The sequence below is a fragment of the Pan troglodytes genome, chromosome 23 (genome assembly GCF_028858775.2).
Source record: "Pan troglodytes isolate AG18354 chromosome 23, NHGRI_mPanTro3-v2.0_pri, whole genome shotgun sequence".
Taxonomy (NCBI): domain Eukaryota; kingdom Metazoa; phylum Chordata; class Mammalia; order Primates; family Hominidae; genus Pan; species Pan troglodytes.
Genome location: NC_086016.1, coordinates 17,310,867 through 17,382,955, shown reverse-complemented (window position 1 = coordinate 17,382,955; position 72,089 = coordinate 17,310,867).

The window sequence follows — 72,089 nt, the reverse complement described above, 5'->3', positions numbered from 1 at the left end:
AAACTAGACAGAATCATTCTCAGAAACTACTATGTGATGTGTGCATTCAGCTCACAGAGTTTAACCTTTCTGTTCATAGAGCAGTTTGGAAACACTCTGTTTGTAAAGTCTGCAAGGGGATATTTGGACCTCTTTGAGGATTTCGTTGGAAACGGGATTTCTTTATATAATGCTAGACAGAAGAATTTTGAGTAACTTCTTTGTGTTGTGTGTATTCAGCTCACAGAGTTGAACCTTTCTTTGGACAGAGCAGATTTGAAACTCTCTTTTTGTGGAAATTGCAATTGGAGATTTCAAGCAATTTGAGGCCAATGTGAGAAAAGGAAATATCTTGGTATAAAAACTAGACAGAATCATTCTCAGAAACTACTATGTGATGTGTGCATTCAGCTCACAGAGTTTAACCATTCTGTTCATACAGCAGTTTGGAAACACTCTGTTTGTAAAGTCTGCAAGTGGATATTTGGACCTCTTTGAGGACTTCGTTGGAAACGGGATTTCTTCATATAATGCTAGACAGAAGAATTTTCAGTAACTTCTTTGTGTTGTGTGTATTCAGCTCACAGAGTTGAACCTTTCTTTGGACAGAGCAGATTTGAAACTCTCTTTTTGTGGAAATTGCAATTGGAGATTTCAAGCGATTTTAGGCCAATGGTAGAAAACGAAATATCTTGGTATAAAAACTAGACAGAATCATTCTCAGAAACAACTTTGTGATGTGTGCGTTCAGCTCACAGAGTTTAACTTTTCTGTTCATAGAGCAGTTTGGAAACACTCTGTTTCTAAAGTCTGCAAGTGGATATTTGCTCCACTTTGACGCCTTCGTTGGAAACGGGATTTCTTCATATAATGCTAGACAGAAGAATTCTCAGTAACTTCTTTGTGTTGTGTGTATTCAACTCACAGATTTGAACCTTTCCTTACACACTGCAGGTTTGAAACTGTCTTTTTCTGGAATTTGGAATTTGAGATTTCAAGCGATTTGAGGCCAATGTTAGAAAAGGAAATATCTTCGTATAGAAACTAGACAGAATCATTCTCAGAAACTACTATGTGATGTGTGCATTCAGCTCACAGAGTTTAACCTTTCTGTTCATAGAGAAGTTTGGAAACACTCTGTTTGTAAAGTCTGCAAGGTTATATTTGGACCTCTTTGAGGATTTCGTTGGAAACGGGATTTCTTTATATAATGCTAGACAGAAGAGTTTTGAGTAACTTCTTTGTGTTGTGTGTATTCAGCTCACAGAGTTGAACCTTTCTTTGGACAGAGCAGATTTGGAACTCTCTTTTTGTGGAAATTGCAATTGGAGATTTCAAGCGATTTGAGGCCAATGTGAGAAAAGGAAATATCTTGGTATAAAAACTAGACAGAATCATTCTCAGAAACTACTATGTGATGTGTGCATTCAGCTCACAGAGTTTAACCTTTCTGTTCATACAGCAGTTTGGAAACACTCTGTTTGTAAAGTCTGCAAGTGGATATTTGGACCTCTTTGAGGACTTCGTTGGAAACGGGATTTCTTCATATAATGCTAGACAGAAGAATTTTCAGTAACTTCTTTGTGTTGTGTGTATTCAGCTCACAGAGTTGAACCTTTCTTTGGACAGAGCAGATTTGAAACTCTCTTTTTGTGGAAATTGCAATTGGAGATTTCAAGCGATTTGAGGCCAATGTTAGAAAAGGAAATATCTTCGTATAAAAACTAGACAGAATCATTCTCAGAAACAACTTTGTGATGTGTGCGTTCAGCTCACAGAGTTTAACTTTTCTGTTCATAGAGCAGTTTGGAAACACTCTGTTTCTAAAGTGTACAAGTGGATATTTGCACCACTTTGGGGCCTTCGTTGGAAACGGGATTTCTTCATATAATGCTAGACAGAAGAATTCTCAGTAACTTCTTTGTGTTGTGTGTATTCAACTCACAGATTTGAACCTTTCCTTACACACTGCAGGTTTGAAACTGTCTTTTTCTGGAATTTGGAATTTGAGATTTCAAGCGATTTGAGGCCAATGTGAGAAAAGGAAATATCTTGGTATAAAAACTAGACAGAATGATTCTCAGAAACTACTATGTGATGTGTGCATTCAGCTCACAGATTTTAACCTTTCTCTTCATACAGCAGTTTGGAAACACTCTGTTTGTAAAGTCTGCAAGTGGATATTTGGACCTCTTTGAGGACTTCGTTGGAAACGGGGTTTCTTCATATAATGCTAGACAGAAGAATTTTCAGTAACTTCTTTGTGTTGTGTGTATTCAGCTCACAGAGTTGAACCTTTCTTTGGACAGAGCAGATTTGAAACTCTCTTTTTGGGGAAATTGCAATTGGAGATTTCAAGCGATTTTAGGCCAATGTTAGAAAAGGAAATATCTTCGTATAAAAACTAGACAGAATCATTCTCAGAAACTACTATGTGATGTGTGCATTCAGCTCACAGAGTTTAACCTTTCTGTTCATACAGCAGTTTGGAAACACTCTGTTTGTAAAGTCTGCAAGTGGATATTTGGATCTCTTTGAGGCCTTCGTTGGAAACGGGAATTCTTCATATAATGCTAGACAGAAGAATTTTCAGTAACTTCTTTGTGTTGTGTGTATTCAGCTCACAGAGTTGAACATTTCTTTGGACTGAGCAGATTTGAAACTCTCTTTTTCTGGAATTTGAAATTGGAGATTTCAAGCGATTTGAGGCCAATGTTAGAAAAGGAAATATCTTGGTATAAAAACTAGACAGAATCATTCTCAGAAACTACTATGTGATGTGTGCATTCAGCTCACAGAGTTTAACCTTTCTGTTCATAGAGCAGTTTGGAAACACTCTGTTTGTAAAGTCTGCAAGTGGATATTTGGACCTCTTTGAGGACTTCGTTGGAAATGGGATTTCTTCATATAATGCTAGACAGAAGAATTTTCAGTAACTTCTTTGTGTTGTGTGTATTCAGCTCACAGAGTTGAACCTTTCTTTGGACAGAGCAGATTTGAAACTCTCTTTTTGGGGAAATTGCAATTGGAGATTTCAAGTGATTTGAGGCCAATGTTAGAAAAGGAAGTATCTTCGTATAAAAACTAGACAGAATCATTCTCAGAAACTACTATGTGATGTGTGCATTCAGCTCACAGAGTTTAACCTTTCTGTTCATACAGCAGTTTGGAAACACTCTGTTTGTAAAGTCTGCAAGTGGATATTTGGAACTCTTTGAGGACTTCGTTGGAAACGGGATTTCTTCATATAATGCTAGATAGAAGAATTTTCAGTAACTTCTTTGTGTTGTGTGTATTCAGCTCACAGAGTTGAACCTTTCTTTGGACAGAGCAGATTTGAATCTCTCTTTTTGTGGAAATTGCAATTGGAGATTTCAAGCGATTTTAGGCCAATGTTAGAAAACGAAATATCTTGGTATAAAAACTAGACAGAATCATTCTCAGAAACAACTTTGTGATGTGTGCGTTCAGCTCACAGAGTTTAACTTTTCTGTTCATAGAGCAGTTTGGAAACACTCTGTTTCTAAATTCTACAAGTGGATATTTGCTCCACTTTGACGCCTTCGTTGGAAACGGGATTTCTTCATATAATGCTAGACAGAAGAATTCTCAGTAACTTCTTTGTGTTGTGTGTATTCAACTCACAGATTTGAACCTTTCCTTACACACTGCAGGTTTGAAACTGTCTTTTTCTGGAATTTGGAATTTGAGATTTCAAGCGATTTGAGGCCAATGTGAGAAAAGGAAATATCTTGGTATAAAAACTAGACAGAATGATTCTCAGAAACTACTATGTGATGTGTGCATTCAGCTCACAGATTTTAACCTTTCTCTTCATACAGCAGTTTGGAAACACTCTGTTTGTAAAGTCTGCAAGTGGATATTTGGACCTCTTTGAGGACTTCGTTGGAAACGGGGTTTCTTCATATAATGCTAGACAGAAGAATTTTCAGTAACTTCTTTGTGTTGTGTGTATTCAGCTCACAGAGTTGAACCTTTCTTTGGACAGAGCAGATTTGAAACTCTCTTTTTGGGGAAATTGCAATTGGAGATTTCAAGCGATTTTAGGCCAATGTTAGAAAAGGAAATATCTTCGTATAAAAACTAGACAGAATCATTCTCAGAAACTACTATGTGATGTGTGCATTCAGCTCACAGAGTTTAACCTTTCTGTTCATACAGCAGTTTGGAAACACTCTGTTTGTAAAGTCTGCAAGTGGATATTTGGATCTCTTTGAGGCCTTCGTTGGAAACGGGAATTCTTCATATAATGCTAGACAGAAGAATTTTCAGTAACTTCTTTGTGTTGTGTGTATTCAGCTCACAGAGTTGAACATTTCTTTGGACTGAGCAGATTTGAAACTCTCTTTTTCTGGAATTTGAAATTGGAGATTTCAAGCGATTTGAGGCCAATGTTAGAAAAGGAAATATCTTGGTATAAAAACTAGACAGAATCATTCTCAGAAACTACTATGTGATGTGTGCATTCAGCTCACAGAGTTTAACCTTTCTGTTCATAGAGCAGTTTGGAAACACTCTGTTTGTAAAGTCTGCAAGTGGATATTTGGACCTCTTTGAGGACTTCGTTGGAAATGGGATTTCTTCATATAATGCTAGACAGAAGAATTTTCAGTAACTTCTTTGTGTTGTGTGTATTCAGCTCACAGAGTTGAACCTTTCTTTGGACAGAGCAGATTTGAAACTCTCTTTTTGGGGAAATTGCAATTGGAGATTTCAAGTGATTTGAGGCCAATGTTAGAAAAGGAAGTATCTTCGTATAAAAACTAGACAGAATCATTCTCAGAAACTACTATGTGATGTGTGCATTCAGCTCACAGAGTTTAACCTTTCTGTTCATACAGCAGTTTGGAAACACTCTGTTTGTAAAGTCTGCAAGTGGATATTTGGAACTCTTTGAGGACTTCGTTGGAAACGGGATTTCTTCATATAATGCTAGACAGAAGAATTTTCAGTAACTTCTTTGTGTTGTGTGTATTCAGCTCACAGAGTTGAACCTTTCTTTGGACAGAGCAGATTTGAATCTCTCTTTTTGTGGAAATTGCAATTGGAGATTTCAAGCGATTTTAGGCCAATGTTAGAAAACGAAATATCTTGGTATAAAAACTAGACAGAATCATTCTCAGAAACAACTTTGTGATGTGTGCGTTCAGCTCACAGAGTTTAACTTTTCTGTTCATAGAGCAGTTTGGAAACACTCTGTTTCTAAATTCTACAAGTGGATATTTGCTCCACTTTGACGCCTTCGTTGGAAACGGGATTTCTTCATATAATGCTAGACAGAAGAATTCTCAGTAACTTCTTTGTATTGTGTGTATTCAACTCACACATTTGAACCTTTCCTTACACACTGCAGGTTTGAAACTGTCTTTTTCTGGAATTTGGTATTTGAGATTTCAAGCGATTTGAGGACAATGTTAGAAAAGGAAATATCTTCGTATAGAAACTAGACAGAATCATTCTCAGAAACTACTATGTGATGTGTGCATTCAGCTCACAGAGTTTAACCTTTCTGTTCATAGAGCAGTTTGGAAACACTCTGTTTGTAAAGTCTGCAAGGGGATATTTGGACCTCTTTGAGGATTTCGTTGGAAACGGGATTTCTTTATATAATGCTAGACAGAAGAATTTTGAGTAACTTCTTTGTGTTGTGTGTATTCAGCTCACAGAGTTGAACCTTTCTTTGGACAGAGCAGATTTGAAACTCTCTTTTTGTGGAAATTGCAATTGGAGATTTCAAGCAATTTGAGGCCAATGTGAGAAAAGGAAATATCTTGGTATAAAAACTAGACAGAATCATTCTCAGAAACTACTATGTGATGTGTGCATTCAGCTCACAGAGTTTAACCATTCTGTTCATACAGCAGTTTGGAAACACTCTCTTTGTAAAGTCTGCAAGTGGATATTTGGACCTCTTTGAGGACTTCGTTGGAAACGGGATTTCTTCATATAATGCTAGACAGAAGAATTTTCAGTAACTTCTTTGTGTTGTGTGTATTCAGCTCACAGAGTTGAACCTTTCTTTGGACAGAGCAGATTTGAAACTCTCTTTTTGTGGAAATTGCAATTGGAGATTTCAAGCGATTTTAGGCCAATGGTAGAAAACGAAATATCTTGGTATAAAAACTAGACAGAATCATTCTCAGAAACAACTTTGTGATGTGTGCGTTCAGCTCACAGAGTTTAACTTTTCTGTTCATAGAGCAGTTTGGAAACACTCTGTTTCTAAAGTCTGCAAGTGGATATTTGCTCCACTTTGACGCCTTCGTTGGAAACGGGATTTCTTCATATAATGCTAGACAGAAGAATTCTCAGTAACTTCTTTGTGTTGTGTGTATTCAACTCACAGATTTGAACCTTTCCTTACACACTGCAGGTTTGAAACTGTCTTTTTCTGGAATTTGGAATTTGAGATTTCAAGCGATTTGAGGCCAATGTTAGAAAAGGAAATATCTTCGTATAGAAACTAGACAGAATCATTCTCAGAAACTACTATGTGATGTGTGCATTCAGCTCACAGAGTTTAACCTTTCTGTTCATAGAGAAGTTTGGAAACACTCTGTTTGTAAAGTCTGCAAGGTTATATTTGGACCTCTTTGAGGATTTCGTTGGAAACGGGATTTCTTTATATAATGCTAGACAGAAGAATTTTGAGTAACTTCTTTGTGTTGTGTGTATTCAGCTCACAGAGTTGAACCTTTCTTTGGACAGAGCAGATTTGGAACTCTCTTTTTGTGGAAATTGCAATTGGAGATTTCAAGCGATTTGAGGCCAATGTGAGAAAAGGAAATATCTTGGTATAAAAACTAGACAGAATCATTCTCAGAAACTACTATGTGATGTGTGCATTCAGCTCACAGAGTTTAACCTTTCTGTTCATACAGCAGTTTGGAAACACTCTGTTTGTAAAGTCTGCAAGTGGATATTTGGACCTCTTTGAGGACTTCGTTGGAAACGGGATTTCTTCATATAATGCTAGACAGAAGAATTTTCAGTAACTTCTTTGTGTTGTGTGTATTCAGCTCACAGAGTTGAACCTTTCTTTGGACAGAGCAGATTTGAAACTCTCTTTTTGTGGAAATTGCAATTGGAGATTTCAAGCGATTTGAGGCCAATGTTAGAAAAGGAAATATCTTCGTATAAAAACTAGACAGAATCATTCTCAGAAACAACTTTGTGATGTGTGCGTTCAGCTCACAGAGTTCAACTTTTCTGTTCATAGAGCAGTTTGGAAACACTCTGTTTCTAAAGTGTACAAGTGGATATTTGCACCACTTTGGGGCCTTCGTTGGAAACGGGATTTCTTCATATAATGCTAGACAGAAGAATTCTCAGTAACTTCTTTGTGTTGTGTGTATTCAACTCACAGATTTGAACCTTTCCTTACACACTGCAGGTTTGAAACTGTCTTTTTCTGGAATTTGGAATTTGAGATTTCAAGCGATTTGAGGCCAATGTGAGAAAAGGAAATATCTTGGTATAAAAACTAGACAGAATGATTCTCAGAAACTACTATGTGATGTGTGCATTCAGCTCACAGATTTTAACCTTTCTCTTCATACAGCAGTTTGGAAACACTCTGTTTGTAAAGTCTGCAAGTGGATATTTGGACCTCTTTGAGGACTTCGTTGGAAACGGGGTTTCTTCATATAATGCTAGACAGAAGAATTTTCAGTAACTTCTTTGTGTTGTGTGTATTCAGCTCACAGAGTTGAACCTTTCTTTGGACAGAGCAGATTTGAAACTCTCTTTTTGGGGAAATTGCAATTGGAGATTTCAAGCGATTTTAGGCCAATGTTAGAAAAGGAAATATCTTCGTATAAAAACTAGACAGAATCATTCTCAGAAACTACTATGTGATGTGTGCATTCAGCTCACAGAGTTTAACCTTTCTGTTCATACAGCAGTTTGGAAACACTCTGTTTGTAAAGTCTGCAAGTGGATATTTGGATCTCTTTGAGGCCTTCGTTGGAAACGGGAATTCTTCATATAATGCTAGACAGAAGAATTTTCAGTAACTTCTTTGTGTTGTGTGTATTCAGCTCACAGAGTTGAACATTTCTTTGGACTGAGCAGATTTGAAACTCTCTTTTTCTGGAATTTGAAATTGGAGATTTCAAGCGATTTGAGGCCAATGTTAGAAAAGGAAATATCTTGGTATAAAAACTAGACAGAATCATTCTCAGAAACTGCTATGTGATGTGTGCATTCAGCTCACAGAGTTTAACCTTTCTGTTCATAGAGCAGTTTGGAAACACTCTGTTTGTAAAGTCTGCAAGTGGATATTTGGACCTCTTTGAGGACTTCGTTGGAAATGGGATTTCTTCATATAATGCTAGACAGAAGAATTTTCAGTAACTTCTTTGTGTTGTGTGTATTCAGCTCACAGAGTTGAACCTTTCTTTGGACAGAGCAGATTTGAAACTCTCTTTTTGGGGAAATTGCAATTGGAGATTTCAAGTGATTTGAGGCCAATGTTAGAAAAGGAAGTATCTTCGTATAAAAACTAGACAGAATCATTCTCAGAAACTACTATGTGATGTGTGCATTCAGCTCACAGAGTTTAACCTTTCTGTTCATACAGCAGTTTGGAAATACTCTGTTTGTAAAGTCTGCAAGTGGATATTTGGAACTCTTTGAGGACTTCGTTGCAAACGGGATTTCTTCATATAATGCTAGATAGAAGAATTTTCAGTAACTTCTTTGTGTTGTGTGTATTCAGCTCACAGAGTTGAACCTTTCTTTGGACAGAGCAGATTTGAATCTCTCTTTTTGTGGAAATTGCAATTGGAGATTTCAAGCGATTTTAGGCCAATGTTAGAAAACGAAATATCTTGGTATAAAAACTAGACAGAATCATTCTCAGAAACAACTTTGTGATGTGTGCGTTCAGCTCACAGAGTTTAACTTTTCTGTTCATAGAGCAGTTTGGAAACACTCTGTTTCTAAATTCTACAAGTGGATATTTGCTCCACTTTGACGCCTTCGTTGGAAACGGGATTTCTTCATATAATGCTAGACAGAAGAATTCTCAGTAACTTCTTTGTATTGTGTGTATTCAACTCACACATTTGAACCTTTCCTTACACACTGCAGGTTTGAAACTGTCTTTTTCTGGAATTTGGTATTTGAGATTTCAAGCGATTTGAGGACAATGTTAGAAAAGGAAATATCTTCGTATAGAAACTAGACAGAATCATTCTCAGAAACTACTATGTGATGTGTGCATTCAGCTCACAGAGTTTAACCTTTCTGTTCATAGAGCAGTTTGGAAACACTCTGTTTGTAAAGTCTGCAAGGGGATATTTGGACCTCTTTGAGGATTTCGTTGGAAACGGGATTTCTTTATATAATGCTAGACAGAAGAATTTTGAGTAACTTCTTTGTGTTGTGTGTATTCAGCTCACAGAGTTGAACCTTTCTTTGGACAGAGCAGATTTGAAACTCTCTTTTTGTGGAAATTGCAATTGGAGATTTCAAGCAATTTGAGGCCAATGTGAGAAAAGGAAATATCTTGGTATAAAAACTAGACAGAATCATTCTCAGAAACTACTATGTGATGTGTGCATTCAGCTCACAGAGTTTAACCATTCTGTTCATACAGCAGTTTGGAAACACTCTGTTTGTAAAGTCTGCAAGTGGATATTTGGACCTCTTTGAGGACTTCGTTGGAAACGGGATTTCTTCATATAATGCTAGACAGAAGAATTTTCAGTAACTTCTTTGTGTTGTGTGTATTCAGCTCACAGAGTTGAACCTTTCTTTGGACAGAGCAGATTTGAAACTCTCTTTTTGTGGAAATTGCAATTGGAGATTTCAAGCGATTTTAGGCCAATGGTAGAAAACGAAATATCTTGGTATAAAAACTAGACAGAATCATTCTCAGAAACAACTTTGTGATGTGTGCGTTCAGCTCACAGAGTTTAACTTTTCTGTTCATAGAGCAGTTTGGAAACACTCTGTTTCTAAAGTCTGCAAGTGGATATTTGCTCCACTTTGACGCCTTCGTTGGAAACGGGATTTCTTCATATAATGCTAGACAGAAGAATTCTCAGTAACTTCTTTGTGTTGTGTGTATTCAACTCACAGATTTGAACCTTTCCTTACACACTGCAGGTTTGAAACTGTCTTTTTCTGGAATTTGGAATTTGAGATTTCAAGCGATTTGAGGCCAATGTTAGAAAAGGAAATATCTTCGTATAGAAACTAGACAGAATCATTCTCAGAAACTACTATGTGATGTGTGCATTCAGCTCACAGAGTTTAACCTTTCTGTTCATAGAGAACTTTGGAAACACTCTGTTTGTAAAGTCTGCAAGGTTATATTTGGACCTCTTTGAGGATTTCGTTGGAAACGGGATTTCTTTATATAATGCTAGACAGAAGAATTTTGAGTAACTTCTTTGTGTTGTGTGTATTCAGCTCACAGAGTTGAACCTTTCTTTGGACAGAGCAGATTTGAAACTCTCTTTTTGTGGAAATTGCAATTGGAGATTTCAAGCGATTTTAGGCCAATGTTAGAAAACGAAATATCTTGGTATAAAAACTAGACAGAATCATTCTCAGAAACTACTATGTGATGTGTGCATTCAGCTCACAGAGTTTAACCTTTCTGTTCATAGAGCAGTTTGGAAACACTCTGTTTGTAAAGTCTGCAAGGGGATATTTGGACCTCTTTGAGGATTTCCTTGGAAACGGGATTTCTTTATATAATGCTAGACAGAAGAATTTTGAGTAACTTCTTTGTGTTGTGTGTATTCAGCTCACAGAGTTGAACCTTTCTTTGGACAGAGCAGATTTGAAACTCTCTTTTTGTGGAAATTGCAATTGGAGATTTCAAGCGATTTGAGGCCAATGTGAGAAAAGGAAATATCTTGGTATAAAAACTAGACAGAATCATTCACAGAAACTACTATGTAATGTGTGCATTCAGCTCACAGAGTTTAACCATTCTGTTCATACAGCAGTTTGGAAACACTCTGTTTGTAAAGTCTGCAAGTGGATATTTGGACCTCTTTGAGGACTTCGTTGGAAACGGGGTTTCTTCATATAATGCTAGACAGAAGAATTTTCAATAACTTCTTTGTGTTGTGTGTATTCAGCTCACAGAGTTGAACCTTTCTTTGGACAGAGCAGATTTGAAACTCTCTTTTTGGGGAAATTGCAATTGGAGATTTCAAGCGATTTTAGGCCAATGTTAGAAAAGGAAATATCTTCGTATAAAAACTAGACAGAATCATTCTCAGAAACTACTATGTGATGTGTGCATTCAGCTCACAGAGTTTAACCTTTCTGTTCATACAGCAGTTTGGAAACACTCTGTTTGTAAAGTCTGCAAGTGGATATTTGGATCTCTTTGAGGCCTTCGTTAGAAACGGGTATTCTTCATATAATGCTAGACAGAAGAATTTTCAGTAACTTCTTTGTGTTGTGTGTATTCAGCTCACAGAGTTGAACATTTCTTTGGACTGAGCAGATTTGAAACTCTCTTATTCTGGAATTTGAAATTGGAGATTTCAAGCGATTTTAGGCCAATGTTAGAAAAGGAAATATCTTCGTATAAAAACTAGACAGAATCATTCTCAGAAACAACTTTGTGATGTGTGCGTTCAGCTCACAGAGTTTAACTTTTCTGTTCATAGAGCAGTTTGGAAACACTCTGTTTCTAAAGTCTACAAGTGGATATTTGCACCACTTTGGGGCCTTCGTTGGAAAGGGGATTTCTTCATATAATGCTAGACAGAAGAATTCTCAGTAACTTCCTTGTGTTGTGTGTATTCAACTCACAGATTTGAACCTTTCCTTACACACTGCAGGTTTGAAACTGTCTTTTTCTGGAATTTGGAATTTGAGATTTCAAGCGATTTGAGGCCAATGTGAGAAAAGGAAATATCTTGGTATAAAAACTAGACAGAATGATTCTCAGAAACTACTATGTGATGTGTGCATTCAGCTCACAGATTTTAACCTTTCTGTTCATACAGCAGTTTGGAAACACTCTGTTTGTAAAGTCTGCAAGTGGATATTTGGACTTCTTTGAGGACTTCGTTGGAAACGGGATTTCTTCATATAATGCTAGACAGAAGAATTTTCAGTAACTTCTTTGTGTTGTGTGTATTCAGCTCACAGAGTTGAACCTTTCCTTACACACTGCAGGTTTGAAACTGTCTTTTTCTGGAATTTGGAATTTGAGATTTCAAGCGATTTGAAGACAATGTTAGAAAAGGAAATATCTTCGTATAGAAACTAGACAGAATCATTCTCAGAAACTACTATGTGATGTGTGCATTCAGCTCACAGAGTTTAACCTTTCTGTTCATAGAGCAGTTTGGAAACACTCTGTTTGTAAAGTCTGCAAGGTTATATTTGGACCTCTTTGAGGATTTCGTTGGAAACGGGATTTCTTTATATAATGCTAGACAGAAGAATTTTGAGTAACTTCTTTGTGTTGTGTGTATTCAGCTCACAGAGTTGAACCTTTCTTTGGACAGAGCAGATTTGAAACTCTCTTTTTGTGGAAATTGCAATTGGAGATTTCAAGCGATTTGAGGCCAATGTGAGAAAAGGAAATATCTTGGTATAAAAACTAGACAGAATCATTCTCAGAAACTACTATGTGATGTGTGCATTCAGCTCACAGAGTTTAACCTTTCTGTTCATACAGCAGTTTGGAAACACTCTGTTTGTAAAGTCTGCAAGTGGATATTTGGACCTCTTTGAGGACTTCGTTGGAAACGGGATTTCTTCATATAATGCTAGACAGAAGAATTTTCAGTAACTTCTTTGTGTTGTGTGTATTCAGCTAACAGAGTTGAACCTTTCTTTGGACAGAGCAGATTTGAAACTCTCTTTTTGGGGAAATTGCAATTGGAGATTTCAAGCGATTTGAGGCCAATGTTAGAAAAGGAAGTATCTTCGTATAAAAACTAGACAGAATCATTCTCAGAAACTACTATGTGATGTGTGCATTCAGCTCACAGAGTTTAACCTTTCTGCTCATACAGCAGTTTGGAAACACTCTGTTTGTAAATTCTGCAAGTGGATATTTGGACCTCTTTGAGGACTTCGTTGGAAACGGGATTTCTTCATATAATGCTAGACAGAAGAATTTTCAGTAACTTCTTTGTGTTGTGTGTATTCAGCTCACAGAGTTGAACCTCTCTTTGGACAGAGCAGATTTGAAACTCTCTTTTTGTGGAAATTGCAATTGGAGATTTCAACGATTTTAGGCCAATGTTAGAAAACGAAATATCTTGGTATAAAAACTAGACAGAATCATTCTCAGAAACAACTTTGTGATGTGTGCGTTCAGCTCACAGAGTTTAACTTTTCTGTTCATAGAGCAGTTTGGAAACACTCTGTTTCTAAAGTCTACAAGTGGATATTTGCTCCACTTTGAGGCCTTCGTTGGAAACGGGATTTCTTCATATAATGCTAGACAGAAGAATTCTCAGTAACTTCTTTGTGTTGTGTGTATTCAACTCACAGATTTGAACCTTTCCTTACACACTGCAGGTTTGAAACTGTCTTTTTCTGGAATTTGGAATTTGAGATTTCAAGCGATTTGAAGACAATGTTAGAAAAGGAAATATCTTCGTATAGAAACTAGACAGAATCATTCTCAGAAACTACTATGTGATGTGTGCATTCAGCTCACAGAGTTTAACCTTTCTGTTCATAGAGCAGTTTGGAAACACTCTGTTTGTAAAGTCTGCAAGGTTATATTTGGACCTCTTTGAGGATTTCGTTGGAAACGGGATTTCTTTATATAATGCTAGACAGAAGAATTTTGAGTAACTTCTTTGTGTTGCGTGTATTCAGCTCACAGAGTTGAACCTTTCTTTGGACAGAGCAGATTTGAAACTCTCTTTTTGTGGAAATTGCAATTGGAGATTTCAAGCGATTTGAGGCCAATGTGAGAAAAGGAAATATCTTGGTATAAAAACTAGACAGAATCATTCTCAGAAACTACTATGTGATGTGTGCATTCAGCTCACAGAGTTTAACCTTTCTGTTCATACAGCAGTTTGGAAACACTCTGTTTGTAAAGTCTGCAAGTGGATATTTGGACCTCTTTGAGGACTTCGTTGGAAACGGGATTTCTTCATATAATGCTAGACAGAAGAATTTTCAGTAACTTCTTTGTGTTGTGTGTATTCAGCTAACAGAGTTGAACCTTTCTTTGGACAGAGCAGATTTGAAACTCTCTTTTTGGGGAAATTGCAATTGGAGATTTCAAGCGATTTGAGGCCAATGTTAGAAAAGGAAGTATCTTCGTATAAAAACTAGACAGAATCATTCTCAGAAACTACTATGTGATGTGTGCATTCAGCTCACAGAGTTTAACCTTTCTGATCATACAGCAGTTTGGAAACACTCTGTTTGTAAATTCTGCAAGTGGATATTTGGACCTCTTTGAGGACTTCGTTGGAAACGGGATTTCTTCATATAATGCTAGACAGAAGAATTTTCAGTAACTTCTTTGTGTTGTGTGTATTCAGCTCACAGAGTTGAACCTCTCTTTGGACAGAGCAGATTTGAAACTGTCTTTTTGTGGAAATTGCAATTGGAGATTTCAACGATTTTAGGCCAATGTTAGAAAACGAAATATCTTGGTATAAAAACTAGACAGAATCATTCTCAGAAACAACTTTGTGATGTGTGCGTTCAGCTCACAGAGTTTAACTTTTCTGTTCATAGAGCAGTTTGGAAACACTCTGTTTCTAAAGTCTACAAGTGGATATTTGCTCCACTTTGAGGCCTTCGCTGGAAACGGGATTTCTTCATATAATGCTAGACAGAAGAATTCTCAGTAACTTCTTTGTGTTGTGTGTATTCAACTCACAGATTTGAACCTTTCCTTACACACTGCAGGTTTGAAACTGTCTTTTTCTGGAATTTGGAATTTGAGATTTCAAGCGATTTGAGGACAATGTTAGAAAAGGAAATATCTTCGTATAGAAACTAGACAGAATCATTCTCAGAAACTACTATGTGATGTGTGCATTCAGCTCACAGAGTTTAACCTTTCTGTTCATAGAGCAGTTTGGAAACACTCTGTTTGTAATGTCTGCAAGGGGATATTTGGACCTCTTTGAGGATTTCGTTGGAAACGGGATTTCTTTATATAATGCTAGACAGAATTTTGAGTAACTTCTTTGTGTTGTGTGTATTCAGCTCACAGAGTTGTACCTTTCTTTGGACAGAGCAGATTTGAAACTCTCTTTTTGTGGAAATTGCAATTGGAGATTTCAAGCAATTTGAGGCCAATGTGAGAAAAGGAAATATCTTGGTATAAAAACTAGACAGAATCATTCTCAGAAACTACTATGTGATGTGTGCATTCAGCTCACAGAGTTTAACCTTTCTGTTCATACAGCAGTTTGGAAACACTCTGTTTGTAAAGTCTGCAAGTGGATATTTGGATCTCTTTGAGGCCTTCGTTAGAAACGGGAATTCTTCATATAATGCTAGACAGAAGAATTTTCAGTAACTTCTTTGTGTTGTGTGTATTCAGCTCACAGAGTTGAACATTTCTTTGGACAGAGCAGATTTGAAACTCTCTTTTTCTGGAATTTGAAATTGGAGATTTCAAGCGATTTGAGGCCAGTGTTAGAAAAGGAAATATCTTGGTATAAAAACTAGACAGAATCATTCTCAGAAACTACTATGTGATGTGTGCATTCAGCTCACAGAGTTTAACCTTTCTGTTCATAGAGCAGTTTGGAAACACTCTGTTTGTAAAGTCTGCAAGTGGATATTTGGACCTCTTTGAGGACTTCGTTGGAAACGGGATTTCTTCATATAATGCTAGACAGAAGAATTTTCAGTAACTTCTTTGTGTTGTGTGTATTCAGCTCACAGAGTTGAACCTTTCTTTGGACAGAGGAGATTTGAAACTCTCTTTTTGGGGAAATTGCAATTGGAGATTTCAAGCTATTTGAGGCCATTGTTAGAAAAGGAAGTATCTTCGTATAAAAACTAGACAGAATCATTCTCAGAAACTACTATGTGATGTGTGCATTCAGCTCACAGAGTTTAACCTTTCTGTTCATAGAGCAGTTTGGAAACACTCTGTTTGTAAAGTCTGCAACTGGATATTTGGAACTCTTTGAGGACTTCGTTGGAAACGGGATTTCTTCATATAATGCTAGATAGAAGAATTTTCCGTAACTTCTTTGTGTTGTGTGTATTCAGCTCACAGAGTTGAACCTTTCTTTGGACAGAGCAGATTTGAAACTCTCTTTTTGTGGAAATTGCAATTGGAGATTTCAAGCGATTTTAGGCCAATGTTAGAAAACGAAATATCTTGGTATAAAAACTAGATAGAATCATTCTCAGAAACATCTTTGTGATGTGTGCGTTCAGCTCACAGAGTTTAACTTTTCTGTTCATAGAGCAGTTTGGAAACACTGTTTCTAAAGTCTACAAGTGGATATTTGCTCCACTTTGACGCCTTCGTTGGAAACGGGATTTCTTCATATAATGCTAGACAGAAGAATTCTCAGTAACTTCTTTGTGTTGTGTGTATTCAACTCACAGATTTGAACCTTTCCTTACACACTGCAGGTTTGAAACTGTCTTTTTCTGGAATTTGGAATTTGAGATTTCAAGCGATTTGAGGACAGTGTTAGAAAAGGAAATATCTTCGTATAGAAACTAGACAGAATCATTCTCAGAAACTACTATGTGATGTGTGCATTCAGCTCACAGAGTTTAACCTTTCTGTTCATAGAGCAGTTTGGAAACACTCTGTTTGTAAAGTCTGCAAGGTTATATTTGGACCTCTTTGAGGATTTCGTTGGAAACGGGATTTCTTTATATAATGCTAGACAGAAGAATTTTGAGTAACTTCTTTGTGTTGTGTGTATTCAGCTCACAGAGTTGAACCTTTCTTTGGACAGAGCAGATTTGAAACTCTCTTTTTGTGGAAATTGCAATTGGAGATTTCAAGCGATTTGAGGCCAATGTGAGAAAAGGAAATATCTTGGTATAAAAACTAGACAGAATCATTCTCAGAAACTACTATGTGATGTGTGCATTCAGCTCACAGAGTTTAACCTTTCTGTTCATACAGCAGTTTGGAAACACTCTGTTTGTAAAGTCTGCAAGTGGATATTTGGACCTCTTTGAGGACTTCGTTGGAAACGGGATTTCTTCATATAATGCTAGACAGAAGAATTTTCAGTAACTTCTTTGTGTTGTGTGTATTCAGCTCACAGAGTTGAACCTTTCTTTGGACAGAGCAGATTTGAAACTCTCTTTTTGGGGAAATTGCAATTGGAGATTTCAAGCGATTTGAGGCCAATGTTAGAAAAGGAAGTATCTTCGTATAAAAACTAGACAGAATCATTCTCAGAAACTACTATGTGATGTGTGCATTCAGCAAACAGAGTTTAACCTTTCTGTTCATAGAGCAGTTTGGAAACACTCTGTTTGTAAAGTCTGCAAGTGGATATTTGGAACTCTTTGAGGACTTCGTTGGAAACGGGATTTCTTCATATAATGCTAGACAGAAGAATTTTCAGTAACTTCTTTGTGTTGTGTGTATTCAGCTAACAGAGTTGAACCTTTCTTTGGACAGAGCAGATTTGAAACTCTCTTTTTGGGGAAATTGCAATAGGAGATTTCAAGCGATTTGAGGCCAATGTTAGAAAAGGAAGTATCTTCGTATAAAAACTAGACAGAATCATTCTCAGAAACTACTATGTGATGTGTGCATTCAGCTCACAGAGTTTAACCTTTCTGCTCATACAGCAGTTTGGAAACACTCTGTTTGTAAATTCTGCAAGTGGATATTTGGACCTCTTTGAGGACTTCGTTGGAAACGGGATTTCTTCATATAATGCTAGACAGAAGAATTTTCAGTAACTTCTTTGTGTTGTGTGTATTCAGCTCACAGAGTTGAACCTCTCTTTGGACAGAGCAGATTTGAAACTGTCTTTTTGTGGAAATTGCAACTGGAGATTTCAACGATTTTAGGCCAATGTTAGAAAACGAAATATCTTGGTATAAAAACTAGACAGAATCATTCTCAGCAACAACTTTGTGATGTGTGCGTTCAGCTCACAGAGTTTAACTTTTCTGTTCATAGAGCAGTTTGGAAACACTCTGTTTCTAAAGTCTACAAGTGGATATTTGCTCCACTTTGAGGCCTTCGTTGGAAACGGGATTTCTTCATATAATGCTAGACAGAAGAATTCTCAGTAACTTCTTTGTGTTGTGTGTATTCAACTCACAGATTTGAACCTTTCCTTACACACTGCAGGTTTGAAACTGTCTTTTTCTGGAATTTGGAATTTGAGATTTCAAGCGATTTGAGGACAATGTTAGAAAAGGAAATATCTTCGTATAGAAACTAGACAGAATCATTCTCAGAAACTACTATGTGATGTGTGCATTCAGCTCACAGAGTTTAACCTTTCTGTTCATAGAGCAGTTTGGAAACACTCTGTTTGTAATGTCTGCAAGGGGATATTTGGACCTCTTTGAGGATTTCGTTGGAAACGGGATTTCTTTATATAATGCTAGACAGAAGAATTTTGAGTAACTTCTTTGTGTTGTGTGTATTCAGCTCACAGAGTTGAACCTTTCTTTGGACAGAGCAGATTTGAAACTCTCTTTTTGTGGAAATTGCAATTGGAGATTTCAAGCAATTTGAGGCCAATGTGAGAAAAGGAAATATCTTGGTATAAAAACTAGACAGAATCATTCTCAGAAACTACTATGTGATGTGTGCATTCAGCTCACAGAGTTTAACCTTTCTGTTCATACAGCAGTTTGGAAACACTCTGTTTGTAAAGTCTGCAAGTGGATATTTGGATCTCTTTGAGGCCTTCGTTAGAAACGGGAATTCTTCATATAATGCTAGACAGAAGAATTTTCAGTAACTTCTTTGTGTTGTGTGTATTCAGCTCACAGAGTTGAACCTTTCTTTGGACAGAGGAGATTTGAAACTCTCTTTTTGGGGAAATTGCAATTGGAGATTTCAAGCTATTTGAGGCCATTGTTAGAAAAGGAAGTATCTTCGTATAAAAACTAGACAGAATCATTCTCAGAAACTACTATGTGATGTGTGCATTCAGCTCACAGAGTTTAACCTTTCTGTTCATAGAGCAGTTTGGAAACACTCTGTTTGTAAAGTCTGCAACTGGATATTTGGAACTCTTTGAGGACTTCGTTGGAAACGGGATTTCTTCATATAATGCTAGATAGAAGAATTTTCCGTAACTTCTTTTTGTTGTGTGTATTCAGCTCACAGAGTTGAACCTTTCTTTGGACAGAGCAGATTTGAAACTCTCTTTTTGTGGAAATTGCAATTGGAGATTTCAAGCGATTTTAGGCCAATGTTAGAAAACGAAATATCTTGGTATAAAAACTAGACAGAATCATTCTCAGAAACAACTTTGTGATGTGTGCGTTCAGCTCACAGAGTTTAACTTTTCTGTTCATAGAGCAGTTTGGAAACACTGTTTCTAAAGTCTACAAGTGGATATTTGCTCCACTTTGACGCCTTCGTTGGAAACGGGATTTCTTCATATAATGCTAGACAGAAGAATTCTCAGTAACTTCTTTGTGTTGTGTGTATTCAACTCACAGATTTGAACCTTTCCTTACACACGGCAGGTTTGAAACTGTCTTTTTCTGGAATTTGGAATTTGAGATTTCAAGCGATTTGAGGACAGTGTTAGAAAAGGAAATATCTTCGTATAGAAACTAGACAGAATCATTCTCAGAAACTACTATGTGATGTGTGCATTCAGCTCACAGAGTTTAACCTTTCTGTTCATAGAGCAGTTTGGAAACACTCTGTTTGTAAAGTCTGCAAGGTTATATTTGGACCTCTTTGAGGATTTCGTTGGAAACGGGATTTCTTTATATAATGCTAGACAGAAGAATTTTGAGTAACTTCTTTGTGTTGTGTGTATTCAGCTCACAGAGTTGAACCTTTCTTTGGACAGAGCAGATTTGAAACTCTCTTTTTGTGGAAATTGCAATTGGAGATTTCAAGCGATTTGAGGCCAATGTGAGAAAAGGAAATATCTTGGTATAAAAACTAGACAGAATCATTCTCAGAAACTACTATGTGATGTGTGCATTCAGCTCACAGAGTTTAACCTTTCTGTTCATACAGCAGTTTGGAAACACTCTGTTTGTAAAGTCTGCAAGTGGATATTTGGACCTCTTTGAGGACTTCGTTGGAAACGGGATTTCTTCATATAATGCTAGACAGAAGAATTTTCAGTAACTTCTTTGTGTTGTGTGTATTCAGCTCACAGAGTTGAACCTTTCTTTGGACAGAGCAGATTTGAAACTCTCTTTTTGGGGAAATTGCAATTGGAGATTTCAAGCGATTTGAGGCCAATGTTAGAAAAGGAAGTATCTTCGTATAAAAACTAGACAGAATCATTCTCAGAAACTACTATGTGATGTGTGCATTCAGCAAACAGAGTTTAACCTTTCTGTTCATAGAGCAGTTTGGAAACACTCTGTTTGTAAAGTCTGCAAGTGGATATTTGGAACTCTTTGAGGACTTCGTTGGAAACGGGATTTCTTCATATAATGCTAGATAGAAGAACTTTCCGTAACTTCTTTGTGTTGTGTGTATTCAGCTCACAGAGTTGAACCTTTCTTTGGACAGAGCAGATTTGAAACTCTCTTTTTGTGGAAATTGCAATTGGAGATTTCAAGCGATTTTAGGCCAATGTTAGAAAACGAAATATCTTGGTATAAAAACTAGACAGAATCATTCTCAGAAACAACTTTGTGATGTGTGCGTTCAGCTCACAGAGTTTAACTTTTCTGTTCATAGAGCAGTTTGGAAACACTCTGTTTCTAAAGTCTACAAGTGGATATTTGCTCCACTTTGACGCCTTCGTTGGAAACGGGATTTCTTCATATAATGCTAGACAGAATTCTCCTTAACATCTTTGTGTTGTGTGTATTCAACTCACAGATTTGAACCTTTCCTTACACACTGCAGGTTTGAAACTGTCTTTTTCTGGAATTTGGAATTTGAGATTTCAAGCGATTTGAGGACAATGTTAGAAAAGGAAATATCTTCGTATAGAAACTAGACAGAATCATTTTCAGAAACTACTATGTGATGTGTGCATTCAGCTCACAGAGTTTAACCTTTCTGTTCATACAGCAGTTTGGAAACACTCTGTTTGTAAAGTCTGCAAGGTTATATTTGGACCTCTTTGAGGATTTCGTTGGAAACGGGATTTCTTTATATAATGCTAGACAGAAGAATTTTGAGTAACTTCTATGTGTTGTGTGTATTCAGCTCACAGAGTTGAACCTCTCTTTGGACAGAGCAGATTTGAAACTCTCTTTTTGTGGAAATTGCAATTGGAGATTTCAACGATTTTAGGCCAATGTTAGAAAACGAAATATCTTGGTATAAAAACTAGACAGAATCATTCTCAGAAACAACTTTGTGATGTGTGCGTTCAGCTCACAGAGTTTAACTTTTCTGTTCATAGAGCAGTTTGGAAACACTCTGTTTCTAAAGTCTACAAGTGGATATTTGCTCCACTTTGAGGCCTTCGTTGGAAACGGGATTTCTTCATATAATGCTAGACAGAAGAATTCTCAGTAACTTCTTTGTGTTGTGTGTATTCAACTCACAGATTTGAACCTTTCCTTACACACTGCAGGTTTGAAACTGTCTTTTTCTGGAATTTGGAATTTGAGATTTCAAGCGATTTGAAGACAATGTTAGAAAAGGAAATATCTTCGTATAGAAACTAGACAGAATCATTCTCAGAAACTACTATGTGATGTGTGCATTCAGCTCACAGAGTTTAACCTTTCTGTTCATAGAGCAGTTTGGAAACACTCTGTTTGTAAAGTCTGCAAGGTTATATTTGGACCTCTTTGAGGATTTCGTTGGAAACGGGATTTCTTTATATAATGCTAGACAGAAGAATTTTGAGTAACTTCTTTGTGTTGTGTGTATTCAGCTCACAGAGTTGAACCTTTCTTTGGACAGAGCAGATTTGAAACTCTCTTTTTGTGGAAATTGCAATTGGAGATTTCAAGCGATTTGAGGCCAATGTGAGAAAAGGAAATATCTTGGTATAAAAACTAGACAGAATCATTCTCAGAAACTACTATGTGATGTGTGCATTCAGCTCACAGAGTTTAACCTTTCTGTTCATACAGCAGTTTGGAAACACTCTGTTTGTAAAGTCTGCAAGTGGATATTTGGACCTCTTTGAGGACTTCGTTGGAAACGGGATTTCTTCATATAATGCTAGACAGAAGAATTTTCAGTAACTTCTTTGTGTTGTGTGTATTCAGCTAACAGAGTTGAACCTTTCTTTGGACAGAGCAGATTTGAAACTCTCTTTTTGGGGAAATTGCAATTGGAGATTTCAAGCGATTTGAGGCCAATGTTAGAAAAGGAAGTATCTTCGTATAAAAACTAGACAGAATCATTCTCAGAAACTACTATGTGATGTGTGCATTCAGCTCACAGAGTTTAACCTTTCTGCTCATACAGCAGTTTGGAAACACTCTGTTTGTAAATTCTGCAAGTGGATATTTGGACCTCTTTGAGGACGTCGTTGGAAACGGGATTTCTTCATATAATGCTAGACAGAAGAATTTTCAGTAACTTCTTTGTGTTGTGTGTATTCAGCTCACAGAGTTGAACCTCTCTTTGGACAGAGCAGATTTGAAACTCTCTTTTTGTGGAAATTGCAATTGGAGATTTCAACGATTTTAGGCGAATGTTAGAAAACGAAATATCTTGGTATAAAAACTAGACAGAATCATTCTCAGAAACAACTTTGTGATGTGTGCGTTCAGCTCACAGAGTTTACCTTTTCTGTTCATAGAGCAGTTTGGAAACACTCTGTTTCTAAAGTCTACAAGTGGATATTTGCTCCACTTTGAGGCCTTCGTTGGAAACGGGATTTCTTCATATAATGCTAGACAGAAGAATTCTCAGTAACTTCTTTGTGTTGTGTGTATTCAACTCACAGATTTGAACCTTTCCTTACACACTGCAGGTTTGAAACTGTCTTTTTCTGGAATTTGGAATTTGAGATTTCAAGCGATTTGAGGACAATGTTAGAAAAGGAAATATCTTCGTATAGAAACTAGACAGAATCATTCTCAGAAACTACTATGTGATGTGTGCATTCAGCTCACAGAGTTTAACCTTTCTGTTCATAGAGCAGTTTGGAAACACTCTGTTTGTAAAGTCTGCAACTGGATATTTGGAACTCTTTGAGGACTTCGTTGGAAACGGGATTTCTTCATATAATGCTAGATAGAAGAATTTTCCGTAACTTCTTTTTGTTGTGTGTATTCAGCTCACAGAGTTGAACCTTTCTTTGGACAGAGCAGATTTGAAACTCTCTTTTTGTGGAAATTGCAATTGGAGATTTCAAGCGATTTTAGGCCAATGTTAGAAAACGAAATATCTTGGTATAAAAACTAGACAGAATCATTCTCAGAAACAACTTTGTGATGTGTGCGTTCAGCTCACAGAGTTTAACTTTTCTGTTCATAGAGCAGTTTGGAAACACTGTTTCTAAAGTCTACAAGTGGATATTTGCTCCACTTTGACGCCTTCGTTGGAAACGGGATTTCTTCATATAATGCTAGACAGAAGAATTCTCAGTAACTTCTTTGTGTTGTGTGTATTCAACTCACAGATTTGAACCTTTCCTTACACACGGCAGGTTTGAAACTGTCTTTTTCTGGAATTTGGAATTTGAGATTTCAAGCGATTTGAGGACAGTGTTAGAAAAGGAAATATCTTCGTATAGAAACTAGACAGAATCATTCTCAGAAACTACTATGTGATGTGTGCATTCAGCTCACAGAGTTTAACCTTTCTGTTCATAGAGCAGTTTGGAAACACTCTGTTTGTAAAGTCTGCAAGGTTATATTTGGACCTCTTTGAGGATTTCGTTGGAAACGGGATTTCTTTATATAATGCTAGACAGAAGAATTTTGAGTAACTTCTTTGTGTTGTGTGTATTCAGCTCACAGAGTTGAACCTTTCTTTGGACAGAGCAGATTTGAAACTCTCTTTTTGTGGAAATTGCAATTGGAGATTTCAAGCGATTTGAGGCCAATGTGAGAAAAGGAAATATCTTGGTATAAAAACTAGACAGAATCATTCTCAGAAACTACTATGTGATGTGTGCATTCAGCTCACAGAGTTTAACCTTTCTGTTCATACAGCAGTTTGGAAACACTCTGTTTGTAAAGTCTGCAAGTGGATATTTGGACCTCTTTGAGGACTTCGTTGGAAACGGGATTTCTTCATATAATGCTAGACAGAAGAATTTTCAGTAACTTCTTTGTGTTGTGTGTATTCAGCTCACAGAGTTGAACCTTTCTTTGGACAGAGCAGATTTGAAACTCTCTTTTTGGGGAAATTGCAATTGGAGATTTCAAGCGATTTGAGGCCAATGTTAGAAAAGGAAGTATCTTCGTATAAAAACTAGACAGAATCATTCTCAGAAACTACTATGTGATGTGTGCATTCAGCAAACAGAGTTTAACCTTTCTGTTCATAGAGCAGTTTGGAAACACTCTGTTTGTAAAGTCTGCAAGTGGATATTTGGAACTCTTTGAGGACTTCGTTGGAAACGGGATTTCTTCATATAATGCTAGATAGAAGAACTTTCCGTAACTTCTTTGTGTTGTGTGTATTCAGCTCACAGAGTTGAACCTTTCTTTGGACAGAGCAGATTTGAAACTCTCTTTTTGTGGAAATTGCAATTGGAGATTTCAAGCGATTTTAGGCCAATGTTAGAAAACGAAATATCTTGGTATAAAAACTAGACAGAATCATTCTCAGAAACAACTTTGTGATGTGTGCGTTCAGCTCACAGAGTTTAACTTTTCTGTTCATAGAGCAGTTTGGAAACACTCTGTTTCTAAAGTCTACAAGTGGATATTTGCTCCACTTTGACGCCTTCGTTGGAAACGGGATTTCTTCATATAATGCTAGACAGAATTCTCCTTAACATCTTTGTGTTGTGTGTATTCAACTCACAGATTTGAACCTTTCCTTACACACTGCAGGTTTGAAACTGTCTTTTTCTGGAATTTGGAATTTGAGATTTCAAGCGATTTGAGGACAATGTTAGAAAAGGAAATATCTTCGTATAGAAACTAGACAGAATCATTCTCAGAAACTACTATGTGATGTGTGCATTCAGCTCACAGAGTTTAACCTTTCTGTTCATACAGCAGTTTGGAAACACTCTGTTTGTAAAGTCTGCAAGGTTATATTTGGACCTCTTTGAGGATTTCGTTGGAAACGGGATTTCTTTATATAATGCTAGACAGAAGAATTTTGAGTAACTTCTATGTGTTGTGTGTATTCAGCTCACAGAGTTGAACCTCTCTTTGGACAGAGCAGATTTGAAACTCTCTTTTTGTGGAAATTGCAATTGGAGATTTCAACGATTTTAGGCCAATGTTAGAAAACGAAATATCTTGGTATAAAAACTAGACAGAATCATTCTCAGAAACAACTTTGTGATGTGTGCGTTCAGCTCACAGAGTTTAACTTTTCTGTTCATAGAGCAGTTTGGAAACACTCTGTTTCTAAAGTCTACAAGTGGATATTTGCTCCACTTTGAGGCCTTCGTTGGAAACGGGATTTCTTCATATAATGCTAGACAGAAGAATTCTCAGTAACTTCTTTGTGTTGTGTGTATTCAACTCACAGATTTGAACCTTTCCTTACACACTGCAGGTTTGAAACTGTCTTTTTCTGGAATTTGGAATTTGAGATTTCAAGCGATTTGAAGACAATGTTAGAAAAGGAAATATCTTCGTATAGAAACTAGACAGAATCATTCTCAGAAACTACTATGTGATGTGTGCATTCAGCTCACAGAGTTTAACCTTTCTGTTCATAGAGCAGTTTGGAAACACTCTGTTTGTAAAGTCTGCAAGGTTATATTTGGACCTCTTTGAGGATTTCGTTGGAAACGGGATTTCTTTATATAATGCTAGACAGAAGAATTTTGAGTAACTTCTTTGTGTTGTGTGTATTCAGCTCACAGAGTTGAACCTTTCTTTGGACAGAGCAGATTTGAAACTCTCTTTTTGTGGAAATTGCAATTGGAGATTTCAAGCGATTTGAGGCCAATGTGAGAAAAGGAAATATCTTGGTATAAAAACTAGACAGAATCATTCTCAGAAACTACTATGTGATGTGTGCATTCAGCTCACAGAGTTTAACCTTTCTGTTCATACAGCAGTTTGGAAACACTCTGTTTGTAAAGTCTGCAAGTGGATATTTGGACCTCTTTGAGGACTTCGTTGGAAACGGGATTTCTTCATATAATGCTAGACAGAAGAATTTTCAGTAACTTCTTTGTGTTGTGTGTATTCAGCTAACAGAGTTGAACCTTTCTTTGGACAGAGCAGATTTGAAACTCTCTTTTTGGGGAAATTGCAATTGGAGATTTCAAGCGATTTGAGGCCAATGTTAGAAAAGGAAGTATCTTCGTATAAAAACTAGACAGAATCATTCTCAGAAACTACTATGTGATGTGTGCATTCAGCTCACAGAGTTTAAACTTTCTGCTCATACAGCAGTTTGGAAACACTCTGTTTGTAAATTCTGCAAGTGGATATTTGGACCTCTTTGAGGACGTCGTTGGAAACGGGATTTCTTCATATAATGCTAGACAGAAGAATTTTCAGTAACTTCTTTGTGTTGTGTGTATTCAGCTCACAGAGTTGAACCTCTCTTTGGACAGAGCAGATTTGAAACTCTCTTTTTGTGGAAATTGCAATTGGAGATTTCAACGATTTTAGGCGAATGTTAGAAAACGAAATATCTTGGTATAAAAACTAGACAGAATCATTCTCAGAAACAACTTTGTGATGTGTGCGTTCAGCTCACAGAGTTTACCTTTTCTGTTCATAGAGCAGTTTGGAAACACTCTGTTTCTAAAGTCTACAAGTGGATATTTGCTCCACTTTGAGGCCTTCGTTGGAAACGGGATTTCTTCATATAATGCTAGACAGAAGAATTCTCAGTAACTTCTTTGTGTTGTGTGTATTCAACTCACAGATTTGAACCTTTCCTTACACACTGCAGGTTTGAAACTGTCTTTTTCTGGAATTTGGAATTTGAGATTTCAAGCGATTTGAGGACAATGTTAGAAAAGGAAATATCTTCGTATAGAAACTAGACAGAATCATTCTCAGAAACTACTATGTGATGTGTGCATTCAGCTCACAGAGTTTAACCTTTCTGTTCATAGAGCAGTTTGGAAACACTCTGTTTGTAATGTCTGCAAGGGGATATTTGGACCTCTTTGAGGATTTCGTTGGAAACGGGATTTCTTTATATAATGCTAGACAGAAGAATTTTGAGTAACTTCTTTGTGTTGTGTGTATTCAGCTCACAGAGTTGAACCTTTCTTTGGACAGAGCAGATTTGAAACTCTCTTTTTGTGGAAATTGCAATTGGAGATTTCAAGCAATTTGAGGCCAATGTGAGAAAAGGAAATATCTTGGTATAAAAACTAGACAGAATCATTCTCAGAAACTACTATGTGATGTGTGCATTCAGCTCACAGAGTTTAACCTTTCTGTTCGTACAGCAGTTTGGAAACACTCTGTTTGTAAAGTCTGCAAGTGGATATTTGGATCTCTTTGAGGCCTTCGTTAGAAACGGGAATTCTTCATATAATGCTAGACAGAAGAATTTTCAGTAACTTCTTTGTGTTGTGTGTATTCAGCTCACAGAGTTGAACATTTCTTTGGACAGAGCAGATTTGAAACTCTCTTTTTCTGGAATTTGAAATTGGAGATTTCAAGCGATTTGAGGCCAATGTTAGAAAAGGAAATATCTTGGTATAAAAACTAGACAGAATCATTCTCAGAAACTACTATGTGATGTGTGCATTCAGCTCACAGAGTTTAACCTTTCTGTTCATAGAGCAGTTTGGAAACACTCTGTTTGTAAAGTCTGCAAGTGGATATTTGGACCTCTTTGAGGACTTCGTTGGAAACGGGATTTCTTCATATAATGCTAGACAGAAGATTTTTCAGTAACTTCTTTGTGTTGTGTGTATTCAGCTCACAGAGTTGAACCTTTCTTTGGACAGAGCAGATTTGAAACTCTCTTTTTGGGGAAATTGCAATTGGAGATTTCAAGCGATTTTAGGCCAATGTTAGAAAAGGAAGTATCTTCGTATAAAAACTAGACAGAATCATTCTCAGAAACTACTATGTGATGTGTGCATTCAGCTCACAGAGTTTAACCTTTCTGTTCATAGAGCAGTTTGGAAACACTCTGTTTGTAAAGTCTGCAAGTGGATATTTGGAACTCTTTGAGGACTTCGTTGGAAACGGGATTTCTTCATATAATGCTAGATAGAAGAATTTTCCGTAACTTCTTTGTGTTGTGTGTATTCAGCTCACAGAGTTGAACCTTTCTTTGGACAGAGCAGATTTGAAACTCTCTTTTTGTGGAAATTGCAATTGGAGATTTCAAGCGATTTGAGGCCAATGTTAGAAAACGAAATATCTTGGTATAAAAACTAGACAGAATCATTCTCAGAAACAACTTTGTGATGTGTGCGTTCAGCTCACAGAGTTTAACTTTTCTGTTCATAGAGCAGTTTGGAAACACTGTTTCTAAAGTCTACAAGTGGATATTTGCTCCACTTTGACGCCTTCGTTGGAAACGGGATTTCTTCATATAATGCTAGACAGAAGAATTCTCAGTAACTTCTTTGTGTTGTGTGTATTCAACTCACAGATTTGAACCTTTCCTTACACACTGCAGGTTTGAAACTGTCTTTTTCTGGAATTTGGAATTTGAGATTTCAAGCGATTTGAAGACAATGTTAGAAAAGGAAATATCTTCGTATAGAAACTAGACAGAATCATTCTCAGAAACTACTATGTGATGTGTGCATTCAGCTCACAGAGTTTAACCTTTCTGTTCATAGAGCAGTTTGGAAACACTCTGTTTGTAAAGTCTGCAAGGTTATATTTGGACCTCTTTGAGGATTTCGTTGGAAACGGGATTTCTTTATATAATGCTAGACAGAAGAATTTTGAGTAACTTCTTTGTGTTGTGTGTATTCAGCTCACAGAGTTGAACCTTTCTTTGGACAGAGCAGATTTGAAACTCTCTTTTTGTGGAAATTGCAATTGGAGATTTCAAGCGATTTGAGGCCAATGTGAGAAAAGGAAATATCTTGGTATAAAAACTAGACAGAATCATTCTCAGAAACTACTATGTGATGTGTGCATTCAGCTCACAGAGTTTAACCTTTCTGTTCATACAGCAGTTTGGAAACACTCTGTTTGTAAAGTCTGCAAGTGGATATTTGGACCTCTTTGAGGACTTCGTTGGAAACGGGATTTCTTCATATAATGCTAGACAGAAGAATTTTCAGTAACTTCTTTGTGTTGTGTGTATTCAGCTCACAGAGTTGAACCTTTCTTTGGACAGAGCAGATTTGAAACTCTCTTTTTGGGGAAATTGCAATTGGAGATTTCAAGCGATTTGAGGCCAATGTTAGAAAAGGAAGTATCTTCGTATAAAAACTAGACAGAATCATTCTCAGAAACTACTATGTGATGTGTGCATTCAGCAAACAGAGTTTAACCTTTCTGTTCATAGAGCAGTTTGGAAACACTCTGTTTGTAAAGTCTGCAAGTGGATATTTGGAACTCTTTGAGGACTTCGTTGGAAACGGGATTTCTTCATATAATGCTAGATAGAAGAACTTTCCGTAACTTCTTTGTGTTGTGTGTATTCAGCTCACAGAGTTGAACCTTTCTTTGGACAGAGCAGATTTGAAACTCTCTTTTTGTGGAAATTGCAATTGGAGATTTCAAGCGATTTTAGGCCAATGTTAGAAAACGAAATATCTTGGTATAAAAACTAGACAGAATCATTCTCAGAAACAACTTTGTGATGTGTGCGTTCAGCTCACAGAGTTTAACTTTTCTGTTCATAGAGCAGTTTGGAAACACTCTGTTTCTAAAGTCTACAAGTGGATATTTGCTCCACTTTGACGCCTTCGTTGGAAACGGGATTTCTTCATATAATGCTAGACAGAATTCTCCTTAACATCTTTGTGTTGTGTGTATTCAACTCACAGATTTGAACCTTTCCTTACACACTGCAGGTTTGAAACTGTCTTTTTCTGGAATTTGGAATTTGAGATTTCAAGCGATTTGAGGACAATGTTAGAAAAGGAAATATCTTCGTATAGAAACTAGACAGAATCATTCTCAGAAACTACTATGTGATGTGTGCATTCAGCTCACAGAGTTTAACCTTTCTGTTCATACAGCAGTTTGGAAACACTCTGTTTGTAAAGTCTGCAAGGTTATATTTGGACCTCTTTGAGGATTTCGTTGGAAACGGGATTTCTTTATATAATGCTAGACAGAAGAATTTTGAGTAACTTCTATGTGTTGTGTGTATTCAGCTCACAGAGTTGAACCTCTCTTTGGACAGAGCAGATTTGAAACTCTCTTTTTGTGGAAATTGCAATTGGAGATTTCAACGATTTTAGGCCAATGTTAGAAAACGAAATATCTTGGTATAAAAACTAGACAGAATCATTCTCAGAAACAACTTTGTGATGTGTGCGTTCAGCTCACAGAGTTTAACTTTTCTGTTCATAGAGCAGTTTGGAAACACTCTGTTTCTAAAGTCTACAAGTGGATATTTGCTCCACTTTGAGGCCTTCGTTGGAAACGGGATTTCTTCATATAATGCTAGACAGAAGAATTCTCAGTAACTTCTTTGTGTTGTGTGTATTCAACTCACAGATTTGAACCTTTCCTTACACACTGCAGGTTTGAAACTGTCTTTTTCTGGAATTTGGAATTTGAGATTTCAAGCGATTTGAAGACAATGTTAGAAAAGGAAATATCTTCGTATAGAAACTAGACAGAATCATTCTCAGAAACTACTATGTGATGTGTGCATTCAGCTCACAGAGTTTAACCTTTCTGTTCATAGAGCAGTTTGGAAACACTCTGTTTGTAAAGTCTGCAAGGTTATATTTGGACCTCTTTGAGGATTTCGTTGGAAACGGGATTTCTTTATATAATGCTAGACAGAAGAATTTTGAGTAACTTCTTTGTGTTGTGTGTATTCAGCTCACAGAGTTGAACCTTTCTTTGGACAGAGCAGATTTGAAACTCTCTTTTTGTGGAAATTGCAATTGGAGATTTCAAGCGATTTGAGGCCAATGTGAGAAAAGGAAATATCTTGGTATAAAAACTAGACAGAATCATTCTCAGAAACTACTATGTGATGTGTGCATTCAGCTCACAGAGTTTAACCTTTCTGTTCATACAGCAGTTTGGAAACACTCTGTTTGTAAAGTCTGCAAGTGGATATTTGGACCTCTTTGAGGACTTCGTTGGAAACGGGATTTCTTCATATAATGCTAGACAGAAGAATTTTCAGTAACTTCTTTGTGTTGTGTGTATTCAGCTAACAGAGTTGAACCTTTCTTTGGACAGAGCAGATTTGAAACTCTCTTTTTGGGGAAATTGCAATTGGAGATTTCAAGCGATTTGAGGCCAATGTTAGAAAAGGAAGTATCTTCGTATAAAAACTAGACAGAATCATTCTCAGAAACTACTATGTGATGTGTGCATTCAGCTCACAGAGTTTAAACTTTCTGCTCATACAGCAGTTTGGAAACACTCTGTTTGTAAATTCTGCAAGTGGATATTTGGACCTCTTTGAGGACGTCGTTGGAAACGGGATTTCTTCATATAATGCTAGACAGAAGAATTTTCAGTAACTTCTTTGTGTTGTGTGTATTCAGCTCACAGAGTTGAACCTCTCTTTGGACAGAGCAGATTTGAAACTCTCTTTTTGTGGAAATTGCAATTGGAGATTTCAACGATTTTAGGCGAATGTTAGAAAACGAAATATCTTGGTATAAAAACTAGACAGAATCATTCTCAGAAACAACTTTGTGATGTGTGCGTTCAGCTCACAGAGTTTACCTTTTCTGTTCATAGAGCAGTTTGGAAACACTCTGTTTCTAAAATCTACAAGTGGATATTTGCTCCACTTTGAGGCCTTCGTTGGAAACGGGATTTCTTCATATAATGCTAGACAGAAGAATTCTCAGTAACTTCTTTGTGTTGTGTGTATTCAACTCACAGATTTGAACCTTTCCTTACACACTGCAGGTTTGAAACTGTCTTTTTCTGGAATTTGGAATTTGAGATTTCAAGCGATTTGAGGACAATGTTAGAAAAGGAAATATCTTCGTATAGAAACTAGACAGAATCATTCTCAGAAACTACTATGTGATGTGTGCATTCAGCTCACAGAGTTTAACCTTTCTGTTCATAGAGCAGTTTGGAAACACTCTGTTTGTAATGTCTGCAAGGGGATATTTGGACCTCTTTGAGGATTTCGTTGGAAACGGGATTTCTTTATATAATGCTAGACAGAAGAATTTTGAGTAACTTCTTTGTGTTGTGTGTATTCAGCTCACAGAGTTGAACCTTTCTTTGGACAGAGCAGATTTGAAACTCTCTTTTTGTGGAAATTGCAATTGGAGATTTCAAGCAATTTGAGGCCAATGTGAGAAAAGGAAATATCTTGGTATAAAAACTAGACAGAATCATTCTCAGAAACTACTATGTGATGTGTGCATTCAGCTCACAGAGTTTAACCTTTCTGTTCGTACAGCAGTTTGGAAACACTCTGTTTGTAAAGTCTGCAAGTGGATATTTGGATCTCTTTGAGGCCTTCGTTAGAAACGGGAATTCTTCATATAATGCTAGACAGAAGAATTTTCAGTAACTTCTTTGTGTTGTGTGTATTCAGCTCACAGAGTTGAACATTTCTTTGGACAGAGCAGATTTGAAACTCTCTTTTTCTGGAATTTGAAATTGGAGATTTCAAGCGATTTGAGGCCAATGTTAGAAAAGGAAATATCTTGGTATAAAAACTAGACAGAATCATTCTCAGAAACTACTATGTGATGTGTGCATTCAGCTCACAGAGTTTAACCTTTCTGTTCATAGAGCAGTTTGGAAACACTCTGTTTGTAAAGTCTGCAAGTGGATATTTGGACCTCTTTGAGGACTTCGTTGGAAACGGGATTTCTTCATATAATGCTAGACAGAAGATTTTTCAGTAACTTCTTTGTGTTGTGTGTATTCAGCTCACAGAGTTGAACCTTTCTTTGGACAGAGCAGATTTGAAACTCTCTTTTTGGGGAAATTGCAATTGGAGATTTCAAGCGATTTTAGGCCAATGTTAGAAAAGGAAGTATCTTCGTATAAAAACTAGACAGAATCATTCTCAGAAACTACTATGTGATGTGTGCATTCAGCTCACAGAGTTTAACCTTTCTGTTCATAGAGCAGTTTGGAAACACTCTGTTTGTAAAGTCTGCAAGTGGATATTTGGAACTCTTTGAGGACTTCGTTGGAAACGGGATTTCTTCATATAATGCTAGATAGAAGAATTTTCCGTAACTTCTTTGTGTTGTGTGTATTCAGCTCACAGAGTTGAACCTTTCTTTGGACAGAGCAGATTTGAAACTCTCTTTTTGTGGAAATTGCAATTGGAGATTTCAAGCGATTTGAGGCCAATGTTAGAAAACGAAATATCTTGGTATAAAAACTAGACAGAATCATTCTCAGAAACAACTTTGTGATGTGTGCGTTCAGCTCACAGAGTTTAACTTTTCTGTTCATAGAGCAGTTTGGAAACACTGTTTCTAAAGTCTACAAGTGGATATTTGCTCCACTTTGACGCCTTCGTTGGAAACGGGATTTCTTCATATAATGCTAGACAGAAGAATTCTCAGTAACTTCTTTGTGTTGTGTGTATTCAACTCACAGATTTGAACCTTTCCTTACACACTGCAGGTTTGAAACTGTCTTTTTCTGGAATTTGGAATTTGAGATTTCAAGCGATTTGAAGACAATGTTAGAAAAGGAAATATCTTCGTATAGAAACTAGACAGAATCATTCTCAGAAACTACTATGTGATGTGTGCATTCAGCTCACAGAGTTTAACCTTTCTGTTCATAGAGCAGTTTGGAAACACTCTGTTTGTAAAGTCTGCAAGGTTATATTTGGACCTCTTTGAGGATTTCGTTGGAAACGGGATTTCTTTATATAATGCTAGACAGAAGAATTTTGAGTAACTTCTTTGTGTTGTGTGTATTCAGCTCACAGAGTTGAACCTTTCTTTGGACAGAGCAGATTTGAAACTCTCTTTTTGTGGAAATTGCAATTGGAGATTTCAAGCGATTTGAGGCCAATGTGAGAAAAGGAAATATCTTGGTATAAAAACTAGACAGAATCATTCTCAGAAACTACTATGTGATGTGTGCATTCAGCTCACAGAGTTTAACCTTTCTGTTCATACAGCAGTTTGGAAACACTCTGTTTGTAAAGTCTGCAAGTGGATATTTGGACCTCTTTGAGGACTTCGTTGGAAACGGGATTTCTTCATATAATGCTAGACAGAAGAATTTTCAGTAACTTCTTTGTGTTGTGTGTATTCAGCTCACAGAGTTGAACCTTTCTTTGGACAGAGCAGATTTGAAACTCTCTTTTTGGGGAAATTGCAATTGGAGATTTCAAGCGATTTGAGGCCAATGTTAGAAAAGGAAGTATCTTCGTATAAAAACTAGACAGAATCATTCTCAGAAACTACTATGTGATGTGTGCATTCAGCAAACAGAGTTTAACCTTTCTGTTCATAGAGCAGTTTGGAAACACTCTGTTTGTAAAGTCTGCAAGTGGATATTTGGAACTCTTTGAGGACTTCGTTGGAAACGGGATTTCTTCATATAATGCTAGATAGAAGAACTTTCCGTAACTTCTTTGTGTTGTGTGTATTCAGCTCACAGAGTTGAACCTTTCTTTGGACAGAGCAGATTTGAAACTCTCTTTTTGTGGAAATTGCAATTGGAGATTTCAAGCGATTTTAGGCCAATGTTAGAAAACGAAATATCTTGGTATAAAAACTAGACAGAATCATTCTCAGAAACAACTTTGTGATGTGTGCGTTCAGCTCACAGAGTTTAACTTTTCTGTTCATAGAGCAGTTTGGAAACACTCTGTTTCTAAAGTCTACAAGTGGATATTTGCTCCACTTTGACGCCTTCGTTGGAAACGGGATTTCTTCATATAATGCTAGACAGAATTCTCCTTAACATCTTTGTGTTGTGTGTATTCAACTCACAGATTTGAACCTTTCCTTACACACTGCAGGTTTGAAACTGTCTTTTTCTGGAATTTGGAATTTGAGATTTCAAGCGATTTGAGGACAATGTTAGAAAAGGAAATATCTTCGTATAGAAACTAGACAGAATCATTCTCAGAAACTACTATGTGATGTGTGCATTCAGCTCACAGAGTTTAACCTTTCTGTTCATACAGCAGTTTGGAAACACTCTGTTTGTAAAGTCTGCAAGGTTATATTTGGACCTCTTTGAGGATTTCGTTGGAAACGGGATTTCTTTATATAATGCTAGACAGAAGAATTTTGAGTAACTTCTATGTGTTGTGTGTATTCAGCTCACAGAGTTGAACCTCTCTTTGGACAGAGCAGATTTGAAACTCTCTTTTTGTGGAAATTGCAATTGGAGATTTCAACGATTTTAGGCCAATGTTAGAAAACGAAATATCTTGGTATAAAAACTAGACAGAATCATTCTCAGAAACAACTTTGTGATGTGTGCGTTCAGCTCACAGAGTTTAACTTTTCTGTTCATAGAGCAGTTTGGAAACACTCTGTTTCTAAAGTCTACAAGTGGATATTTGCTCCACTTTGAGGCCTTCGTTGGAAACGGGATTTCTTCATATAATGCTAGACAGAAGAATTCTCAGTAACTTCTTTGTGTTGTGTGTATTCAACTCACAGATTTGAACCTTTCCTTACACACTGCAGGTTTGAAACTGTCTTTTTCTGGAATTTGGAATTTGAGATTTCAAGCGATTTGAAGACAATGTTAGAAAAGGAAATATCTTCGTATAGAAACTAGACAGAATCATTCTCAGAAACTACTATGTGATGTGTGCATTCAGCTCACAGAGTTTAACCTTTCTGTTCATAGAGCAGTTTGGAAACACTCTGTTTGTAAAGTCTGCAAGGTTATATTTGGACCTCTTTGAGGATTTCGTTGGAAACGGGATTTCTTTATATAATGCTAGACAGAAGAATTTTGAGTAACTTCTTTGTGTTGTGTGTATTCAGCTCACAGAGTTGAACCTTTCTTTGGACAGAGCAGATTTGAAACTCTCTTTTTGTGGAAATTGCAATTGGAGATTTCAAGCGATTTGAGGCCAATGTGAGAAAAGGAAATATCTTGGTATAAAAACTAGACAGAATCATTCTCAGAAACTACTATGTGATGTGTGCATTCAGCTCACAGAGTTTAACCTTTCTGTTCATACAGCAGTTTGGAAACACTCTGTTTGTAAAGTCTGCAAGTGGATATTTGGACCTCTTTGAGGACTTCGTTGGAAACGGGATTTCTTCATATAATGCTAGACAGAAGAATTTTCAGTAACTTCTTTGTGTTGTGTGTATTCAGCTAACAGAGTTGAACCTTTCTTTGGACAGAGCAGATTTGAAACTCTCTTTTTGGGGAAATTGCAATTGGAGATTTCAAGCGATTTGAGGCCAATGTTAGAAAAGGAAGTATCTTCGTATAAAAACTAGACAGAATCATTCTCAGAAACTACTATGTGATGTGTGCATTCAGCTCACAGAGTTTAAACTTTCTGCTCATACAGCAGTTTGGAAACACTCTGTTTGTAAATTCTGCAAGTGGATATTTGGACCTCTTTGAGGACGTCGTTGGAAACGGGATTTCTTCATATAATGCTAGACAGAAGAATTTTCAGTAACTTCTTTGTGTTGTGTGTATTCAGCTCACAGAGTTGAACCTCTCTTTGGACAGAGCAGATTTGAAACTCTCTTTTTGTGGAAATTGCAATTGGAGATTTCAACGATTTTAGGCGAATGTTAGAAAACGAAATATCTTGGTATAAAAACTAGACAGAATCATTCTCAGAAACAACTTTGTGATGTGTGCGTTCAGCTCACAGAGTTTACCTTTTCTGTTCATAGAGCAGTTTGGAAACACTCTGTTTCTAAAGTCTACAAGTGGATATTTGCTCCACTTTGAGGCCTTCGTTGGAAACGGGATTTCTTCATATAATGCTAGACAGAAGAATTCTCAGTAACTTCTTTGTGTTGTGTGTATTCAACTCACAGATTTGAACCTTTCCTTACACACTGCAGGTTTGAAACTGTCTTTTTCTGGAATTTGGAATTTGAGATTTCAAGCGATTTGAGGACAATGTTAGAAAAGGAAATATCTTCGTATAGAAACTAGACAGAATCATTCTCAGAAACTACTATGTGATGTGTGCATTCAGCTCACAGAGTTTAACCTTTCTGTTCATAGAGCAGTTTGGAAACACTCTGTTTGTAATGTCTGCAAGGGGATATTTGGACCTCTTTGAGGATTTCGTTGGAAACGGGATTTCTTTATATAATGCTAGACAGAAGAATTTTGAGTAACTTCTTTGTGTTGTGTGTATTCAGCTCACAGAGTTGAACCTTTCTTTGGACAGAGCAGATTTGAAACTCTCTTTTTGTGGAAATTGCAATTGGAGATTTCAAGCAATTTGAGGCCAATGTGAGAAAAGGAAATATCTTGGTATAAAAACTAGACAGAATCATTCTCAGAAACTACTATGTGATGTGTGCATTCAGCTCACAGAGTTTAACCTTTCTGTTCGTACAGCAGTTTGGAAACACTCTGTTTGTAAAGTCTGCAAGTGGATATTTGGATCTCTTTGAGGCCTTCGTTAGAAACGGGAATTCTTCATATAATGCTAGACAGAAGAATTTTCAGTAACTTCTTTGTGTTGTGTGTATTCAGCTCACAGAGTTGAACATTTCTTTGGACAGAGCAGATTTGAAACTCTCTTTTTCTGGAATTTGAAATTGGAGATTTCAAGCGATTTGAGGCCAATGTTAGAAAAGGAAATATCTTGGTATAAAAACTAGACAGAATCATTCTCAGAAACTACTATGTGATGTGTGCATTCAGCTCACAGAGTTTAACCTTTCTGTTCATAGAGCAGTTTGGAAACACTCTGTTTGTAAAGTCTGCAAGTGGATATTTGGACCTCTTTGAGGACTTCGTTGGAAACGGGATTTCTTCATATAATGCTAGACAGAAGATTTTTCAGTAACTTCTTTGTGTTGTGTGTATTCAGCTCACAGAGTTGAACCTTTCTTTGGACAGAGCAGATTTGAAACTCTCTTTTTGGGGAAATTGCAATTGGAGATTTCAAGCGATTTTAGGCCAATGTTAGAAAAGGAAGTATCTTCGTATAAAAACTAGACAGAATCATTCTCAGAAACTACTATGTGATGTGTGCATTCAGCTCACAGAGTTTAACCTTTCTGTTCATAGAGCAGTTTGGAAACACTCTGTTTGTAAAGTCTGCAAGTGGATATTTGGAACTCTTTGAGGACTTCGTTGGAAACGGGATTTCTTCATATAATGCTAGATAGAAGAATTTTCCGTAACTTCTTTGTGTTGTGTGTATTCAGCTCACAGAGTTGAACCTTTCTTTGGACAGAGCAGATTTGAAACTCTCTTTTTGTGGAAATTGCAATTGGAGATTTCAAGCGATTTGAGGCCAATGTTAGAAAACGAAATATCTTGGTATAAAAACTAGACAGAATCATTCTCAGAAACAACTTTGTGATGTGTGCGTTCAGCTCACAGAGTTTAACTTTTCTGTTCATAGAGCAGTTTGGAAACACTGTTTCTAAAGTCTACAAGTGGATATTTGCTCCACTTTGACGCCTTCGTTGGAAACGGGATTTCTTCATATAATGCTAGACAGAAGAATTCTCAGTAACTTCTTTGTGTTGTGTGTATTCAACTCACAGATTTGAACCTTTCCTTACACACTGCAGGTTTGAAACTGTCTTTTTCTGGAATTTGGAATTTGAGATTTCAAGCGATTTGAAGACAATGTTAGAAAAGGAAATATCTTCGTATAGAAACTAGACAGAATCATTCTCAGAAACTACTATGTGATGTGTGCATTCAGCTCACAGAGTTTAACCTTTCTGTTCATAGAGCAGTTTGGAAACACTCTGTTTGTAAAGTCTGCAAGGTTATATTTGGACCTCTTTGAGGATTTCGTTGGAAACGGGATTTCTTTATATAATGCTAGACAGAAGAATTTTGAGTAACTTCTTTGTGTTGTGTGTATTCAGCTCACAGAGTTGAACCTTTCTTTGGACAGAGCAGATTTGAAACTCTCTTTTTGTGGAAATTGCAATTGGAGATTTCAAGCGATTTGAGGCCAATGTGAGAAAAGGAAATATCTTGGTATAAAAACTAGACAGAATCATTCTCAGAAACTACTATGTGATGTGTGCATTCAGCTCACAGAGTTTAACCTTTCTGTTCATACAGCAGTTTGGAAACACTCTGTTTGTAAAGTCTGCAAGTGGATATTTGGACCTCTTTGAGGACTTCGTTGGAAACGGGATTTCTTCATATAATGCTAGACAGAAGAATTTTCAGTAACTTCTTTGTGTTGTGTGTATTCAGCTAACAGAGTTGAACCTTTCTTTGGACAGAGCAGATTTGAAACTCTCTTTTTGGGGAAATTGCAATTGGAGATTTCAAGCGATTTGAGGCCAATGTTAGAAAAGGAAGTATCTTCGTATAAAAACTAGACAGAATCATTCTCAGAAACTACTATGTGATGTGTGCATTCAGCTCACAGAGTTTAACCTTTCTGCTCATACAGCAGTTTGGAAACACTCTGTTTGTAAATTCTGCAAGTGGATATTTGGACCTCTTTGAGGACTTCGTTGGAAACGGGATTTCTTCATATAATGCTAGACAGAAGAATTTTCAGTAACTTCTTTGTGTTGTGTGTATTCAGCTCACAGAGTTGAACCTCTCTTTGGACAGAGCAGATTTGAAACTCTCTTTTTGTGGAAATTGCAATTGGAGATTTCAACGATTTTAGGCCAATGTTAGAAAACGAAATATCTTGGTATAAAAACTAGACAGAATCATTCTCAGAAACAACTTTGTGATGTGTGCGTTCAGCTCACAGAGTTTAACTTTTCTGTTCATAGAGCAGTTTGGAAACACTCTGTTTCTAAAGTCTACAAGTGGATATTTGCTCCACTTTGAGGCCTTCGTTGGAAACGGGATTTCTTCATATAATGCTAGACAGAAGAATTCTCAGTAACTTCTTTGTGTTGTGTGTATTCAACTCACAGATTTGAACCTTTCCTTACACACTGCAGGTTTGAAACTGTCTTTTTCTGGAATTTGGAATTTGAGATTTCAAGCGATTTGAAGACAATGTTAGAAAAGGAAATATCTTCGTATAGAAACTAGACAGAATCATTCTCAGAAACTACTATGTGATGTGTGCATTCAGCTCACAGAGTTTAACCTTTCTGTTCATAGAGCAGTTTGGAAACACTCTGTTTGTAAAGTCTGCAAGGTTATATTTGGACCTCTTTGAGGATTTCGTTGGAAACGGGATTTCTTTATATAATGCTAGACAGAAGAATTTTGAGTAACTTCTTTGTGTTGTGTGTATTCAGCTCACAGAGTTGAACCTTTCTTTGGACAGAGCAGATTTGAAACTCTCTTTTTGTGGAAATTGCAATTGGAGATTTCAAGCGATTTGAGGCCAATGTGAGAAAAGGAAATATCTTGGTATAAAAACTAGACAGAATCATTCTCAGAAACTACTATGTGATGTGTGCATTCAGCTCACAGAGTTTAACCTTTCTGTTCATACAGCAGTTTGGAAACACTCTGTTTGTAAAGTCTGCAAGTGGATATTTGGACCTCTTTGAGGACTTCGTTGGAAACGGGATTTCTTCATATAATGCTAGACAGAAGAATTTTCAGTAACTTCTTTGTGTTGTGTGTATTCAGCTAACAGAGTTGAACCTTTCTTTGGACAGAGCAGATTTGAAACTCTCTTTTTGGGGAAATTGCAATTGGAGATTTCAAGCGATTTGAGGCCAATGTTAGAAAAGGAAGTATCTTCGTATAAAAACTAGACAGAATCATTCTCAGAAACTACTATGTGATGTGTGCATTCAGCTCACAGAGTTTAACCTTTCTGCTCATACAGCAGTTTGGAAACACTCTGTTTGTAAATTCTGCAAGTGGATATTTGGACCTCTTTGAGGACGTCGTTGGAAACGGGATTTCTTCATATAATGCTAGACAGAAGAATTTTCAGTAACTTCTTTGTGTTGTGTGTATTCAGCTCACAGAGTTGAACCTCTCTTTGGACAGAGCAGATTTGAAACTCTCTTTTTGTGGAAATTGCAATTGGAGATTTCAACGATTTTAGGCCAATGTTAGAAAACGAAATATCTTGGTATAAAAACTAGACAGAATCATTCTCAGAAACAACTTTGTGATGTGTGCGTTCAGCTCACAGAGTTTAACTTTTCTGTTCATAGAGCAGTTTGGAAACACTCTGTTTCTAAAGTCTACAAGTGGATATTTGCTCCACTTTGAGGCCTTCGTTGGAAACGGGATTTCTTCATATAATGCTAGACAGAAGAATTCTCAGTAACTTCTTTGTGTTGTGTGTATTCAACTCACAGATTTGAACCTTTCCTTACACACTGCAGGTTTGAAACTGTCTTTTTCTGGAATTTGGAATTTGAGATTTCAAGCAATTTGAGGACAATGTTAGAAAAGGAAATATCTTCGTATAGAAACTAGACAGAATCATTCTCAGAAACTACTATGTGATGTGTGCATTCAGCTCACAGAGTTTAACCTTTCTGTTCATAGAGCAGTTTGGAAACACTCTGTTTGTAATGTCTGCAAGGGGATATTTGGACCTCTTTGAGGATTTCGTTGGAAACGGGATTTCTTTATATAATGCTAGACAGAAGAATTTTGAGTAACTTCTTTGTGTTGTGTGTATTCAGCTCACAGAGTTGAACCTTTCTTTGGACAGAGCAGATTTGAAACTCTCTTTTTGTGGAAATTGCAATTGGAGATTTCAAGCAATTTGAGGCCAATGTGAGAAAAGGAAATATCTTGGTATAAAAACTAGACAGAATCATTCTCAGAAACTACTATGTGATGTGTGCATTCAGCTCACAGAGTTTAACCTTTCTGTTCATACAGCAGTTTGGAAACACTCTGTTTGTAAAGTCTGCAAGTGGATATTTGGATCTCTTTGAGGCCTTCGTTAGAAACGGGAATTCTTCATATAATGCTAGACAGAAGAATTTTCAGTAACTTCTTTGTGTTGTGTGTATTCAGCTCACAGAGTTGAACATTTCTTTGGACAGAGCAGATTTGAAACTCTCTTTTTCTGGAATTTGAAATTGGAGATTTCAAGCGATTTGAGGCCAATGTTAGAAAAGGAAATATCTTGGTATAAAAACTAGACAGAATCATTCTCAGAAACTACTATGTGATGTGTGCATTCAGCTCACAGAGTTTAACCTTTCTGTTCATAGAGCAGTTTGGAAACACTCTGTTTGTAAAGTCTGCAAGTGGATATTTGGACCTCTTTGAGGACTTCGTTGGAAACGGGATTTCTTCATATAATGCTAGACAGAAGATTTTTCAGTAACTTCTTTGTGTTGTGTGTATTCAGCTCACAGAGTTGAACCTTTCTTTGGACAGAGCAGATTTCAAACTCTCTTTTTGGGGAAATTGCAATTGGAGATTTCAAGCGATTTTAGGCCAATGTTAGAAAAGGAAGTATCTTCGTATAAAAACTAGACAGAATCATTCTCAGAAACTACTATGTGATGTGTGCATTCAGCTCACAGAGTTTAACCTTTCTGCTCATAGAGCAGTTTGGAAACACTCTGTTTGTAAAGTCTGCAAGTGGATATTTGGAACTCTTTGAGGACTTCGTTGGAAACGGGATTTCTTCATATAATGCTAGATAGAAGAATTTTCCGTAACTTCTTTGTGTTGTGTGTATTCAGCTCACAGAGTTGAACCTTTCTTTGGACAGAGCAGATTTGAAACTCTCTTTTTGTGGAAATTGCAATTGGAGTTTTCAAGCGATTTTAGGCCAATGTTAGAAAACGAAATATCTTGGTATAAAAACTAGACAGAATCATTCTCAGAAACAACTTTGTGATGTGTGCGTTCAGCTCACAGAGTTTAACTTTTCTGTTCATAGAGCAGTTTGGAAACACTGTTTCTAAAGTCTGCAAGTGGATATTTGCTCCACTTTGACGCCTTCGTTGGAAACGGGATTTCTTCATATAATGCTAGACAGAAGAATTCTCAGTAACTTCTTTGTGTTGTGTGTATTCAACTCACAGATTTGAACCTTTCCTTACACACTGCAGGTTTGAAACTGTCTTTTTCTGGAATTTGGAATTTGAGATTTCAAGCGATTTGAGAACAGTGTTAGAAAAGGAAATATCTTCGTATAGAAACTAGACAGAATCATTCTCAGAAACTACTATGTGATGTGTGCATTCAGCTCACAGAGTTTAACCTTTCTGTTCATAGAGCAGTTTGGAAACACTCTGTTTGTAAAGTCTGCAAGGTTATATTTGGACCTCTTTGAGGATTTCGTTGGAAACGGGATTTCTTTATATAATGCTAGACAGAAGAATTTTGAGTAACTTCTTCGTGTTGTGTGTATTCAGCTCACAGAGTTGAACCTTTCTTTGGACAGAGCAGATTTGAAACTCTCTTTTTGTGGAAATTGCAATTGGAGATTTCAAGCGATTTGAGGCCAATGTGAGAAAAGGAAATATCTTGGTATAAAAACTAGACAGAATCATTCTCAGAAACTACTATGTGATGTGTGCATTCAGCGCACAGAGTTTAACCTTTCTGTTCATACAGCAGTTTGGAAACACTCTGTTTGTAAAGTCTGCAAGTGGATATTTGGACCTCTTTGAGGACTTCGTTGGAAACGGGATTTCTTCATATAATGCTAGACAGAAGAATTTTCAGTAACTTCTTTGTGTTGTGTGTATTCAGCTCACAGAGTTGAACCTTTCTTTGGACAGAGCAGATTTGAAACTCTCTTTTTGGGGAAATTGCAATTGGAGATTTCAAGCGATTTTAGGCCAATGTTAGAAAAGGAAATATCTTCGTATAAAAACTAGACAGAATCATTCTCAGAAACTACTATGTGATGTGTGCATTCAGCTCACAGAGTTTAGCCTTTCTGTTCATAGAGCAGTTTGGAAACACTCTGTTTGTAAAGTCTGCAAGTGGATATTTGGAACTCTTTGAGGACTTCGTTGGAAACGGGATTTCTTCATATAATGCTAGATAGAAGAATTTTCAGTAACTTTTTTGTGTTGTGTGTATTCAGCTCACAGAGTTGAACCTTTCTTTGGACAGAGCAGATTTGAAACTCTCTTTTTGTGGAAATTGCAATTGGAGATTTCAAGCGATTTTAGGCCAATGTTAGAAAACGAAATATCTTGGTATAAAAACTAGACAGAATCATTCTCAGAAACAACTTTGTGATGTGTGCGTTCAGCTCACAGAGTTTAACTTTTCTGTTCATAGAGCAGTTTGGAAACACTCTGTTTCTAAAGTCTACAAGTGGATATTTACTCCACTTTGACGCCTTCGTTGGAAACGGGATTTCTTCATATAATGCTAGACAGAAGAATTCTCCGTAACTTCTTTGTGTTGTGTGTATTCAACACACAGATTTGAACCTTTCCCTACACACTGCAGGTTTGAAACTGTCTTTTTCTGGAATTTGGAATTTGAGATTTCAAGCGATTTGAGGACAATGTTAGAAAAGGAAATATCTTCGTATAGAAACTAGACAGAATCATTCTCAGAAACTACTATGTGATGTGTGCATTCAGCTCACAGAGTTTAACCTTTCTGTTCATAGAGCAGTTTGGAAACACTCTGTTTGTAAAGTCTGCAAGGTTATATTTGGACCTCTTTGAGGATTTCGTTGGAAACGGGATTTCTTTATATAATGCTAGACAGAAGAATTTTGAGTAACTTCTTCGTGTTGTGTGTATTCAGCTCACAGAGTTGAACCTTTCTTTGGACAGAGCAGATTTGAAACTCTCTTTTTGTGGAAATTGCAATTGGAGATTTCAAGCGATTTGAGGCCAATGTGAGAAAAGGGAATATCTTGGTATAAAAACTAGACAGAATCATTCTCAGAAACTACTATGTGATGTGTGCATTCAGCTCACAGAGTTTAACCTTTCTGTTCATACAGCAGTTTGGAAACACTCTGCTTGTAAAGTCTGCAAGTGGATATTTGGACCTCTTTGAGGACTTCGTTGGAAACGGGATTTCTTCATATAATGCTAGACAGAAGAATTTTCAGTAACTTCTTTGTGTTGTGTGTATTCAGCTCACAGAGTTGAACCTTTCTTTGGACAGAGCAGATTTGAAACTCTCTTTTTGTGGAAATTGCAATTGGAGATTTCAAGCGATTTTAGGCCAATGGTAGAAAACGAAATATCTTGGTATAAAAACTAGACAGAATCATTCTCAGAAACAACTTTGTGATGTGTGCGTTCAGCTCACAGAGTTTAAACTTTCTGTTCATAGAGCAGTTTGGAAACACTCTGTTTCTAAAGTCTACAAGTGGATATTTGCTCAACTTTGACGCCTTCGTTGGAAACGGGATTTCTTCATATAATGCTAGACAGAAGAATTCTCAGTAACTTCTTTGTGTTGTGTGTATTCAACTCACAGATTTGAACCTTTCCTTACACACTGCAGGTTTGAAACTGTCTTTTTCTGGAATTTGGAATTTGAGATTTCAAGCGATTTGAAGACAATGTTAGAAAAGGAAATATCTTCGTATAGAAACTAGACAGAATCATTCTCAGAAACTACTATGTGATGTGTGCATTCAGCTCACAGAGTTTAACCTTTCTGTTCATAGAGCAGTTTGGAAACACTCTGTTTGTAAAGTCTGCAAGGTTATATTTGGACCTCTTTGAGGATTTCGTTGGAAACGGGATTTCTTTATATAATGCTAGACAGAAGAATTTTGAGTAACTTCTTTGTGTTGTGTGTATTCAGCTCACAGAGTTGAACCTTTCTTTGGACAGAGCAGATTTGAAACTCTCTTTTTGTGGAAATTGCAATTGGAGATTTCAAGCGATTTGAGGCCAATGTGAGAAAAGGAAATATCTTGGTATAAAAACTAGACAGAATCATTCTCAGAAACTACTATGTGATGTGTGCATTCAGCTCACAGAGTTTAACCTTTCTGTTCATACAGCAGTTTGGAAACACTCTGTTTGTAAAGTCTGCAAGTGGATATTTGGACCTCTTTGAGGCCTTCGTTGGAAACGGGATTTCTTCATATAATGCTAGACAGAAGAATTTTCAGTAACTTCTTTGTGTTGTGTGTATTCAGCTCACAGAGTTGAACCTTTCTTTGGACAGAGCAGATTTGAAACTCTCTTTTTGTGGAAATTGCAATTGGAGATTTCAAGCGATTTTAGGCCAATGTTAGAAAAGGAAATATCATCGTATAAAAACTAGACAGAATCATTCTCAGAAACAACTTTGTGATGTGTGCGTTCAGCTCACAGAGTTTAACTTTTCTGTTCATAGAGCAGTTTGGAAACACTCTGTTTCTAAAGTCTACAAGTGTATATTTGCACCACTTTGGGGCCTTCGTTGGAAACGGGATTTCTTCATATAATGCTAGACAGAAGAATTCTCAGTAACTTCTTTGTGTTGTGTGTATTCAACTCACAGATTTGAACCTTTCCTTACACACTGCAGGTTTGAAACTGTCTTTTTCTGGAATTTGGAATTTGAGATTTCAAGCGATTTGAGGCCAATGTGAGAAAAGGAAATATCTTGGTATAAAAACTAGACAGAATGATTCTCAGAAACTACTATGTGATGTGTGCATTCAGCTCACAGATTTTAACCTTTCTGTTCATACAGCAGTTTGGAAACACTCTGTTTGTAAAGTCTGCAAGTGGATATTTGGACCTCTTTGAGGACTTCGTTGGAAACGGGATTTCTTCATATAATGCTAGACAGAAGAATTTTCAGTAACTTCTTTGTGTTGTGTGTATTCAGCTCACAGAGTTGAACCTTTCTTTGGACAGAGCAGATTTGAAACTCTCTTTTTGTGGAAATTGCAATTCGAGATTTCAAGCGATTTGAGGCCAATGTTAGAAAACGAAATATCTTCGTATAAAAACTAGACAGAATCATTCTCAGAAACAACTTTGTGATGTGTGCGTTCAGCTCACAGAGTTTAACTTTTCTGTTCATAGAGCAGGTTGGAAGCACTCTGTTTCTAAAGTCTACAAGTGGATATTTGCACCACTTTGGGGCCTTCGTTGGAAACGGGATTTCTTCATATAATGCTAGACAGAAGAATTCTCAGTAACTTCTTTGTGTTGTGTGTATTCAGCTCACAGAGTTGAACCTTTCCTTACACACTGCAGGTTTGAAACTGTCTTTTTCTGGAATTTGGAATTTGAGATATCAAGCGATTTGAGGCCAATGTGAGAAAAGGAAATATCTTGGTATAAAAACTAGACAGAATGATTCTCAGAAACTACTATGTGATGTGTGCATTCCGCTCACAGATTTTAACCTTTCTGTTCATAGAGCAGTTTGGAAACACTCTGTTTGTAAAGTCTGCAAGGTTATATTTGGACCTCTTTGAGGATTTCGTTGGAAACGGGATTTCTTTATATAATGCTAGACAGAAGAATTTTGAGTAACTTCTTTGTGTTGTGTGTATTCAGCTCACAGAGTTGAACCTTTCTTTGGACAGAGCAGATTTGAAACTCTCTTTTTGTGGAAATTGCAATTGGAGATTTCAAGCGATTTGAGGCCAATGTGAGAAAAGGAAATATCTTGGTATAAAAACTAGACAGAATCATTCTCAGAAACTACTATGTGATGTGTGCATTCAGCTCACAGAGTTTAACCTTTCTGTTCATACAGCAGTTTGGAAACACTCTGTTTGTAAAGTCTGCAAGTGGATATTTGGACCTCTTTGAGGACTTCGTTGGAAACGGGATTTCTTCATATAATGCTAGACAGAAGAATTTTCAGTAACTTCTTTGTGTTGTGTGTATTCAGCTAACAGAGTTGAACCTTTCTTTGGACAGAGCAGATTTGAAACTCTCTTTTTGGGGAAATTGCAATTGGAGATTTCAAGCGATTTGAGGCCAATGTTAGAAAAGGAAGTATCTTCGTATAAAAACTAGACAGAATCATTCTCAGAAACTACTATGTGATGTGTGCATTCAGCTCACAGAGTTTAACCTTTCTGCTCAAACAGCAGTTTGGAAACACTCTGTTTGTAAATTCTGCAAGTGGATATTTGGACCTCTTTGAGGACTTCGTTGGAAACGGGATTTCTTCATATAATGCTAGACAGAAGAATTTTCAGTAACTTCTTTGTGTTGTGTGTATTCAGCTCACAGAGTTGAACCTCTCTTTGGACAGAGCAGATTTGAAACTCTCTTTTTGTGGAAATTGCAATTGGAGATTTCAACGATTTTAGGCCAATGTTAGAAAACGAAATATCTTGGTATAAAAACTAGACAGAATCATTCTCAGAAACAACTTTGTGATGTGTGCGTTCAGCTCACAGAGTTTAACTTTTCTGTTCATAGAGCAGTTTGGAAACACTCTGTTTCTAAAGTCTACAAGTGGATATTTGCTCCACTTTGAGGCCTTCGTTGGAAACGGGATTTCTTCATATAATGCTAGACAGAAGAATTCTCAGTAACTTCTTTGTGTTGTGTGTATTCAACTCACAGATTTGAACCTTTCCTTACACACTGCAGGTTTGAAACTGTCTTTTTCTGGAATTTGGAATTTGAGATTTCAAGCGATTTGAGGACAATGTTAGAAAAGGAAATATCTTCGTATAGAAACTAGACAGAATCATTCTCAGAAACTACTATGTGATGTGTGCATTCAGCTCACAGAGTTTAACCTTTCTGTTCATAGAGCAGTTTGGAAACACTCTGTTTGTAATGTCTGCAAGGGGATATTTGGACCTCTTTGAGGATTTCGTTGGAAACGGGATTTCTTTATATAATGCTAGACAGAAGAATTTTGAGTAACTTCTTTGTGTTGTGTGTATTCAGCTCACAGAGTTGAACCTTTCTTTGGACAGAGCAGATTTGAAACTCTCTTTTTGTGGAAATTGCAATTGGAGATTTCAAGCAATTTGAGGCCAATGTGAGAAAAGGAAATATCTTGGTATAAAAACTAGACAGAATCATTCTCAGAAACTACTATGTGATGTGTGCATTCAGCTCACAGAGTTTAACCTTTCTGTTCATACAGCAGTTTGGAAACACTCTGTTTGTAAAGTCTGCAAGTGGATATTTGGATCTCTTTGAGGCCTTCGTTAGAAACGGGAATTCTTCATATAATGCTAGACAGAAGAATTTTCAGTAACTTCTTTGTGTTGTGTGTATTCAGCTCACAGAGTTGAACATTTCTTTGGACAGAGCAGATTTGAAACTCTCTTTTTCTGGAATTTGAAATTGGAGATTTCAAGCGATTTGAGGCCAATGTTAGAAAAGGAAATATCTTGGTATAAAAACTAGACAGAATCATTCTCAGAAACTACTATGTGATGTGTGCATTCAGCTCACAGAGTTTAACCTTTCTGTTCATAGAGCAGTTTGGAAACACTCTGTTTGTAAAGTCTGCAAGTGGATATTTGGACCTCTTTGAGGACTTCGTTGGAAACGGGATTTCTTCATATAATGCTAGACAGAAGAATTTTCAGTAACTTCTTTGTGTTGTGTGTATTCAGCTCACAGAGTTGAACCTTTCTTTGGACAGAGCAGATTTGAAACTCTCTTTTTGGGGAAATTGCAATTGGAGATTTCAAGCGATTTGAGGCCAATGTTAGAAAAGGAAGTATCTTCGTATAAAAACTAGACAGAATCGTTCTCAGAAACTACTATGTGATGTGTGCATTCAGCTCACAGAGTTTAACCTTTCTGTTCATAGAGCAGTTTGGAAACACTCTGTTTGTAAAGTCTGCAAGTGGATATTTGGAACTCTTTGAGGACTTCGTTGGAAACGGGATTTCTTCATATAATGATAGATAGAAGAATTTTCCGTAACTTCTTTGTGTTGTGTGTATTCAGCTCACAGAGTTGAACCTTTCTTTGGACAGAGCAGATTTGAAACTCTCTTTTTGTGGAAATTGCAATTGGAGATTTCAAGCGATTTTAGGCCAATGTTAGAAAGCGAAATATCTTGGTATAAAAACTAGACAGAATCATTCTCAGAAACAACTTTGTGATGTGTGCGTTCAGCTCACAGAGTTTAACTTTTCTGTTCATAGAGCAGTTTGGAAACACTGTTTCTAAAGTCTACAAGTGGATATTTGCTCCACTTTGACGCCTTCGTTGGAAACGGGATTTCTTCATATAATGCTAGACAGAAGAATTCTCAGTAACTTCTTTGTGTTGTGTGTATTCAACTCACAGATTTGAACCTTTCCTTACACACTGCAGGTTTCAAACTGTCTTTTTCTGGAATTTGGAATTTGAGATTTCAAGCGATTTGAGGACAGTGTTAGAAAAGGAAATATCTTCGTATAGAAACTAGACAGAATCATTCTCAGAAACTACTATGTGATGTGTGCATTCAGCTCACAGAGTTTAACCTTTCTGTTCATAGAGCAGTTTGGAAACACTCTGTTTGTAAAGTCTGCAAGGTTATATTTGGACCTCTTTGAGGATTTCGTTGGAAACGGGATTTCTTTATATAATGCTAGACAGAAGAATTTTGAGTAACTTCTTTGTGTTGTGTGTATTCAGCTCACAGAGTTGAACCTTTCTTTGGACAGAGCAGATTTGAAACTCTCTTTTTGTGGAAATTGCAATTGGAGATTTCAAGCGATTTGAGGCCAATGTGAGAAAAGGAAATATCTTGGTATAAAAACTAGACAGAATGATTCTCAGAAACTACTATGTGATGTGTGCATTCCGCTCACAGATTTTAACCTTTCTGTTCATACAGCAGTTTGGAAACACTCTGTTTGTAAAGTCTGCAAGTGGATATTTGGACCTCTTTGAGGACTTCGTTGGAAACGGGATTTCTTCATATAATGCTAGACAGAAGAATTTTCAGTAACTTCTTTGTGTTGTGTGTATTCAGCTCACAGAGTTGAACCTTTCTTTGGACAGAGCAGATTTGAAACTCTCTTTTTGTGGAAATTGCAATTGGAGATTTCAAGCGATTTGAGGCCAATGTTAGAAAACGAAATATCTTCATATAAAAACTAGACAGAATCATTCTCAGAAACAACTTTGTGATGTGTGCGTTCAGCTCACAGAGTTTAACTTTTCTGTTCATACAGCAGTTTGGAAACACTCTGTTTCTAAAGTCTCCAAGTGGATATTTGCACCACTTTGGGGCCTTCGTTGGAAACGGGATTTCTTCATATAATGCTAGACAGAAGAATTCTCAGTAACTTCTTTGTGTTGTGTGTATTCAACTCACAGATTTGAACCTTTCCTTACACACTGCAGGTTTGAAACTGTCTTTTTCTGGAATTTGGAATTTGAGATTTCAAGCGATTTGAGGCCAATGTGAGAAAAGGAAATATCTTGGTATAAAAACTAGACAGAATGATTCTCAGAAACTACTATGTGATGTGTGCATTCAGCTCACAGATTTTAACCTTTCTGTTCATACAGCAGTTTGGAAACACTCTGTTTGTAAAGTCTGCAAGTGGATATTTGGACCTCTTTGAGGACTTCGTTGGAAACGGGATTTCTTCATATAATGCTAGACAGAAGAATTTTCAGTAACTTCTTTGTGTTGTGTGTATTCAGCTCACAGAGTTGAACCTTTCTTTGGACAGAGCAGATTTGAAACTCTCTTTTTGTGGAAATTGCAATTGGAGATTTCAAGCGATTTGAGGCCAATGTTAGAAAACGAAATATCTTCGTATAAAAACTAGACAGAATCATTCTCAGAAACAACTTTGTGATGTGTGCGTTCAGCTCACAGAGTTTAACTTTTCTGTTCATAGAGCAGGTTGGAAGCACTCTGTTTCTAAAGTCTACAAGTGGATATTTGCACCACTTTGGGGCCTTCGTTGGAAACGGGATTTCTTCATATAATGCTAGACAGAAGAATTCTCAGTAACTTCTTTGTGTTGTGTGTATTCAGCTCACAGAGTTGAACCTTTCCTTACACACTGCAGGTTTGAAACTGTCTTTTTCTGGAATTTGGAATTTGAGATTTCAAGCGATTTGAGGCCAATGTGAGAAAAGGAAATATCTTGGTATAAAAACTAGACAGAATGATTCTCAGAAACTACTATGTGATGTGTGCGTTCAGCTCACAGATTTTAACCTTTCTGTTCATACAGCAGTTTGGAAACACTCTGTTTGTAAAGTCTGCAAGTGGATATTTGGACCTCTTTGAGGACTTCGTTGGAAACGGGATTTCTTCATATAATGCTAGACAGAAGAATTTTCAGTAACTTCTTTGTGTTGTGTGTATTCAGCTCACAGAGTTGAACCTTTCTTTGGACAGAGCAGATTTGAAACTCTCTTTTTGTGGAAATTGCAATTGGAGATTTCAAGCGATTTGAGGCCAATGTTAGAAAACGAAGTATCTTCGTATAAAAACTAGACAGAATCATTCTCAGAAACAACTTTGTGATGTGTGCGTTCAGCTCACAGAGTTTAACTTTTCTGTTCATACAGCAGTTTGGAAACACTCTGTTTCTAAAGTCTACAAGTGGATATTTGCACCACTTTGGGGCCTTCGTTGGAAACGGGATTTCTTCATATAATGCTAGACAGAAGAATTCTCAGTAACTTCTTTGTGTTGTGTGTATTCAACTCACAGATTTGAACCTTTCCTTACACACTGCAGGTTTGAAACTGTCTTTTTCTGGAATTTGGAATTTGAGATTTCAAGCGATTTGAGGCCAATGTGAGAAAAGGAAATATCTTGGTATAAAAACTAGACAGAATGATTCTCAGAAACTACTATGTGATGTGTGCATTCAGCTCACAGATTTTAACCTTTCTGTTCATACAGCAGTTTGGAAACACTCTGTTTGTAAAGTCTGCAAGTGGATATTTGGACCTCTTTGAGGACTTCGTTGGAAACGGGATTTCTTCATATAATGCTAGACAGAAGAATTTTCAGTAACTTCTTTGTGTTGTGTGTATTCAGCTCACAGAGTTGAACCTTTCTTTGGACAGAGCAGATTTGAAACTCTCTTTTTGGGGAAATTGCAATTGGAGATTTCAAGCGATTTTAGGCCAATGTTAGAAAAGGAAATATCTTCGTATAAAAACTAGACAGAATCATTCTCAGAAACTACTATGTGATGTGTGCATTCAGCTCACAGAGTTTAACCTTTCTGTTCATACAGCAGTTTGGAAACACTCTGTTTGTAAAGTCTGCAAGTGGATATTTGGATCTCTTTGAGGCCTTCGTTAGAAACGGGAATTCTTCATATAATGCTAGACAGAAGAATTTTGAGTAACTTCTTTGTGTTGTGTGTATTCAGCTCACAGAGTTGAACATTTCTTTGGACAGAGCAGATTTGAAACTCTCTTTATCTGGAATTCGAAAATGGAGATTTCAAGCGATTTGAGGCCAATGTTAGAAAAGGAAATATCTTGGTATAAAAACTAGACAGAATCATTCTCAGAAACTACTATGTGATGTGTGCATTCAGCTCACAGAGTTTAACCTTTCTCTTAATACAGCAGTTTGGAAACACTCTGTTTGTAAAGTCTGCAAGTGGATATTTGGACCTCTTTGAGGACTTCGTTGGAAACGGGATTTCTTCATATAATGCTAGACAGAAGAATTTTCAGTAACTTCTTTGTGTTGTGTGTATTCAGCTCACAGAGTTGAACCTTTCTTTGGACAGAGCAGATTTGAAACTCTCTTTTTGTGGAAATTGCAATTGGAGATTTCAAGCGATTTTAGGCGAATGTTAGAAAAGGAAATATCTTCGTATAAAAACTAGACAGAATCATTCTCAGAAACAACTTTGTGATGTGTGCGTTCAGCTCACAGAGTTTAACTTTTCTGTTCATAGAGCAGTTTGGAAACACTCTGTTTCTAAAGTCTACAAGTGGATATTTGCACCACTTTGGGGCCTTCGTTGGAAACGGGATTTCTTCATATAATGCTAGACAGAAGAATTCTCAGTAACTTCCTTGTGTTGTGTGTATTCAACTCACAGATTTGAACCTTTCCTTACACACTGCAGGTTTGAAACTGTCTTTTTCTGGAATTTGGAATTTGAGATTTCAAGCGATTTGAGGACAGTGTTAGAAAAGGAAATATCTTCGTATAGAAACTAGACAGAATCATTCTCAGAAACTACTATGTGATGTGTGCATTCAGCTCACAGAGTTTAACCTTTCTGTTCATAGAGCAGTTTGGAAACACTCTGTTTGTAAAGTCTGCAAGGTTATATTTGGACCTCTTTGAGGATTTCGTTGGAAACGGGATTTCTTTATATAATGCTAGACAGAAGAATTTTGAGTAACTTCTTTGTGTTGTGTGTATTCAGCTCACAGAGTTGAACCTTTCTTTGGACAGAGCAGATTTGAAACTCTCTTTTTGTGGAAATTGCAATTGGAGATTTCAAGCGATTTGAGGCCAATGTGAGAAAAGGAAATATCTTGGTATAAAAACTAGACAGAATCATTCTCAGAAACAACTATGTGATGTGTGCATTCAGCTCACAGAGTTTAACCTTTCTGTTCATAGAGCAGTTTGGAAACACTCTGTTTGTAAAGTCTGCAAGTGGATATTTGGACCTCTTTGAGGCCTTCGTTGGAAACGGGATTTCTTCATATAATGCTAGACAGAAGAATTTTCAGTAACTTCTTTGTGTTGTGTGTATTCAGCTCACAGAGTTGAACCTTTCTTTGGACAGAGCAGATTTGAAACTCTCTTTTTGTGGAAATTGCAATTGGAGATTTCAAGCGATTTTAGGCCAATGTTAGAAAAGGAAATATCATCGTATAAAAACTAGACAGAATCATTCTCAGAAACAACTTTGTGATGTGTGCGTTCAGCTCACAGAGTTTAACTTTTCTGTTCATAGAGCAGTTTGGAAACACTCTGTTTCTAAAGTCTACAAGTGTATATTTGCACCACTTTGGGGCCTTCGTTGGAAACGGGATTTCTTCATATAATGCTAGACAGAAGAATTCTCAGTAACTTCTTTGTGTTGTGTGTATTCAACTCACAGATTTGAACCTTTCCTTACACACTGCAGGTTTGAAACTGTCTTTTTCTGGAATTTGGAATTTGAGATTTCAAGCGATTTGAGGCCAATGTGAGAAAAGGAAATATCTTGGTATAAAAACTAGACAGAATGATTCTCAGAAACTACTATGTGATGTGTGCATTCAGCTCACAGATTTTAACCTTTCTGTTCATACAGCAGTTTGGAAACACTCTGTTTGTAAAGTCTGCAAGTGGATATTTGGACCTCTTTGAGGACTTCGTTGGAAACGGGATTTCTTCATATAATGCTAGACAGAAGAATTTTCAGTAACTTCTTTGTGTTGTGTGTATTCAGCTCACAGAGTTGAACCTTTCTTTGGACAGAGCAGATTTGAAACTCTCTTTTTGTGGAAATTGCAATTCGAGATTTCAAGCGATTTGAGGCCAATGTTAGAAAACGAAATATCTTCGTATAAAAACTAGACAGAATCATTCTCAGAAACAACTTTGTGATGTGTGCGTTCAGCTCACAGAGTTTAACTTTTCTGTTCATAGAGCAGGTTGGAAGCACTCTGTTTCTAAAGTCTACAAGTGGATATTTGCACCACTTTGGGGCCTTCGTTGGAAACGGGATTTCTTCATATAATGCTAGACAGAAGAATTCTCAGTAACTTCTTTGTGTTGTGTGTATTCAGCTCACAGAGTTGAACCTTTCCTTACACACTGCAGGTTTGAAACTGTCTTTTTCTGGAATTTGGAATTTGAGATATCAAGCGATTTGAGGCCAATGTGAGAAAAGGAAATATCTTGGTATAAAAACTAGACAGAATGATTCTCAGAAACTACTATGTGATGTGTGCATTCCGCTCACAGATTTTAACCTTTCTGTTCATACAGCAGTTTGGAAACACTCTGTTTGTAAAGTCTGCAAGTGGATATTTGGACCTCTTTGAGGACTTCGTTGGAAACGGGATTTCTTCATATAATGCTAGACAGAAGAATTTTCAGTAACTTCTTTGTGTTGTGTGTATTCAGCTCACAGAGTTGAACCTTTCTTTGGACAGAGCAGATTTGAAACTCTCTTTTTGTGGAAATTGCAATTGGAGATTTCAAGCGATTTGAGGCCAATGTTAGAAAACGAAATATCTTCATATAAAAACTAGACAGAATCATTCTCAGAAACAACTTTGTGATGTGTGCGTTCAGCTCACAGAGTTTAACTTTTCTGTTCATACAGCAGTTTGGAAACACTCTGTTTCTAAAGTCTCCAAGTGGATATTTGCACCACTTTGGGGCCTTCGTTGGAAACGGGATTTCTTCATATAATGCTAGACAGAAGAATTCTCAGTAACTTCTTTGTGTTGTGTGTATTCAACTCACAGATTTGAACCTTTCCTTACACACTGCAGGTTTGAAACTGTCTTTTTCTGGAATTTGGAATTTGAGATTTCAAGCGATTTGAGGCCAATGTGAGAAAAGGAAATATCTTGGTATAAAAACTAGACAGAATGATTCTCAGAAACTACTATGTGATGTGTGCATTCAGCTCACAGATTTTAACCTTTCTGTTCATACAGCAGTTTGGAAACACTCTGTTTGTAAAGTCTGCAAGTGGATATTTGGACCTCTTTGAGGACTTCGTTGGAAACGGGATTTCTTCATATAATGCTAGACAGAAGAATTTTCAGTAACTTCTTTGTGTTGTGTGTATTCAGCTCACAGAGTTGAACCTTTCTTTGGACAGAGCAGATTTGAAACTCTCTTTTTGTGGAAATTGCAATTGGAGATTTCAAGCGATTTGAGGCCAATGTTAGAAAACGAAATATCTTCGTATAAAAACTAGACAGAATCATTCTCAGAAACAACTTTGTGATGTGTGCGTTCAGCTCACAGAGTTTAACTTTTCTGTTCATAGAGCAGGTTGGAAGCACTCTGTTTCTAAAGTCTACAAGTGGATATTTGCACCACTTTGGGGCCTTCGTTGGAAACGGGATTTCTTCATATAATGCTAGACAGAAGAATTCTCAGTAACTTCTTTGTGTTGTGTGTATTCAGCTCACAGAGTTGAACCTTTCCTTACACACTGCAGGTTTGAAACTGTCTTTTTCTGGAATTTGGAATTTGAGATTTCAAGCGATTTGAGGCCAATGTGAGAAAAGGAAATATCTTGGTATAAAAACTAGACAGAATGATTCTCAGAAACTACTATGTGATGTGTGCGTTCAGCTCACAGATTTTAACCTTTCTGTTCATACAGCAGTTTGGAAACACTCTGTTTGTAAAGTCTGCAAGTGGATATTTGGACCTCTTTGAGGACTTCGTTGGAAACGGGATTTCTTCATATAATGCTAGACAGAAGAATTTTCAGTAACTTCTTTGTGTTGTGTGTATTCAGCTCACAGAGTTGAACCTTTCTTTGGACAGAGCAGATTTGAAACTCTCTTTTTGTGGAAATTGCAATTGGAGATTTCAAGCGATTTGAGGCCAATGTTAGAAAACGAAGTATCTTCGTATAAAAACTAGACAGAATCATTCTCAGAAACAACTTTGTGATGTGTGCGTTCAGCTCACAGAGTTTAACTTTTCTGTTCATACAGCAGTTTGGAAACACTCTGTTTCTAAAGTCTACAAGTGGATATTTGCACCACTTTGGGGCCTTCGTTGGAAACGGGATTTCTTCATATAATGCTAGACAGAAGAATTCTCAGTAACTTCTTTGTGTTGTGTGTATTCAACTCACAGATTTGAACCTTTCCTTACACACTGCAGGTTTGAAACTGTCTTTTTCTGGAATTTGGAATTTGAGATTTCAAGCGATTTGAGGCCAATGTGAGAAAAGGAAATATCTTGGTATAAAAACTAGACAGAATGATTCTCAGAAACTACTATGTGATGTGTGCATTCAGCTCACAGATTTTAACCTTTCTGTTCATACAGCAGTTTGGAAACACTCTGTTTGTAAAGTCTGCAAGTGGATATTTGGACCTCTTTGAGGACTTCGTTGGAAACGGGATTTCTTCATATAATGCTAGACAGAAGAATTTTCAGTAACTTCTTTGTGTTGTGTGTATTCAGCTCACAGAGTTGAACCTTTCTTTGGACAGAGCAGATTTGAAACTCTCTTTTTGGGGAAATTGCAATTGGAGATTTCAAGCGATTTTAGGCCAATGTTAGAAAAGGAAATATCTTCGTATAAAAACTAGACAGAATCATTCTCAGAAACTACTATGTGATGTGTGCATTCAGCTCACAGAGTTTAACCTTTCTGTTCATACAGCAGTTTGGAAACACTCTGTTTGTAAAGTCTGCAAGTGGATATTTGGATCTCTTTGAGGCCTTCGTTAGAAACGGGAATTCTTCATATAATGCTAGACAGAAGAATTTTGAGTAACTTCTTTGTGTTGTGTGTATTCAGCTCACAGAGTTGAACATTTCTTTGGACAGAGCAGATTTGAAACTCTCTTTATCTGGAATTCGAAAATGGAGATTTCAAGCGATTTGAGGCCAATGTTAGAAAAGGAAATATCTTGGTATAAAAACTAGACAGAATCATTCTCAGAAACTACTATGTGATGTGTGCATTCAGCTCACAGAGTTTAACCTTTCTCTTAATACAGCAGTTTGGAAACACTCTGTTTGTAAAGTCTGCAAGTGGATATTTGGACCTCTTTGAGGACTTCGTTGGAAACGGGATTTCTTCATATAATGCTAGACAGAAGAATTTTCAGTAACTTCTTTGTGTTGTGTGTATTCAGCTCACAGAGTTGAACCTTTCTTTGGACAGAGCAGATTTGAAACTCTCTTTTTGTGGAAATTGCAATTGGAGATTTCAAGCGATTTTAGGCGAATGTTAGAAAAGGAAATATCTTCGTATAAAAACTAGACAGAATCATTCTCAGAAACAACTTTGTGATGTGTGCGTTCAGCTCACAGAGTTTAACTTTTCTGTTCATAGAGCAGTTTGGAAACACTCTGTTTCTAAAGTCTACAAGTGGATATTTGCACCACTTTGGGGCCTTCGTTGGAAACGGGATTTCTTCATATAATGCTAGACAGAAGAATTCTCAGTAACTTCCTTGTGTTGTGTGTATTCAACTCACAGATTTGAACCTTTCCTTACACACTGCAGGTTTGAAACTGTCTTTTTCTGGAATTTGGAATTTGAGATTTCAAGCGATTTGAGGCCAATGTGAGAAAAGGAAATATCTTGGTATAAAAACTAGACAGAATGATTCTCAGAAACTACTATGTGATGTGTGCATTCAGCTCACAGATTTTAACCTTTCTGTTCATACAGCAGTTTGGAAACACTCTGTTTGTAAAGTCTGCAAGTGGATATTTGGACCTCTTTGAGGACTTCGTTGGAAATGGGATTTCTTCATATAATGCTAGACAGAAGAATTTTCAGTAACTTCTTTGTGTTGTGTGTATTCAGCTCACAGAGTTGAACCTTTCTTTGGACAGAGCAGATTTGAAACTCTCTTTTTGTGGAAATTGCAATTGGAGATTTCAAGCGATTTTAGGCCAATGTTAGAAAAGGAAATATCTTCGTATAAAAACTAGACAGAATCATTCTCAGAAACTACTATGTGATGTGTGCATTCAGCTCACAGAGTTTAACCTTTCTGTTCATACAGCAGTTTGGAAACACTCTGTTTGTAAAGTCTGCAAGTGGATATTTGGATCTCTTTGAGGCCTTCGTTAGAAACGGGAATTCTTCATATAATGCTAGACAGAAGAATTTTCAGTAACTTCTTTGTGTTGTGTGTATTCAGCTCACAGAGTTGAACATTTCTTTGGACAGAGCAGATTTGAAACTCTCTTTTTCTGGAATTCGAAATTGGAGATTTCAAGCGATTTGAGGCCAATGTTAGAAAAGGAAATATCTTGGTATAAAAACTAGACAGAATCATTCTCAGAAACTACTATGTGATGTGTGCATTCAGCTCACAGAGTTTAACCTTTCTGTTCATAGAGCAGTTTGGAAACACTCTGCTTGTAAAGTCTGCAAGTGGATATTTGGACCTCTTTGAGGACTTCGTTGGAAACGGGATTTCTTCATATAATGCTAGACAGAAGAATTTTCAGTAACTTCTTTGTGTTGTGTGTATTCAGCTCACAGAGTTGAACCTTTCTTTGGACAGAGCAGATTTGAAACTCTCTTTTTGGGGAAATTGCAATTGGAGATTTCAAGCGATTTGAGGCCAATGTTAGAAAAGGAAGTATCTTCGTATAAAAACTAGACAGAATCATTCTCAGAAACTACTATGTGATGTGTGCATTCAGCTCACAGAGTTTAACCTTTCTGTTCATACAGCAGTTTGGAAACACTCTGTTTGTAAAGTCTGCAAGTGGATATTTGGAACTCTTTGAGGACTTCGTTGGAAACGGGATTTCTTCATATAATGCTAGATAGAAGAATTTTCAGTAACTTCTTTGTGTTGTGTGTATTCAGCTCACAGAGTTGAACCTTTCTTTGGACAGAGCAGATTTGAAACTCTCTTTTTGTGGAAATTGCAATTGGAGATTTCAAGCGATTTTAGGCCAATGTTAGAAAACGAAATATCTTGGTATAAAAACTAGACAGAATCATTCTCAGAAACAACTTTGTGATGTGTGCGTTCAGCTCACAGAGTTTAACTTTTCTGTTCATAGAGCAGTTTGGAAACACTCTGTTTCTAAAGTCTACAAGTGGATATTTGCTCCACTTTGACGCCTTCGTTGGAAACGGGATTTCTTCATATAATGCTAGACAGAAGAATTCTCCGTAACTTCTTTGTGTTGTGTGTATTCAACTCACAGATTTGAACCTTTCCTTACACACTGCAGGTTTGAAACTGTCTTTTTCTGGAATTTGGAATTTGAGATTTCAAGCGATTTGAGGCCAATGTTAGAAAAGGAAATATCTTCGTATAGAAACTAGACAGAATCATTCTCAGAAACTACTATGTGATGTGTGCATTCAGCTCACAGAGTTTAACCTTTCTGTTCATAGAGCAGTTTGGAAACACTCTGTTTGTAAAGTCTGCAAGGTTATATTTGGACCTCTTTGAGGATTTCGTTGGAAACGGGATTTCTTTATATAATGCTAGACAGAAGAATTTTGAGTAACTTCTTTGTGTTGTGTGTATTCAGCTCACAGAGTTGAACCTTCCTTTGGACAGAGCAGATTTGAAACTCTCTTTTTGTGGAAATTGCAATTGGAGATTTCAAGCGATTTGAGGCCAATGTGAGAAAAGGAAATATCTTGGTATAAAAACTAGACAGAATCATTCTCAGAAACTACTATGTGATGTGTGCATTCAGCTCACAGAGTTTAACCTTTCTGTTCATACAGCAGTTTGGAAACACTCTGTTTGTAAAGTCTGCAAGTGGATATTTGGACCTCTTTGAGGACTTCGTTGGAAACGGGATTTCTTCATATAATGCTAGACAGAAGAATTTTCAGTAACTTCTTTGTGTTGTGTGTATTCAGCTCACAGAGTTGAACCTTTCTTTGGACAGAGCAGATTTGAAACTCTCTTTTTGTGGAAATTGCAATTGGAGATTTCAAGCGATTTTAGGCCAATGTTAGAAAACGAAATATCTTGGTATAAAAACTAGACAGAATCATTCTCAGAAACAACTTTGTGATGTGTGCGTTCAGCTCACAGAGTTTAACTTTTCTGTTCATAGAGCAGTTTGGAAACACTCTGTTTCTAAAGTCTGCAAGTGGATATTTGCTCCACTTTGACGCCTTCGTTGGAAACGGGATTTCTTCATATAATGCTAGACAGAAGAATTCTCAGTAACTTCTTTGTGTTGTGTGTATTCAACTCACAGATTTGAACCTTTCCTTACACACTGCAGGTTTGAAACTGTCTTTTTCTGGAATTTGGAATTTGAGATTTCAAGCGATTTGAGGCCAATGTTAGAAAAGGAAATATCTTCGTACAGAAACTAGACAGAATCATTCTCAGAAACTACTACGTGATGTGTGCATTCAGCTCACAGAGTTTAACCTTTCTGTTCATAGAGCAGTTTGGAAACACTCTGTTTGTAAAGTCTGCAAGGTTATATTTGGACCTCTTTGAGGATTTCGTTGGAAACGGGATTTCTTTATATAATGCTAGACAGAAGAATTTTGAGTAACTTCTTTGTGTTGTGTGTATTCAGCTCACAGAGTTGAACCTTTCTTTGGACAGAGCAGATTTGAAACTCTCTTTTTGTGGAAATTGCAATTGGAGATTTCAAGCGATTTGAGGCCAACGTGAGAAAAGGAAATATCTTGGTATAAAAACTAGACAGAATCATTCTCAGAAACTACTATGTGATGTGTGCATTCAGCTCACAGAGTTTAACCTTTCTGTTCATACAGCAGTTTGGAAACACTCTGTTTGTAAAGTCTGCAAGTGGATATTTGGACCTCTTTGAGGACTTCGTTGGAAACGGGATTTCTTCATATAATGCTAGACAGAAGAATTTTCAGTAACTTCTTTGTGTTGTGTGTATTCAGCTCACAGAGTTGAACCTTTCTTTGGACAGAGCAGATTTGAAACTCTCTTTTTGTGGAAATTGCAATTGGAGATTTCAAGCGATTTGAGGCCAATGTTAGAAAAGGAAGTATCTTGGTATAAAAACTAGACAGAATCATTCTCAGAAACTACTATGTGATGTGTGCATTCAGCTCACAGAGTTTAACCTTTCTGTTCATACAGCAGTTTGGAAACACTCTGTTTGTAAAGTCTGCAAGTGGATATTTGGAACTCTTTGAGGACTTCGTTGTAAACGGGATTTCTTCATATAATGCTAGATAGAAGAATTTTCAGTAACTTCTTTGTGTTGTGTGTATTCAGCTCACAGAGTTGAACTTTTCTTTGGACAGAGCAGATTTGAATCTCTCTTTTTGTGGAAATTGCAATTGGAGATTTCAAGCGATTTTAGGCCAATGTTAGAAAACGAAATATCTTGGTATAAAAACTAGACAGAATCATTCTCAGAAACTACTATGTGATGTGTGCATTCAGCTCACAGAGTTTAACCTTTCTGTTCATAGAGCAGTTTGGAAACACTCTGTTTGTAAAGTCTGCAAGGTTATATTTGGACCTCTTTGAGGATTTCGTTGGAAACGGGATTTCTTTATATAATGCTAGACAGAAGAATTTTGAGTAACTTCTTTGTGTTGTGTGTATTCAGCTCACAGAGTTGAACCTTTCTTTGGACAGACCAGATTTGAAACTCTCTTTTTGTGGAAATTGCAATTGGAGATTTCAAGCGATTTGAGGACAATGTTAGAAAAGGAAATATCTTCGTATAGAAACTAGACAGAATCATTCTCAGAAACTACTATGTGATGTGTGCATTCAGCTCACAGAGTTTAACCTTTCTCTTAATACAGCAGTTTGGAAACACTCTGTTTGTAAAGTCTGCAAGTGGATATTTGGACCTCTTTGAGGACCTCGTTGGAAACGGGATTTCTTCATATAATGCTAGACAGAAGAATTTTCAGTAACTTCTTTGTGTTGTGTGTATTCAGCTCACAGAGTTGAACCTTTCTTTGGACAGAGCAGATTTGAAACTCTCTTTTTGTGGAAATTGCAATTGGAGATTTCAAGCGATTTTAGGCGAATGTTAGAAAAGGAAATATCTTCGTATAAAAACTAGACAGAATCATTCTCAGAAACAACTTTGTGATGTGTGCGTTCAGCTCACAGAGTTTAACTTTTCTGTTCATAGAGCAGTTTGGAAACACTCTGTTTCTAAAGTCTACAAGTGGATATTTGCACCACTTTGGGGCCTTCGTTGGAAACGGGATTTCTTCATATAATGCTAGACAGAAGAATTCTCAGTAACTTCCTTGTGTTGTGTGTATTCAACTCACAGATTTGAACCTTTCCTTACACACTGCAGGTTTGAAACTGTCTTTTTCTGGAATTTGGAATTTGAGATTTCAAGCGATTTGAGGCCAATGTGAGAAAAGGAAATATCTTGGTATAAAAACTAGACAGAATGATTCTCAGAAACTACTATGTGATGTGTGCATTCAGCTCACAGATTTTAACCTTTCTGTTCATACAGCAGTTTGGAAACACTCTGTTTGTAAAGTCTGCAAGTGGATATTTGGACCTCTTTGAGGACTTCGTTGGAAACGGGATTTCTTCATATAATGCTAGACAGAAGAATTTTCAGTAACTTCTTTGTGTTGTGTGTATTCAGCTCACAGAGTTGAACCTTTCTTTGGACAGAGCAGATTTGAAACTCTCTTTTTGTGGAAATTGCAATTGGAGATTTCAAGCGATTTTAGGCCAATGTTAGAAAAGGAAATATCTTCGTATAAAAACTAGACAGAATCATTCTCAGAAACTACTATGTGATGTGTGCATTCAGCTCACAGAGTTTAACCTTTCTGTTCATACAGCAGTTTGGAAACACTCTGTTTGTAAAGTCTGCAAGTGGATATTTGGATCTCTTTGAGGCCTTCGTTAGAAACGGGAATTCTTCATATAATGCTAGACAGAAGAATTTTCAGTAACTTCTTTGTGTTGTGTGTATTCAGCTCACAGAGTTGAACATTTCTTTGGACAGAGCAGATTTGAAACTCTCTTTTTCTGGAATTCGAAATTGGAGATTTCAAGCGATTTGAGGCCAATGTTAGAAAAGGAAATATCTTGGTATAAAAACTAGACAGAATCATTCTCAGAAACTACTATGTGATGTGTGCATTCAGCTCACAGAGTTTAACCTTTCTGTTCATAGAGCAGTTTGGAAACACTCTGCTTGTAAAGTCTGCAAGTGGATATTTGGACCTCTTTGAGGACTTCGTTGGAAACGGGATTTCTTCATATAATGCTAGACAGAAGAATTTTCAGTAACTTCTTTGTGTTGTGTGTATTCAGCTCACAGAGTTGAACCTTTCTTTGGACAGAGCAGATTTGAAACTCTCTTTTTGGGGAAATTGCAATTGGAGATTTCAAGCGATTTGAGGCCAATGTTAGAAAAGGAAGTATCTTCGTATAAAAACTAGACAGAATCATTCTCAGAAACTACTATGTGATGTGTGCATTCAGCTCACAGAGTTTAACCTTTCTGTTCATACAGCAGTTTGGAAACACTCTGTTTGTAAAGTCTGCAAGTGGATATTTGGAACTCTTTGAGGACTTCGTTGGAAACGGGATTTCTTCATATAATGCTAGATAGAAGAATTTTCAGTAACTTCTTTGTGTTGTGTGTATTCAGCTCACAGAGTTGAACCTTTCTTTGGACAGAGCAGATTTGAAACTCTCTTTTTGTGGAAATTGCAATTGGAGATTTCAAGCGATTTTAGGCCAATGTTAGAAAACGAAATATCTTGGTATAAAAACTAGACAGAATCATTCTCAGAAACAACTTTGTGATGTGTGCGTTCAGCTCACAGAGTTTAACTTTTCTGTTCATAGAGCAGTTTGGAAACACTCTGTTTCTAAAGTCTACAAGTGGATATTTGCTCCACTTTGACGCCTTCGTTGGAAACGGGATTTCTTCATATAATGCTAGACAGAAGAATTCTCCGTAACTTCTTTGTGTTGTGTGTATTCAACTCACAGATTTGAACCTTTCCTTACACACTGCAGGTTTGAAACTGTCTTTTTCTGGAATTTGGAATTTGAGATTTCAAGCGATTTGAGGCCAATGTTAGAAAAGGAAATATCTTCGTATAGAAACTAGACAGAATCATTCTCAGAAACTACTATGTGATGTGTGCATTCAGCTCACAGAGTTTAACCTTTCTGTTCATAGAGCAGTTTGGAAACACTCTGTTTGTAAAGTCTGCAAGGTTATATTTGGACCTCTTTGAGGATTTCGTTGGAAACGGGATTTCTTTATATAATGCTAGACAGAAGAATTTTGAGTAACTTCTTTGTGTTGTGTGTATTCAGCTCACAGAGTTGAACCTTCCTTTGGACAGAGCAGATTTGAAACTCTCTTTTTGTGGAAATTGCAATTGGAGATTTCAAGCGATTTGAGGCCAATGTGAGAAAAGGAAATATCTTGGTATAAAAACTAGACAGAATCATTCTCAGAAACTACTATGTGATGTGTGCATTCAGCTCACAGAGTTTAACCTTTCTGTTCATACAGCAGTTTGGAAACACTCTGTTTGTAAAGTCTGCAAGTGGATATTTGGACCTCTTTGAGGACTTCGTTGGAAACGGGATTTCTTCATATAATGCTAGACAGAAGAATTTTCAGTAACTTCTTTGTGTTGTGTGTATTCAGCTCACAGAGTTGAACCTTTCTTTGGACAGAGCAGATTTGAAACTCTCTTTTTGTGGAAATTGCAATTGGAGATTTCAAGCGATTTTAGGCCAATGTTAGAAAACGAAATATCTTGGTATAAAAACTAGACAGAATCATTCTCAGAAACAACTTTGTGATGTGTGCGTTCAGCTCACAGAGTTTAACTTTTCTGTTCATAGAGCAGTTTGGAAACACTCTGTTTCTAAAGTCTGCAAGTGGATATTTGCTCCACTTTGACGCCTTCGTTGGAAACGGGATTTCTTCATATAATGCTAGACAGAAGAATTCTCAGTAACTTCTTTGTGTTGTGTGTATTCAACTCACAGATTTGAACCTTTCCTTACACACTGCAGGTTTGAAACTGTCTTTTTCTGGAATTTGGAATTTGAGATTTCAAGCGATTTGAGGCCAATGTTAGAAAAGGAAATATCTTCGTACAGAAACTAGACAGAATCATTCTCAGAAACTACTACGTGATGTGTGCATTCAGCTCACAGAGTTTAACCTTTCTGTTCATAGAGCAGTTTGGAAACACTCTGTTTGTAAAGTCTGCAAGGTTATATTTGGACCTCTTTGAGGATTTCGTTGGAAACGGGATTTCTTTATATAATGCTAGACAGAAGAATTTTGAGTAACTTCTTTGTGTTGTGTGTATTCAGCTCACAGAGTTGAACCTTTCTTTGGACAGAGCAGATTTGAAACTCTCTTTTTGTGGAAATTGCAATTGGAGATTTCAAGCGATTTGAGGCCAACGTGAGAAAAGGAAATATCTTGGTATAAAAACTAGACAGAATCATTCTCAGAAACTACTATGTGATGTGTGCATTCAGCTCACAGAGTTTAACCTTTCTGTTCATACAGCAGTTTGGAAACACTCTGTTTGTAAAGTCTGCAAGTGGATATTTGGACCTCTTTGAGGACTTCGTTGGAAACGGGATTTCTTCATATAATGCTAGACAGAAGAATTTTCAGTAACTTCTTTGTGTTGTGTGTATTCAGCTCACAGAGTTGAACCTTTCTTTGGACAGAGCAGATTTGAAACTCTCTTTTTGTGGAAATTGCAATTGGAGATTTCAAGCGATTTGAGGCCAATGTTAGAAAAGGAAGTATCTTGGTATAAAAACTAGACAGAATCATTCTCAGAAACTACTATGTGATGTGTGCATTCAGCTCACAGAGTTTAACCTTTCTGTTCATACAGCAGTTTGGAAACACTCTGTTTGTAAAGTCTGCAAGTGGATATTTGGAACTCTTTGAGGACTTCGTTGTAAACGGGATTTCTTCATATAATGCTAGATAGAAGAATTTTCAGTAACTTCTTTGTGTTGTGTGTATTCAGCTCACAGAGTTGAACTTTTCTTTGGACAGAGCAGATTTGAATCTCTCTTTTTGTGGAAATTGCAATTGGAGATTTCAAGCGATTTTAGGCCAATGTTAGAAAACGAAATATCTTGGTATAAAAACTAGACAGAATCATTCTCAGAAACTACTATGTGATGTGTGCATTCAGCTCACAGAGTTTAACCTTTCTGTTCATAGAGCAGTTTGGAAACACTCTGTTTGTAAAGTCTGCAAGGTTATATTTGGACCTCTTTGAGGATTTCGTTGGAAACGGGATTTCTTTATATAATGCTAGACAGAAGAATTTTGAGTAACTTCTTTGTGTTGTGTGTATTCAGCTCACAGAGTTGAACCTTTCTTTGGACAGACCAGATTTGAAACTCTCTTTTTGTGGAAATTGCAATTGGAGATTTCAAGCGATTTGAGGACAATGTTAGAAAAGGAAATATCTTCGTATAGAAACTAGACAGAATCATTCTCAGAAACTACTATGTGATGTGTGCATTCAGCTCACAGAGTTTAACCTTTCTCTTAATACAGCAGTTTGGAAACACTCTGTTTGTAAAGTCTGCAAGTGGATATTTGGACCTCTTTGAGGACTTCGTTGGAAACGGGATTTCTTCATATAATGCTAGACAGAAGAATTTTCAGTAACTTCTTTGTGTTGTGTGTATTCAGCTCACAGAGTTGAACCTTTCTTTGGACAGAGCAGATTTGAAACTCTCTTTTTGTGGAAATTGCAATTGGAGATTTCAAGCGATTTTAGGCGAATGTTAGAAAAGGAAATATCTTCGTATAAAAACTAGACAGAATCATTCTCAGAAACAACTTTGTGATGTGTGCGTTCAGCTCACAGAGTTTAACTTTTCTGTTCATAGAGCAGTTTGGAAACACTCTGTTTCTAAAGTCTACAAGTGGATATTTGCACCACTTTGGGGCCTTCGTTGGAAACGGGATTTCTTCATATAATGCTAGACAGAAGAATTCTCAGTAACTTCCTTGTGTTGTGTGTATTCAACTCACAGATTTGAACCTTTCCTTACACACTGCAGGTTTGAAACTGTCTTTTTCTGGAATTTGGAATTTGAGATTTCAAGCGATTTGAGGCCAATGTGAGAAAAGGAAATATCTTGGTATAAAAACTAGACAGAATGATTCTCAGAAACTACTATGTGATGTGTGCATTCAGCTCACAGATTTTAACCTTTCTGTTCATACAGCAGTTTGGAAACACTCTGTTTGTAAAGTCTGCAAGTGGATATTTGGACCTCTTTGAGGACTTCGTTGGAAACGGGATTTCTTCATATAATGCTAGACAGAAGAATTTTCAGTAACTTCTTTGTGTTGTGTGTATTCAGCTCACAGAGTTGAACCTTTCTTTGGACAGAGCAGATTTGAAACTCTCTTTTTGTGGAAATTGCAATTGGAGATTTCAAGCGATTTTAGGCCAATGTTAGAAAAGGAAATATCTTCGTATAAAAACTAGACAGAATCATTCTCAGAAACTACTATGTGATGTGTGCATTCAGCTCACAGAGTTTAACCTTTCTGTTCATACAGCAGTTTGGAAACACTCTGTTTGTAAAGTCTGCAAGTGGATATTTGGATCTCTTTGAGGCCTTCGTTAGAAACGGGAATTCTTCATATAATGCTAGACAGAAGAATTTTCAGTAACTTCTTTGTGTTGTGTGTATTCAGCTCACAGAGTTGAACATTTCTTTGGACAGAGCAGATTTGAAACTCTCTTTTTCTGGAATTCGAAATTGGAGATTTCAAGCGATTTGAGGCCAATGTTAGAAAAGGAAATATCTTGGTATAAAAACTAGACAGAATCATTCTCAGAAACTACTATGTGATGTGTGCATTCAGCTCACAGAGTTTAACCTTTCTGTTCATAGAGCAGTTTGGAAACACTCTGCTTGTAAAGTCTGCAAGTGGATATTTGGACCTCTTTGAGGACTTCGTTGGAAACGGGATTTCTTCATATAATGCTAGACAGAAGAATTTTCAGTAACTTCTTTGTGTTGTGTGTATTCAGCTCACAGAGTTGAACCTTTCTTTGGACAGAGCAGATTTGAAACTCTCTTTTTGGGGAAATTGCAATTGGAGATTTCAAGCGATTTGAGGCCAATGTTAGAAAAGGAAGTATCTTCGTATAAAAACTAGACAGAATCATTCTCAGAAACTACTATGTGATGTGTGCATTCAGCTCACAGAGTTTAACCTTTCTGTTCATACAGCAGTTTGGAAACACTCTGTTTGTAAAGTCTGCAAGTGGATATTTGGAACTCTTTGAGGACTTCGTTGGAAACGGGATTTCTTCATATAATGCTAGATAGAAGAATTTTCAGTAACTTCTTTGTGTTGTGTGTATTCAGCTCACAGAGTTGAACCTTTCTTTGGACAGAGCAGATTTGAAACTCTCTTTTTGTGGAAATTGCAATTGGAGATTTCAAGCGATTTTAGGCCAATGTTAGAAAACGAAATATCTTGGTATAAAAACTAGACAGAATCATTCTCAGAAACAACTTTGTGATGTGTGCGTTCAGCTCACAGAGTTTAACTTTTCTGTTCATAGAGCAGGTTGGAAGCACTCTGTTTCTAAAGTCTACAAGTGGATATTTGCACCACTTTGGGGCCTTCGTTGGAAACGGGATTTCTTCATATAATGCTAGACAGAAGAATTCTCAGTAACTTCTTTGTGTTGTGTGTATTCAGCTCACAGAGTTGAACCTTTCCTTACACACTGCAGGTTTGAAACTGTCTTTTTCTGGAATTTGGAATTTGAGATTTCAAGCGATTTGAGGCCAATGTGAGAAAAGGAAATATCTTGGTATAAAAACTAGACAGAATGATTCTCAGAAACTACTATGTGATGTGTGCGTTCAGCTCACAGATTTTAACCTTTCTGTTCATACAGCAGTTTGGAAACACTCTGTTTGTAAAGTCTGCAAGTGGATATTTGGACCTCTTTGAGGACTTCGTTGGAAACGGGATTTCTTCATATAATGCTAGACAGAAGAATTTTCAGTAACTTCTTTGTGTTGTGTGTATTCAGCTCACAGAGTTGAACCTTTCTTTGGACAGAGCAGATTTGAAACTCTCTTTTTGTGGAAATTGCAATTGGAGATTTCAAGCGATTTGAGGCCAATGTTAGAAAACGAAGTATCTTCGTATAAAAACTAGACAGAATCATTCTCAGAAACAACTTTGTGATGTGTGCGTTCAGCTCACAGAGTTTAACTTTTCTGTTCATACAGCAGTTTGGAAACACTCTGTTTCTAAAGTCTACAAGTGGATATTTGCACCACTTTGGGGCCTTCGTTGGAAACGGGATTTCTTCATATAATGCTAGACAGAAGAATTCTCAGTAACTTCTTTGTGTTGTGTGTATTCAACTCACAGATTTGAACCTTTCCTTACACACTGCAGGTTTGAAACTGTCTTTTTCTGGAATTTGGAATTTGAGATTTCAAGCGATTTGAGGCCAATGTGAGAAAAGGAAATATCTTGGTATAAAAACTAGACAGAATGATTCTCAGAAACTACTATGTGATGTGTGCATTCAGCTCACAGATTTTAACCTTTCTGTTCATACAGCAGTTTGGAAACACTCTGTTTGTAAAGTCTGCAAGTGGATATTTGGACCTCTTTGAGGACTTCGTTGGAAACGGGATTTCTTCATATAATGCTAGACAGAAGAATTTTCAGTAACTTCTTTGTGTTGTGTGTATTCAGCTCACAGAGTTGAACCTTTCTTTGGACAGAGCAGATTTGAAACTCTCTTTTTGGGGAAATTGCAATTGGAGATTTCAAGCGATTTTAGGCCAATGTTAGAAAAGGAAATATCTTCGTATAAAAACTAGACAGAATCATTCTCAGAAACTACTATGTGATGTGTGCATTCAGCTCACAGAGTTTAACCTTTCTGTTCATACAGCAGTTTGGAAACACTCTGTTTGTAAAGTCTGCAAGTGGATATTTGGATCTCTTTGAGGCCTTCGTTAGAAACGGGAATTCTTCATATAATGCTAGACAGAAGAATTTTGAGTAACTTCTTTGTGTTGTGTGTATTCAGCTCACAGAGTTGAACATTTCTTTGGACAGAGCAGATTTGAAACTCTCTTTATCTGGAATTCGAAAATGGAGATTTCAAGCGATTTGAGGCCAATGTTAGAAAAGGAAATATCTTGGTATAAAAACTAGACAGAATCATTCTCAGAAACTACTATGTGATGTGTGCATTCAGCTCA